Source organism: Gigantopelta aegis, chromosome 8 (assembly GCF_016097555.1).
Source record: "Gigantopelta aegis isolate Gae_Host chromosome 8, Gae_host_genome, whole genome shotgun sequence".
Lineage (NCBI taxonomy): Eukaryota > Metazoa > Mollusca > Gastropoda > Neomphalida > Peltospiridae > Gigantopelta > Gigantopelta aegis.
This window is the reverse complement of record NC_054706.1, coordinates 25,357,234-25,429,322: the sequence shown is the minus strand read 5'-3', so window position 1 is coordinate 25,429,322 and position 72,089 is coordinate 25,357,234. Positions and strand designations below refer to the sequence as shown.

The 72,089-nt window shown below is 39.0% G+C and overlaps 3 protein-coding genes across 3 annotated transcripts; all 3 read left to right on the top strand.

The window, feature by feature from the left end:
* Positions 1-35,063: 35,063 nt before the first annotated feature.
* On the top strand, positions 35,064-36,020 carry LOC121379571 (adenosine receptor A2a-like). The gene has a single exon (XM_041508219.1). The coding sequence runs from the start codon at positions 35,064-35,066 to the stop codon at positions 36,018-36,020; it is 957 nt and encodes a 318-aa protein (XP_041364153.1).
* Positions 36,021-48,837: 12,817 nt separating this feature from the next.
* Positions 48,838-58,877, top strand: LOC121378987. Its single transcript, XM_041507416.1, has 3 exons — positions 48,838-49,205; positions 55,770-55,907; positions 56,584-58,877. The coding sequence occupies exons 1-3, from the start codon at positions 49,016-49,018 to the stop codon at positions 57,078-57,080; spliced, it is 825 nt and encodes a 274-aa protein (XP_041363350.1). The 5' UTR covers positions 48,838-49,015; the 3' UTR covers positions 57,081-58,877.
* Positions 58,878-64,818: 5,941 nt separating this feature from the next.
* On the top strand, positions 64,819-70,235 carry LOC121378519. The gene is made up of 3 exons (XM_041506723.1): positions 64,819-65,181; positions 67,496-67,624; positions 69,109-70,235. Exons 1-3 carry the CDS (start codon positions 64,980-64,982, stop codon positions 69,579-69,581), a joined length of 804 nt encoding a protein of 267 aa, XP_041362657.1. The 5' UTR covers positions 64,819-64,979; the 3' UTR covers positions 69,582-70,235.
* Positions 70,236-72,089: the final 1,854 nt, after the last annotated feature.

Sequence of the window (72,089 nt, the reverse complement as noted above, 5' to 3'; positions counted from 1 at the left end):
TCAATCATCACTGCCATGATCATGTTAATCATTATCATCATCGGCTTAGCTATCATCATCATCGTCATCATCGTCACCATCATCACTACTACTACTAATCATCATCATCATCACCATGAACACCATCATCGTTGTCAATGTAGCACTGCGATTACCTGAGAGCACCCCCAGCACTACAATGGACGTGACTGGTTTCTCAGGACACTTCTGTTTGAACGCCACCTGGATCACAGTGGACAGGTGTAAGGCACATGCTGCGATCTCTATACCCCGCACAACAGTGTAGGCAATATCTGAAATAACACACATGTATAAATAACAAGTGAAATACACAGACATCGCGATCTCTATACTCCGCAGAACAGTGTAGGCACTATCTGAAATAACACACATGTATAAATAACAAGTGAAATACACAGACATCGCGATCTCTATATCTCGCACAACAGTGTAGGCAATATGTGAAATAACACACATGTATAAATAACAAGTGAAATATACAGACATCGCTATCTCTATACCCTGCAGAACAGTGTAGGCACTATCTGAAATAACACACATGTATAAATAACAAGTAAAATACACAGACATAGCGATCTCTATACCCCACAGAACAGTGTAGGCAATATCTAAAAAAACACGTATAAATAACGAGTGAACTACACAGACATCGCGATCTCTATACCCCGCAGAACAGTGTAGGCAATATCTGAAATAACACACATGTATAAATAACAAGTGAACTACACAGACATCGCGATCTCTATACCTCCCACAAAAGTGTAGGCAATATCTAAAATAATACACATGTATAAATAACAAGTGAAATACACAGACATCGCGATCTCAAAACCCCCACAACAGTGTAGGCAATTACTGAAATAATACACATGTATAAATAACAAGTGAAATACACAGACGTCGCGATCTCTATACCCCTCTATATAATTTAGTTTCTATGTTGAGGGGCCCCCGAACCTGAAGTGCCCCGGTCCCCTCAAGGTCTAAATCCGGCCCTGAGTGCAATACATCGAGGACATCGAGATCTCTATACCCCGCACAAAGGTAGGCAACATTTGAAATAATACACATATATACATAGTTATAAATAACAAGTGAAATGAACAAACGTCGCAACGAGCTACTCTCGGAATACTAAGTTCAAAAAACATATATAGCTCCCCTTTTCCAATTCGGCGAACCGGTCAAAAATGCGCCAAATTTCTTTCAATCAAATTGCGCACCTTTCCCCCTTTGGCATTAATCCTACGGGACATTCCAAATTCCATAGCACCAACACACGCACGCACGCACGCACGCACGCACACCCGTGCACACACACACACACACACACACACACACACACACACACACCGCCTGTTGCCGACTCCGATTGGGCTGCTGGTGCTCTCTTGCACCTGCCAGTGCAGGCGGTCCCTTCTCCCACCCACCCCCACCCTTAAACTTTCCTGTTCTGAACGACAGAGCCGGTTGAGACGCGTGAACGAAAACAGCTTGCTCTGGATGTGCACGTTTAGCCCTATGACCTGACCTGACCTGACAAACGTCGCAATATTTGTACTCCATAGAGAGTATCATCAAACATCTCAAATAATACAAATATAGCGGGTGGCCACAAAAACGTATGGGGACTGTAACTGATATTTCACACCCATTATTTTATGGATGTTTGCCAGTTTCATTGAAAATATTAGGCCCATAGGTCAAATATTGTTAAAAATAGCAACCGATTGAAAATTGTAAGTAAACAAATGTGACGCCAGACACGAGGGTAGTAAGGACATTGAGAGTTGTATTTGATTTACTTACAATTTTGAACAACATTTGACCTATGGGCCTTTTTTATATACATGTAATTCCATATTCAGTAGGAATATCATTTCATTTTTTTTTTTTTTTTTTTTTTGCCACCCGATATATAAATAACAGGTGTAATGAATACATGTGCACGCTGACATCTCTCTCTCTCTCTCTCTCTCTCTCTCACACCAAGCAACATTATCATCAAGACGATCACCACAATAATAATAATAATAATAATAATAATAATAATAAATTAATCATCATCATCATCACTACATCTACCACCACCAGCAACAACAGCATCATCATCATCACCGCATAGTGCTAACAATAAAAACAATACATACATTACCATTACTTACTCTGACTGAAATCGAAGTAGTGGCAGTTGGACATAGACATATCGCCATAGCACCACTGCCACAGACCCTGTTCAAAGAAGACGCTTCCCATAGAACCAACTTGATACCACGCTGGTGTCCCGAACCCAACAACGAACATGACGAAACTGATGATAATTCCTATAATCCCAGCCTTGTAAACGGCGGTGCTATCTGCCCACAACGGCATGGTGACAGAATGTTTTAAAAACCTAGTACTTCTCTCTTACGAATATCAATATTTCTGGCCTCTTTTCCCGAGCAGTCTTCTCAGTACTTTAAGCTGGTCGAACATTGTAAAGAGAGGACTCAAATTTCAGAGTGCAACCCATTTGGGTCCAGAGGGTTCCGGCGTTATTGTTTTTTGTTTGTTACGTGTATCATTCTAACATGATTTCCAAGACGTTATTTTGTAATGGCAGTGAAAACCTACTTCAAATTAAGACAAATGTCTTCAAAGTTTGCACTTCAAGCATTCAAAACCTAATTTTAAAGGCGATATAATCACCCCTGACCCTCCCCTTGAGTCCGATCACGCTGTTTACTGCTACAAGTGGGTAAGTTGTGACCTTCCTACATACCAGTCCAGCGGCCCATGGAAGCAAAATGTTGTGATTGTCCAAGCATAAAACAATATATATAGTGGACCTGCCCAGGGTCACTGAACTAAACTGGCGTCAGGCCATTATTAAGTGACCAGGCTTTCTCACCTTTTTGATACAGCTACACTGGACGGAACACGTGTGTGTTATTAGTAAAACTTTAAACTGTACACAGCCGCATAAGGTGCGTGAGAATGAAATATGATTACCTGGAATCACAAATAAAATAATTTACTCTTTTGTCGCATGTACGACTGGTCAACACGTTAGTCATGAGGTTGTGGGACGTTTCGTCTCCGATTTATTTCGTCCCTGGACGTTTCGTACACACTACAGTTGTATACTCTAAGAGGTAAAACTGAAAATCGTCACGTCTTAAAACAGCCTTTCTCATTGATCCGCCGTTAGAGAGAGAGAGAGAGAGAGAGAGAGAGAGAGAGAGAGAGAGAGAGAGAGAGAGAGAGGAGAGAGAGAGAGAGAGAGAGAGAGAGAGAGAGAGAGAGAGAGAAGAAAGAAAGAAAGAAATATTTTATTTAACAACGCACTCAACACATTTTATCTACGGTTATATGGCGTCAGATATGGTTAAGGACCACACAGATATTGACAGATACTGAGAGGAAACTCGCTGTCGCCACTTCATGGGCTACTCTTTTCGATTAGCAGCAAGGGATCTTTTATATGCACTATCCCACATACAGGGTAGTACATACCACGGCCTTTAATATACCAGTCGTGGTGCACTGGCTGGAACGAGAAATAACCCAATGGGCCCACCGACGGGGATCGATCCCACACCAACCGCGGAAAGATGGAGACAGAGAGAAAGAGAGGAAGAGAGAAAGAGAAAACGACAGACGGAGAAAGAAAGATATGGGGAGAGAGAGGGGAGGAGAGGGAGGGGTCAGAGAGAGAGAGAGAGAGAGAGAGAGAGAGAGAGAGAGAGAGAGAGAGAGAGAGAGAGAGAGAGAGAGAGACAGACAGACAGACAGACAGACAGAGAGAGACAGAGGAGAGAGGGGGGAATAACCACTGCCGCCATACATGATACTACTTCCTAAGAAATAGGCAAAGGATCGAGACGACAGACCATATCACTGTTTTTGATATAGCTGTTGTGTGAAGATAGTTGGAACATGGTAAAACATCTATGTACACAGTGGAAAATCGATCGTACGATCTATTGCACACTCAGGAGAGCGAAAGCGAGTGAAATACGTTTTTACACAATACGTTTGCATCCCTCGAATCCTCAATCGGCACCTTCCACAGATTAAAAAAAAAACCCCACAGAGAACAATTGTGGGTACCGAACTGCAAGTGTATATAAAAGTTCCCTTGCTGCTAATTGAAAAAAGTAGCCCATGAAGAGGCGACAGCGCGTTTCCTCTCTCAATATCTGTGTGGTCCTTAACCATATGTCCGACACCATATAACCGTAAATAAAATGTGTTGAGTGCGTCATTAAATAAAACATTTCCTTCCTTCCATGCGCAAGTCCTACCGAAAAGGTATGAAGGGATCTTTTATATGCACTTTCCAATAGACAGGACAGTACACACCACGGCCTTTTGATATACCAGCCATGGGGGCACTACTTGTAACGGGAAAAAATCCAATGGTTCACAGAGGAGGATCGATCCTGCGACCCAGGCAAGCGTTCTACCGACTGAGCTAAATCTCGCCTCCAAACACAAATAAAAGCATTTTATTATTTTATGACGATTCTACATCAAATAATACAATTTTCAGCGAACAAATATAATAATAATATTAATAATAATAATAATAATCAAAACGTAGTTTTTCGTATCAAATAATGAAATAACAAATATGATTTTCCTTTTAACCAACAGCGTAGATTCTTCAGTGATTTTCGTATATATATATATTATGCTGACTATTGTTTAATAACCACTCCAAACACTTAACTCGAGTAGCCTAGATGCGTGCTGGCCTGTGTACAAATCTTTAAAAGTAAAAGCAAACAAATAACATTGGTCGTGACTAAAAAAAAGAGGATTTTTTTAATTTTTATAGACAAATCACCTGTTTACTGATATCTTTCTTTTAATTTCAAGAGTAAACACAACCTTGTACATCAATGAGAACCCAAACAAGTAAATGCTAAATTAGGTAGACTACCATTAAATAGATATTTACAAAATATTTACTTGTAAGTTTAATATGAAAGACAGAATCGACGAAAATCAGTTTTATTCTATTTCCGACACTACTTTATTATTATTATTATTATTTTTTTTTTTTTAATAGGCCACCTCTCCAATATTTATGTCGGTGGGGTTGGGGTTTTTAGCGCGGGGGGGGGGGGGGGGGGGGGGGGGGGGGTTGGGGTCCGTGCAACTGAAATCATTTCAAACCCTGTGTTTCGCAAAGGGAAACAACTCTTAGCGCCTTATTATTTTGCGAGTTTTAAACTTTATTGTTATGTTGTAATCGTATCGGGAAAACAAAATTGAACACCCGCAGCCGAACGAAAATGGTTGTCGTGTTGTACTAACTTGTAGAACCTGTAAAAATACATGTCAAGTTATTACTTAAAGGGACATTCCTGAATTTGCTGCACTTTTTGAGATGTTATCGACGAACAAAGACTGTTTAACGATTGCAATTACATATTAAATATATTTTTCTGCATAAAATATTAGTGGCTATATATTAAACATGTTTCTGATCATTCTAATATTTGTACTAGGTTAAATTTCATTTTATTTTCCAATTTTGTTTTTTGTACATTCGAAATTATTTGAAGACAAACTCTTCAAACTCTTAAGACGACCAGAAACACATTGAATATACAGACACTGATATTCTAAACCAGAAAATATATTTAATATGAGTTTAATCGTAGAAATATTTAAATAGTTAAAAATTCAGGGGCGGATTATGGGGGGGGGGGGGGATTTCCCAGGTGCACGGACCCCCCACTAAAACCCCCACCCCACCACGTAGATCTAAATTTCAAATTATAAACATTTACATATTATTTCGGAAACCCCCTTACCTAAAGCATAATCCGCCCTTGAAATTGTATCATCACGAATCACCACCAACACATGCAGCCCCTGTTTATAATACAGGCGAATACCTCAAACATTTTCAGCGGAATGTATTGCATAAAGTATTGCATTCCATTTCATTTTGGAGCCGGTACGTAGCCCACTGGTAAAGCGCTCGCTTGATATGCGGTCAGTCTGAGATCGATCCCCGTCAGTGGGTCTATTGGGATGCACCTCTTGAAGACTATATGTCAAAATAAAAAAATAGCCGATGATTAATAAATTAATGTGCTCCAGTGGTTTCGTTAAACAAAACAATCTTTAGTCATTTCATTTTTGTCACATACCGGCCTCGGTGACGTCGTGGTTAGGCCATCGGTCAACAGGCTGGTAGGTACTGGGTTCGGATCCCAGTCGAGGTATGAGATTTTTAATCCAGATAGCGACTCCAAACCCTGAGTGAGTGCTCCGCAAGGCTCAATGGGTAGGTGTAAACCACTTGCACCGACCAGTGATCCATAACTGGTTCAATAAAGGCCATGGTTTGTGCTATTGCTGCTAATCGGAAAGAGTAGCCCATGAAGTGGCGACAGCGGGTTTCCTCTCAAAAATCTCTGTGGTCCATAACCATATGTCTGACGCCATATAACCGTAAATAAAATGTGTTGAGTGAGTCGTTAAATAAAACATTTTTTTCTTTTTCTTTCTTTCATTTTTGTCACTGATGCGTCAAATCATCAAAATGACGTCTTCATGTTGGCCGGAAAATGTTTTGAAATATTTGGAAATAACCGGCATGATAAAGCAACTTCTATGTCAAAATGACAGAAGAATATTGCCTAATATAATATGGAAGCCAGTGTTGATTTGAATTTCTATATAAATATCAAGGAATGAACAGTATTATTTTCTGTTGTTAACCTTTTATTTCTAACTTTGGTTGATAAATCATTGGAAGCTGAACTGTTGTCATTGTCATGTAATTATCGAATGCTACGAGGTCATCAGTAATATTGACGAACTAGCAGAAAGTACAATTAAACATGTTTGCTACATGTAGATTCCTTTATTTTTATTTTGCCAGATTAGTTACAAATTCTGAATCATGTACACTGCAGCTTTGGTAAGGGGAGTGCTAAATGACGAAGACAAGAAAATATTGTTTTAGCACTGAAATATTCAATTTTGGCAGGAGGGTTCGGACGCATCCCCAGACCCCCCACCCTAAATAGGGGCCTGAGGTACCTATTTTTATTAGTAATCTTAAACTTAACGTAAGCAATTTAGTTATACCGTATTTTGGTAAAATAATCTCGTCAAATACCGTTTCGAAGCAATCTAATTAAAATTAGCTCCACTATTACATGTGGATCTAAAAACAGCCAGTTGGAGCTCATGTCCACCAATCAAAACCTTACTTGCAGAATCCTGCCAGTGATTTAAAACTAACAACACTGCGTAGTGCCCAATGTCCAGGTAACATTTCGTCTATAAATAATAATTTAAATATTGACCAATCACACTTCGCCTTTTATAACGTTATTTGGGAGCATACAAATTCTAAAAATATCGGGCGAGTCTATTTTAGTGGCCGCAGTACAGCGAACCATACCAATACGTACGGGGTGGGTTATCAGTCTTCAATTTTACATTAAAAATTATTTATTTATTTATAAAATTAAAAAAAACTAAATCAGTCTTCAGTTTTACATTACAAATTATTTATTTTATAAAATAAAACATGTTTTAAGGCATTCGTAATTCAAACGAAACATGTCGTATACCCTCAGGATAATTCGGAATGTTTTCAAATTATTTTTAAATCACTGGCAGGATTCTGCAAGTAAGGTTTTGATTGGTGGACATGAGCTCCAACTGGCTGTCTTTAGATCCACATGTAATAGTGGAGCTAATTTTAATTAGATTGGTTTCGAAGTAAACGTTTTCTTTAAATAATGTATAAAGTTGGCCCGTCAAAAAGTTTATAATATCCGACAAACTACTGTTGTATGAACTGATCGCAGATATTTGTGTTAATTCTTATTTATAGGATGTGAGATTAGAATATAGATTAGAGTAGTTGAAACCCTTTTCCGTGTTATTGAAAATATGTTTTTAATGAATTTCAGCCACCCGCATGACGTCACTAGTAATACTCTATTCTGGAACAAGAGACACGCTTTATGTTCTCGATTGAATGCTGAGGCAAGCGGCATGCAGGACCGATATCATAATTCAAAGAAAACGCATTATACATCATCTCATTTAGAGTAATCTTTCCCATACGATCTAAACATTCCACATATTTGAATACTTGAAAATACAAATCGAATACTTCGAATAGCAAATTAGCGAATGAATATTCGAATAGTCGGACTGAAACTATAAAAAAAACCCAACAACAAACGAAAACAAAACAAAAACAAACAAACAATCAAAAACAAACAAACAAATAAAAACAACAACAAAGAAAAGAAGACCCCCCAAAAATTAGCGAACGAATATTCGAATAGTCGGACCGAAAACTAAAAAACCCCCACAAAAACAAACAAACAAACAAACAATAAAAAACAAACAAACAAATAAAAGCAAACAACAAACATACAAGAAAAAGGTATATAAAAATTATTTTTCTACTTTTTATTATCACAAGGGCGGATGCAGGAAATTTTGGGTATGCGGCCTAAAAGCAAAACGGCAGTGGCGTATCGTGGGTTGCCAGCGCCCGGGACAAGGCAAGTATTGAGCCCCCTAAACCAGTGGCGTAGGCAGGCTTTTGTATTGGGGATGGGGGGGGGGGGGGGCACCTGGCAGCCAAGTAAACAATGATATCGAGTACGCCACTGATCACACCTAAATTTCCCGGGATTGGGGGATGGGGGGGGGGGCATGATCCCCCTGCCCCCCTCCCCCGGCTACGCCACTGCCCTAACCAGTGGACCGTTAGTACTCCCCGAGTCCCTTCCACCAGTCCAGAATTTTGCGCTCAGGGCAACCGCACATACATGCTACGCCACTGCAAAAGGGTACGTGCACCAATTCGTGAAAGAGGCAACTCCATGATCTTTTAAAGTCATAAAAAGAGGCACTTGAATGGTTCACTCCCATAAGACAGACGTCCCATAAGGCAGACATGCCATTTGATAGACAAAACTCTTTATTGGGTTATGTAATGTATCCTGTACACCCCTGACTGCGTTAATGGTATTGCTCCAATCTGCTCAGCAAGCTATGCTGCAGTGCAACAGCAGTCTTAATTAATGAGCTGATTTCATGCAAACAACAGCGAGAGCTTAATTGTAATCTGGTAAATGCAATTAATAAATGTAAAGATACAGTGCTTGGTGGATTTTCCACTGCAATATCTCCATTCAATTCATTTCACTTCAGATTGACAATGTTTTGTTTTTATATCAATGATTACCGCACAGTTATGACAGTACATATTTAAAAAAATTGTTATATCTACCAATTCCACACAGGCAACTAGGAGAAGTTAATTGTAATCTGCTAAACAGAATTAACAAATGTAAAGATACTGTGTTTTATGATGTCTGTGTTTTTAGAGTTTAGCAACATCCGTATACAATTCATTTCACTTCAGATAGACATTGTTTGTATATCAATGAGTATTATGTCTCTGACGACCAATGTCTTGTATTTCATTGACCATACATTTAAACCATAGCTAAGCACAGAGATAACATAAAAGTTCTTATATATTAACTGCATGTAGCTACCAAAAACAGTCATTCAATTTTTTAGTCATGGCTGGTCTTAGAAGGATAGAATTTGTTCAATCACAAAAAGGTTCACCACAAGTAATATTGGATGGATTTTTATTTGCAAAGAATCGCACCAGAGGGGAAAGTGTTCACTGGAGATGCGTGACAAAAACGTGTACCGGGAAATGCACCACTGTCGGCGAATTTGTACGGAACACATCGGAACACAACCATCTTCCAAGTGATCCGAATGTTGCTCGGTTTATCAGCATACTACGGAAGCGAGCAAGAGAAGAAACACCTATGCAGCAAATATACAATGATGAGGTTGCAAAGCAAGCATTAGAAACTGTTCCTCATTTGCCTTCCTTTCCCAGTATGAGCAGTGCACTGTACAGACAGAGACGAGTTCTGATACCTGCCCTACCACAGACTAGAGCCGATGTCATCCTAGAAGAACCATGGACACAGACAAATGACGGAAGACGCTACCTGTTATTTAACGATGGAAATGAAGATAACATGCTTGTGTTCTCTACAGATGAGCAAATCGTAGCTCTACAGGCTGCAGAATCCATTTTTATGGACGGAACTTTCTCTTCTTGTCCAGCATTGTGGAACCAATTATACATCATCCATGCTATGGACGAAACCACTATGTATCCCCTTGTGTTTGCTCTTCTTCCCGATAAACAGAGGATAACATACATTAGACTGTTCAGTTTGTTGAAAAATGAAGTTCAACAATTATTAAACCAACCCCTTGCTCCAAGTAAAGTTCAGACTGATTTTGAGATGGCTGCAATCCAGGCAGTTGAGACGGGAGTTTCCGCAAGCTGAAGTAAAAGGGTGCTTTTTTCACTTTACACAGGCCATTTGGAGGAAAACTCAAGAACTGGGTCTTGCTGTTTTGTACAAAGAAGATCCAGCTGTACAGACATAGATTCGGAGGGCTGCTGGACTACCACTTTTGCCCATTGCACAAGTACAGGATGCAGGTTAGAAGCCATGAATGACGGACCTGATGTTCCACAGGCGGAGGCATTTAATGATTATGTTGTTTTAACATGGGTAGACGATGACTCCAGATTCCCTTTGATTGTATGGAACCATCATCTGGCCACTGGCCCAAGAACAAATAATAATCTGGAGGGATTTCATTCCAGAATGAATCGTTCAATCCAAGTTCATCATCCAAACATATACCGATTTGTAGAATTAATCAAAGGAATAGAGACCTCCGAACGTGCTAAATTGAGACAGATAAACTTTGGAGCTGCCCCACCACCAAGAAAGAGAGTGTATAAGCAGAATGAAAATAGAATCGTGAGATTGAAGGCGCAACTAACCCTTGAACAGAAAACGCCCATTCAGTTCTTGGATGCCGTTGGACATCTGTTAAAATTAGTATAAATTGTGGAACAGACAGAAAATTGAATCGTGAGACATGTTAAAATGTGTATCCCGGGTATATGTATGTGTATAAATAAATCTAATTTTATATAATTTTGTTATGTGTTTTGTATTTAATTGTATCCGACTATTCCATTATTTACTACATGTATTATTCAAGGTAAACGGCAGGTAATTAGTAATGGGTCTTGTGTTGTTTTAACGCGTCTGCGTTATGGGACGTCTGTCTTATGGGAGGACACCACTTGAATGTATATGGGGGAGACGGGTCCCTTCCCTCCTGGATCCGCCTCTGACCATTAAACATGAACATAACATTTATTTTAATTTAGGCATTTTGACTGTACTGAGGACGGGACGTTGCTCAGTCGTAAAGCACTCACTTGATGCGCGGTCGGTTTGGAATCGATCCCCGTCGGTGGGCCCATTGGCCTGTTTCTCGTTCCAGCCATTGCACCACGACTGATATATCAAAGGCCGTGGTGTGTGCTATCCTGTCTGTGGGATGGTGCATATAAGATATTCCTTGCTACTAATGGAAAATGTAGCGGGTTTCCTATCTAAATCTGTATCCTAACCGGACGCGAGCGATTAGTTTAGAAACCATAGATTTCAATCGCCGTATCATAACAGCACGTGGACCGCGCGACGGATAAATGTATTGCCTCGCACGCGTCCAGTTAGGATACGGCAGTTGAAATCGATGATTTCTAAAATAATCGCTCGCATCTCTCGCATCGCTCGCGTCCGGTTAGGATACACCTTAAGACTATATATGTTACCAAAATTACCAGATGTTTGACATCAATGTTTAATAAATCATTGTGCTCTAGTGGTGTCGTTGAAACAAAACAAACTTTTTAAAACTGTGCCTTACTGTCTGTTGTATGAGGGCGGTTGACCATAAAACAGAGGCGGATCGGGGGGGGGGGGGGGGGGGGGGAGGGATATTGCCTGAATTCGCCCTTGCGTTTATACGAACTTTAGTTGTGTTTATTAGTAAACGATGTTATAATATGGTAATGCGAGATTACAGGCCCACGTTGAAGCTACCGGGGTTTTTGGTAAACGTTTGTAAACTATTTTAGGTTGCAGAACAGGGTCCAATTTCACAAAACATCGTAAGCCTAGTTTTGCACGTAAACGTAAACCTACGACTAAAGCACAATTCTTATTACTATTATATTTCAACAAATATAGTCAGGAGAACACATATTTCAGTTTTCTTTTGTCATTAAAATACTCCAGCTTTCGTTATGATGTAATTTTCTGCGTGAAATTGATGCCAAACACGTGTAAACGCACGACCGGTATAACTGCTAGTAGCAGACTTAAAATTACGATGTTTAGTGAAATGGGCCCCTGTAGTTTATCAACACTCGGATCACATAATACGGCGATACATGGAGGTGATTTCCAAAAAATTTGTGTAACTACAGTAAAGCAAAAATAATACAATAATCTGGCAACTATAGCACAGTAGAACAGAGCACATTATATAGTGTAGTATATATAGAATAATTCGAAATATCTACGTTTCAAACATGTCTTTAAATAACAGGGCCGTATCCTGATCAAAATCCTGAGGTGGGGGGGGGGGGGGGGGGGGCACTACTTTTTATAAACAAATGAAACACTATTCAAATTTTAAATAAGTGAGATTCTCAGGGGGAAACTGCCCCCCCCCCACCCCCCCCCCCCCCCCCCCCCCCCCAGGAGTTAATATTATCTATAAAAATAAATCGTTTTTTAAATGTAGAAATACTATAATACACTGGCTACTATAGTACAGTAGAACTTAACATAATATGTTAAGTTCTGTTGTACTATTATTTCATAGTGTAGTACATATAAAATAAGTCGAAATATCTACTATATATCCTATAATATCTTACATTTTCAGTGCAATCAAAGTATGAGATATTTTTCAGATCACATACTTTAACAATTTGATAACTTTGCAAATTAGATGTAAATTAATGGAGGTCACGGCACTAGGTTTATTGACATTTAAGCAAACGCACATGGGTGACACTCCATAATTGACGCATGCATTCATTGTCATCAAATAAAAACATTTCAATATCAATTTTACACTGAAAGCTGTCCAGCGTTCAGAAAACAAACACGCTAGGCCCTAGTTTATTTTGATGTAAGGACATACAAAATGACGTCATTCGACTTTGACGTTATTTCCATTCAAAAATACACCGCGCCACATATTTTACGTCATTTGAATAGCGCGTAATGGCTGACTGTAATTAAAGTTACATGTACAGTTTACAAAAAGACGTTATATTAAGCTTGAGATTATATGATAAAGAGTTTATTACCCTCGTGTTTTTCGGTATCGTCAATATCATATATTAGGAATAAAAGTAATGTTTTTATTCCTAGTATATGATATTGACGATACCGAAAAACACGAGGGTAATAACCTCTATATATAGACACTTTTGGAGAAGTAAAGAGTTGTTTCCATCTCAGCGTGTTGGTATTTGCGTCTGTATAATTTCCTTTGTTGTTAAAATATGGACACCGAAAAAGATAATGAAATTCATTACCTAGATTGGTATTACATACAGGATATAGTCGTTCAGCATTTTACACCTCCCGGTTTTGACAGGTCTAAAATAACTACTTGTTCGGAAGCGACTGAAAATAATTGGCATTAACATTAGTAAATGAAGAAGATGCTTTTCAAACCACACTGTCAAAACTCTGTAAGAAATGCATTTTGTAGACGTGTTAAAGTTACTGTCGCCCAAATGCTACTGGTTTACGAAGCCCGCTGTGTGAATGAAATTTCTTATAAACTGCAGCCCGAAGCCCACTTTCTCACGTACGTACGCACGCACACACACACACGCACACACAAACACACACAAACACGCATACACACACACACACACACACAACCATGTTAATGTTACTATGCTTTACTGTGTGTTTCATACATTTGATTCGTATAGCTGTCTAAACCTTGGTTTATTTTCCTTTAAAATAGCTTAAAATATTAATACGTCTGATAAAAATTCCCGAAAGCTGATTTTAATTGATGTTCTACGAAACGTGGCACTTCTAATGATACCAAAATAAACACACACAGACAAAGATACTTATAATTTTCACCGATACAATTGGATCCTTATAATATGGCACAAAGCAAGCATGACTGCAAATCGATTCATTAATAACAGTCATTTTTAGAACGTCAACAATTAAATGCAATGAGCAACCTGTGCACATGTATATGTATGCAGATATCAATTTAATTATTTATTTACTTGTTTGTTCTTTTCTTTCGTTCTTTATTTCTTCATTTATAGATTTTTAAAAAATAATAATTTATTTTAATTTGTGGATGGTATTAAATGGTATACGTTCTACAAACAATACACCCCCCCCCCCCCCCCCCCCCAAGTAATAGTGATCAGACAGTTTGCAATTACTAATTATGGCTTATTTCAATAATATAACAAAATAAAAAAGTAAACAAAAATAAAAACGAGATTTAAGCTACCACAATTGATGGAAATTTGTAAAGAAAGACATGTTATTGGAGTTAAAAAAAATCTTATTTTATTGTTTTATAAAAATCAAAACCATTATGCGAATTGGTATGGGTTTAAAACAATATTTTTATTTGAGTATTAAAGGGACATTCCCGAGTTTACTGCATTGTAAGATGTTTCCGACTAATAAAATATTTCTACGACGAAGCATACATATTAAATATATTTTCTTGTTTAGAATATCAGTGTCTTTATATTCAATGTGTTTCTGGTCGTTTTAATATGTGTAAGAAGTCCAAACTGGAGTTTGTCTTCAAATAATTTCATACGTACGAAAAAATCGTTTTTAGAAAATAGTACAAATATTAAAAAGATCAGAAACACGTTTAATATACCACCACTAATTTTTATGCATAAAAATATATTTGGTATGTAATTACAGTCATCAAAAAGTCTCTATTAGTCGATAACATCTTAAAAATTGCAACAAACTCAAGACTGTCCCTTTAAGGTTGTTGATAAAAGAGTTACATGCTAGTTCATTGGTTCTCGTTTGACGCAGACTTTAATTTGTAAATGGAAGTGTCACAAATGATGATTAATCTATTTCTGACCAGTGCTAACAATACATAAATATCACCATTAAATATTTATCAACACACCATACCATAAAGAATCGCATTCCATTAAATCCGTATTGCCAATGGAACAATTAATTACACCGATGATAATAAATAGTCGGAACTAAGGCTGTAAAATATCACAGCAATGATTTTCGTGGCCAGTGCAAATCCAATTTAACGACGAAAACATTATTTAAAAAACCGGATTCGTTTGCGTTTGTACAGTTATGTTAAATTTTGTGTCATGTATTACATATATTGCTTATTTTGCTTAATTTGAATTCGGGTTCGTCGTTTTATTCAATTATTGCTGATAATCTAATCAAACAAATATTTGGGGGATCTTAGGATTTATTTATTTCGCCTCAGATGATTGGTACTTAAGTATTATACCTTATCTAAAAAAAACCAAAAACCCCAATACAAACAAAAACCAACAAAACAAAACAAAACAAAACACTCCAAAACCCACCTACCTAAACAAAAACCAAAGAGTATATAGTAGCTGTAAAAAAACATCTTATGCGTGTAACGATCAAGTGGCCTCAAATAAGAGGAACTCTTAGATCTTGTTTTAAAAAAGCGCTGGTGACCCCCCCCCCCCCCCCCCCCCCCCCCCCCCCCCCCCCCCCCCCCCCCCCCCCCCCCCCGATAGCATACAGGCAGAGCTTTTGTGATAGATTTCAGCATAAAATGATGGCTGAATTACAACTTTATCTTTAGTCGACATTTTATTAAACTACTTTACGCCCATCAGACTACTCAAACACAGAAATCTTTAATCATCATTTAATAAGTTTAATAAAAACAAAAACATATTTTCATACAACACATATACAATTTTCCTTCATTCAGATAGTCATATTTTCTATAACAGAATAAAAAACACACTAAAGAAAACGCTGAACGCTTTGATAATACAGTGTTTTGTATGATTATGTAATGCAGCCAAGTCAAGGTGCAAAAATCCAAATCTAAGGTACATATTCTATATTTGTATAGTATACGTAATCTATAATCCATCCAATTTGCATAAATAGTTATTTTTACGGATTGCGTATTACGGAGTAACTATACGTAAACGCATACGGATCAGGCGTACGGAAATACGGAATATGCGCATAAAACACAATGGTAAAAGCTACTACGCCATGGAAAATACAGGTGGAAAAGGCAAGGTAAGACAATGCTGGGCCGATCAGTCAGGGATAGGCAGATCAGTCGTATAATGATCATAGAAATCTATATGGTATTGAAATAAATAGCCGCTGTTACAAAGCTATTACTCTGTCATTAATCTGCGGTACACCTCGTTACGTTTGTCAGTCTTCAAACCATCCCCCATCATGGCGCTGTGGTCGGAAACTACGACCGTGTACAAAGTGGGAATTGTTGGAATCGTCTTAAGTTTTGTCGTCTTCGTCGTTGGGTTCGGGACACCAGCGTGGTATCTTGTGGCTTATGGGGGTGATTTTCAGTTTACGTACGGACTGTGGCAATTTTGTATACGAACAGAATCATACACACAATGTATTGGTGAGTTTTACATCATGTTATTTTTGTGAAATATGGTGATTTATATAATATAAAACTTGTGTTTAATGACCGCATCAGTACATTTAGCCGGAGTACGCTGCCCTGCAATAGCTAGACTGACATTTGGATGGTTATAATTATACTCTTCGAGTATAACGCAACACTTCCTCTAGCTATCGCATGTTTAAAAGTTGAAAAAAACTTAATGTATTAGGTTATCGGTCAACATGCTGGTATTTTTCGAAAAAAATGTAATGAATTAAAAAAAATTAAGCAAATGTTATCAATAAAACAATGTAATAATAATAATAATAATAATAATAATAATAATGAGTGGCCGTTAGATACCATTTATATCACAACGAGTTGTTTTTAAATATATCTAACGAACGAAAGCGGTTTTGATACGTTTTTAAACAACAATGGTATCTAACAGACACGACTGTATTATTCTATTTCTTACATATAATAATAATAATAATAATAATAATAGTGGTAGTAGTGGTAGTAGTAGTAGTAGTAGTAGTAGTGGTAGTGGTAGTGGTAGTGGTAGTGGTAGTGGTAGTGGTAGTGGTAGTGGTAGTGGTAGTAGTAGTAGTAGTAGTAGTAGAAACAATAATAATAATAATAGTAGTAGTAATACTAGTAGTAATAGTAATAGTAGTAGTAGTAGTAATAGTAAGTAGTAGTAATAGTAGTAGTAGTAGTAGTAGTAGTAGTAGTAATAATAATAATAGTAGTAATAGTAATAGTAGTAGTAGTAATAGTAATAGTAATAGTAATAGTAATAGTAGTAGTAGTAGTAGTAGTAATAGTAGTAGTAGTAGTAATAGTTATAATAGTAGTAGTAGTAATAGTAATAGTAATAGTAGTAGTAGTAGTAGTAGTAGTAATAATAATCCGGAGACTATCGTATATTTTGGTAATGGGGAGCAGCACTTTCAGATTTGTTTCATGTGTAGGAACGGCTTGTTCCAAGGTGACGTTTTACCACCGATACCTTTTTCTATCTACGTTAATGACTGCAAAATACACTTCTTGTGTGCTAACTGTCCACATATTCAAATACAGATGCAAAACATTTTTATTACTACATGTTAGTATGGTACTTCTAGCAGAAACGCCCGATGGGTCATAAAGAAAATTAAATATTAAAAATGCCTACTTATTTTTGTCAAATTATTGAAGTTATACCTTAAAACGGGTTTAACTGTAAATACAGATAAGACATATGTCACAAGTGATTAGATAACTAAAAGAAACAACACATAAAACCAATATAAGTTTGCTACATTTATTTACATCAGCAAATAATAATCATATACACTCACACATTTCAATCATTACTCAAACCATAGGCCTATTCGTCATACATCAGTGCACACTAACACAACTCCTCACACCCAAACCTTTCTCTCCATCACACATTTAACAAATTTCACCAGTCACCATCTTAGTACAGATGATCACCACACTACTCAATATTAATTACACACTAATACTACTCAATGTATTAAGTATATATCACATCACACATATAGCACCACGTAATATTTAAAATATTACGTATTCAAAATAAAATATCAGTGTCCACTTATGACTTCATATATCTTCATTAAAACAGTTCTTTTATAACACCCAAAGTCACTTAGTTATATTAACTAATTAAGCAGTATTGCACATACTACTTTCTTCCATTATAAACTATCACTGCTAATGTTTCAACACATACATGAGCAAGTTGTTAACTAATACAATTATGAACTAATTGCACAACTCATCCTTCTCTTCACCTTCCGCATTCACCACACCTCCATTATTATACTTGCACAGTATAATAATAAAATTACAAAACAATAATCCGTTGTTTTTATGTTACCCGAACATGGCTAATAAATAGCCCACACATGGAACTTCATTTCCACATTACCACCACACTACACTCTCTCGTGTACCACTCCTCCACGAATCACCACACCTCCACAAGCTCAACTCTCAGCCACATCTTCATTCAGGCAAGCCATCTCTATAACTCTGGATACATCTCCACACAAGCAAGCCATCTCTACATCTCTCAGTAGACACTACTTCTGTAACATCTAGAACAGATACCTCTTACAGTGCTGTAACCAAGATACACTTAATTACTATGATGTAACACCTTATTATTCCATACACGTTATATACCAATCAACTTCATCCCTATACTCAATGTCCACATTATACAAGTTATACTAAATATTCATTATCCACATCTTTATAAAATTAATATGTCATTACCATACTACTACACTTTAACATAATACAATTATGTTTTATAACCATCACAAAATAACAATACATACTAAATATCAAGTATTTAATTACTTACGGTTAAGCATTAACCCGAACTATAAACACCAAAGTCTTTCACAAACTTCTGTCCAACTTGCACAACTCTTGTTCACTATTATCTCTAAAAAATAAATCACACTGCCCCAAACAATAACTAAGTCATCTCTTTTATTCACACAGTCAGCTTTTCAGTTACCTTTCCACTCACTCCTGCTACAAGCTATAACAATACAAATTCCTACCTTGCCTAATTAATCCCATACCAAGAAACCTTTAGTTTCACGATCCAAGCTATGACTAATCTATTCCATTTGTCTCAACTGTACAACCTGTATTACCGTATAATTGATAATAAGTATTATACTATAAACTTCATATGTACAACTAAAAATACCACATGTGTACTAATAAACATAGTATAGTAAATCTACAAATAATTACTTTCAAATCACATTCTGCTCTGATTACCCTTGACTTGTGACAACATATTTATTTTTCAAAACGGAGGAAAAATCAGAAATAATGAAGTATGGCTGTAATGGATGAAATTGCTAAACTTTAAAAACTATGTTTTAGTTCATCTATAGTCAATCCCATCATTCTATAAAGCTTTTTATAAATAATTTCAGTTTGATTTGACGTAAAAAGAAACGTTTTGGAAATACCGAAATAATACTATTTTCGTGTTCAATTTACAAATCAGTCGGCTCAGAAATAAATAACTTGAAGTAAATTTAATAGTAAAAAAGGCGATCTCTGTGGGACAGACTATAGTTTATGTTATGGTTTCATTTCAGTGGTTCCCTTTGATTATATTTGTATCATTGAAATCGTAGCCTGCCTGTTTCACCTGGCCTCAACACTCTTTGCTTTGCTTATACAACGTTGCTCCGACTCTGGACCTACTGGAATCGTTGTCCTTGGAATTATAGCAGGTGAGACATTTTATATTTCTGTGAACAAGTGGTTAAATATGTGACAGCGATAGTCACTGAGTTCACTTTCTTTTCCAAATAAGCACCCTACTGTCCGTGCGTGCGTGTTATATGGGTCTTGGTCTGGATCTGGCGAGTATGCAGGGAACAATATTTCACAAGAACCGCTTTTCTGTTCGTGTGTCGGATACGCAACTTTAAAATCACGAGAACCGCCAATCGGTTACGTGGTGAACAATTACATTCTAAAATTAAAAGTGTCATATGTCAGTAATGAAAGTGAAAATCAGTTTATGTTTCTAAATACATTTGAACCACCAATGTAGCACAGAACTGTAGTTCAAGTGTTTGGGGATTATGAGTGAGTCACATATCCACCGATTGGGGATAAGGCGCCCGTACGGGCTCAAATTTCGGGGGAAAATTGCAAAATCTCACGGCAGCCGCAAGGGTGCCGTGGTTATCCTGTTGGCGCCTTGGCGTTCTTTCCTCGCCCTAGGGCGCACCGGAAGCTTTTAGCGCGGAGTTAAAAGTTCCCGATGTGTCGTAGAAATATTTGCTGACCACAAGCCAGTAAGCCCGTAGACATGTCGCAGACAGCATCGCACGGGCACCGCACGGGCCCAGTGCGGCCCGCGCAACATTCGTACGGAATGAATGAATGAATGTATATTTAACGACATCCCAGCACGAAAAACATTCGTACGGAATGAATGAATGAATGTATATTTAACGACATCCCAGCACGAAACACATTCGTACGGAATGAATGAATGTATATTTAACGACATCCCAGCACGAAAAACATTCGTACGGAATGAATGAATGTATATTTAACGACATCCCAGCACGAAAAACATTCGTACGGATGCTGTATGATTTTGGGACGGAATTTCGGTCCACTCAAATCGTACGGCACCCGTACGATTTCCAAGATCATTGTACGATTATCTGACGATGTCTGTGTGAGTTCCTGACGAGCCCCATACAATGTATGAAATCGTACGGGTATCTCACGGCTCCTGTCAGACTCCCGTCCGACTGCCGCGCGGCGTCCAATATTCTCTGTCGATCTGTGAAGGAAGGGAACTAGTTGAGATTGGGGGTAGTTGAGATTAAATTTGAAATTTGGTGTCGGTCTGTGTACAACCTTTTGGAAGGCCCCTCTTTATATACTTCCCGCGCGAACGCCGCAGGGAGGCTAAGATTGTCTGCACGGGCGCCGTGCGATTGATGTTTAACCGTACGGGAGGCGCATGGGCGCCGTGCGGCGTCCGTAGAATTATCCTGCGATACCCTTGCAGCATACACACAAGCGCCTTGCGATTGGAGTAAAAAAAACTTCAAAGGGCTACGCGCGGGCCCTGCCGAATATGTGACTGCTACACACAGATGCCGCAGACCCCTGCGATACCCCCGATTTCCCGAAAACTTACAAATCCGCCGTAGGTGGAAAAAAACCGTACGGGGCCCGGTGGATATGTGGCTGTAGCATTAGGTAGGCCTAACTAATTGGTTACAAGAACTATATTCACGTAACCGAACAATCTTTTACCTAAGTAGAACTCACGTGAACTGATTTCCGGTTACCTAAGATTTTAAAATATTGTCCCCTGAATTGAAAAAGAAACTCACTGAATCGAATGTGACAAAATGTACCGCGAACTATAAATCTGGCAGCAGAAGACATAGAACATGTACTATATTTTGACAGTGCTAGACTCGACAGATCAGGGCCCATGCTTATAAAACCTTTAGAGCCCAGACTCAATCTCAAATGACGTCACACACATACAATTTGTATGGCGTTGTCATGACATTAGTGTCTCAGACTCTATTAGAGTCTCGAGTCTAGACTCTAAAAGTTTTATAAACACCATGCCTGACCCAGCTTCGGTGTGTGTTTTGGACCTTAATCTGCATTGCATCGCAAGTGGCAGCAGTTACCCCATGGTAGTATCAAACTATTCACTTGGGGGTGGGGGTGGGTGGAATGAGCAGAATGCTGAGGGTTGTCAACTGGTTGTCCCAATCGTTACTGACGTCTTGGAAGGGGGTTGTCTATTAATGAGATTACAATGAAATTTGTTTTCTGCAAGAAATGGTCGATTAGGCCTGATCGTAGAATTTTCCATATCCATAGTTATTGTGACCTCCACTTTGTCTAAAATACGGTAATTTGAAACTGTATTATTAACGCAAGTAAAATATACAAAATTGCAAGCATTAGTTGTATTTTGATAGTCAATAGACTCGTCGTTAATGCACGTTACGTTTATTATTGCGGATCATCTGTCCAGGACCGGGTGTCTGGCTTTCCAGAGGCCGGACCCGGGACAAACATGCTCGAAACCTTCATGGTATAGGAGCATGTGAAAAAAGTTATAGATAGATAGATTGAGGATCAAACGTTTCAACGTTTTCTTCGCCGAATGTCGGCTCCAGTCGCCGAGTTATCAGCAGTAGTGAGAATTCCTAGTCGCCGTATTATTTTGGACCTAATCCGATTTTAGAAAAGAAATCAAACAACAGACATCAAGACCCCGACTTGTTTAGTGTCATAGCTCAATTGGCACCTTGTTGCCTTATGCCGATCTCTCTTTTTCACTTTGGCGCCAGACTGTACATCGACGCATGTCGCGCCGCTTGCGGTGACCAGTCAAGCGTTGTTAATTCTCGGCCACCTTCATTTCAGTACATTCCCAGTCTGGAGCTCGCTGCGATAAGACGTGTTTCTTTCGCTCGTGTACACTGCACGTGCTTTTGTGTGCTCGACTTGGGAATCCTACATTTTGTTTTGTTTTTCAACGAAATGTAGTTTTCTACTGGGATGTATGCGGCCACTGGAACTGATTGAACGCTGGAACGCTTCTCGTTTCTACAGCCTGCACCACCAGGTTGGATTCTTTTTTAGCGAGATTCCTTGCCTCCACATCATTTCTCCGGCTGACTATGTCGACTTGGTTTTTTTCGTGACTCGTATGACGGCCATTTTGCAGAACGCCACGGTTGTTCGCGTTTAGTCTCTACATGTCCGAGCCTGTCCTAGCAGCACTGGAAGATTGACCGCCCCACTCTAAGAAGAATTAGGAAGCGGGGTCGGCCCCTACTACTCTTTTCTAGACTTTACTTTGTTTTATAATGATACCATCTCGTATCCTCCGAAGTCGGGCCCGTCCGCACCACAATACCAACCCATGACGACTGGACTATACCCAGTTTGATTCTCTCTCTCATTCAGACGGATCAGCCTTCTCAAGATCTGTATTTCAGCACAGCACTACACCTTCAACGTCTATTGACTGTCAATCTAGGGGTTTTCTTGACGAGATGCAACCCATCTCGTCCCTCCAAGCTGTGCACCCTAACGGCCTTAACGAGGCCACTCATGTGGACATGTAGATCGGACTTTAAACTTTTAGACCTTCGTTCAAAAGTTTATGTCGAAATTACTTTCTTTTTTTAATATTATTAAATAGTCCGATCCTCTCTTCTTTCTCTTATTTAATTTTGGACTGTCCTTCTAAAATGCTCCAAATTATATAAATATTCGACCGAGCAGTCAATTCTTTTTATTTTTGACTTGTAACTTTTTCAAAATTCTGCCCATTTTCAACTCAGTAAAAATTATTCGCACTCGCACTCATTTTAGTAATGCCAGAAAATATTAATTATTCCTTTCACTTTTACGACACATTATCAACTACTTAATACTATCATGTTTTTAATGAAACATACAACTGGGTTTTTTTTAAATTTCATTACCGAAATTAGTATTTTATATCGAACTATTACGACTGGAACTGAATATATAATTCGGAAACGTGTCGAAATGTACCGATAATTGCTCAATTCGCCTATTTCTCTCCTTTCTTCAAGGAAGGGAGACGTCACTGCTCCAATTCCAGATTAGGGCCTGCTGTAGTTTTTGCTTTGATTGGTGTATTAAACGCCCTAGTGTGGGATATCCTGTCTTTGAAAAAAGCGTATCCAACTCGTGTCTTGTTAACAGTAGCCGCACACACTTTAGACGATGTGTTGAATCAGCCATGCTATATGTTAGATATCAATTGTTGTGCTTCAAACACGTGCTGGTATGTCTTTATCAATTTATAGATGTAGTTCAAACATGTGCTGGGGGTATCTTTATCAATTTATAGTTGTAGTTCAAACATGTGCTGGTGTGTCTTTATCAATTTATAGATGTAGTTCAAACATGTGCTGGGGGTATCTTTATCAATTTATAGTGTAGTTCAAACATGTGCTGGGTTGTCTTGATCAATGTATAGTTGTATTTCAAACATGTGCTGGGGGTGTCTTTATCAATTTATCAATTTATAGTTGTAGTTCAAACATGTGCTGGGGTGTCGTTATCAATTTATAGTTGTAGTTCAAACACGTGCTGGGGTGTCTTGATCAATGTATAGTTGTATTTCAAACATGTGCTGGGGTGTCTTTATCAATTTATAGTTGTAGTTCAAACATGTGCTTGGTTGTCTTGATCAATGTATAGTTGTAGTACAAACATGTGCTGGGGTGTCTTTATCAATTTGTAGTTGTAGTTCAAACATGTGCTGGGGTGTCCAGTGGTAAAGCGTTCGCTTAATGCGCGGTCGGTCTGGGATCGATCCTAGTCGGTAGGCTCATTGAGCTATTTCTCGCTCCAGCCAGTGCACCACGACTGGTATATCAAAGGCCATGGGGTGTGTTATCCTGTCTGTGAGTTATAAAATATCCCTTGCTGCTAACTGAAAAGAGTAGCCCATGAAGTGGCGACAGCAGGTTTCCTCTCTCAATATCTGTGTGGTCCTTAACCATATGTCCGACGCCATACAACCGTAAATAAAATGTGTTGAGCGCGTCGTTAAATAAAAACATTTCCTTTCCTTTGTTTCCTTCCCTAAATCTCAACCGTTCATTAAAGTGTCTATCCTGCGTTTGACCGGCCTCGGTGGCGTCGTGGTTAGGCCATCGGTCTACAGGCTGGTAGGTACTGGGTTCGGATCCCAGTCGAGCCATGGGATTTTTTTTTTTATCCAGATACCGACTCCAAACCCTGAGTGAGTGCTCCACAAGGCTCATTGGGTAGGTGTAAACCACTTGCACCGACCAGTGATCCCTAACTGGGACTGGGAATTATATTAACGTGCCCCTATCCACAGAGGTTCAGGCACGCCCACTACGGATTTAGCCTCTGACTTCGCCAGTGACTAACTCCGGAGCAGGGGGGGGGGGGGGGGAGGTGAGTTTGAAGTGGGCAGAATTTGGAAAAAAGCCATTTAGTGAAGTCAACGCGAGCGCGGACCGAATAGCAGACACTTTGCAAACTTGAAGTAACACCGAGTGGGAGCCGTGCTCTGATTGGCTGAATTTCGATTCCTCGGTGAAGCCTGTAATTTACCTAAGTCTACAAAGAGTAACTGCATCCAAAAACATGTCTGGACTCTAAATTAAAACCAAAAGGTTTATGACTGCTCGGCCGAAAAGGTTTTAAGGTGATTTTGAGCAATTTAGACGGACTGCCGAAAATAAAGGTTTACCGACTGTTTACCAAAAAATAAACAAAGTTTTTGAGTGACGGCCTAAAAAATTAAAGTCAGTAAAGTCCATACTCACGGAGGTAAAGGAGGTTGGCAAAGGGGAGGAGTTCACGGCGAGCCGATGAAGTTAGTTACGTCGAAATGCGGGATGGCTGGCCGGTATGTGGATCCTGCTATCGACTTGGCTAGTGATCGATACAATTTCCCGGCTATGATTTTGATGGCTCGATGGAGGGTCGGGTTATCCATTTCTGGGAGTAGCAGTGCTTGGTTGTAGATCCCTTTCCGGCGTACGGTGAAACAAAGTCCACGGCCATCCCGCATTGTGACGCTGTGGACACAGAAGTCTCCCTCTGACGGGCTTGCTGGTAACGGTCTAAAAGCCTCGTGCTTAGGTTGCGTGAATAGGTTCCGGACGTCCTCGATGTTGGTCTTGATTAACTGGAAGTAGCGCGTTGGTAGTTTGCCGGCCTTGAGTGACCACTGCTCCTCAGTTTCCGTAGCAGGATTCGGCGGTTGTGTCGGCGGATCTGGCTTGGCTGGTTGGTCGCCTGGAGACGCAATTGCCTTACGCTTGGCAACGACCACAGATCGGGCCTGGGACTCGACTGCGGCACTCTTCCGAGGCGGAGGTGGCATCGCAGGAGTCCCGGGGGCTGAAGTCTCTGGAGTTGATGGGGGCGATTCCATCACCGCTTGGTTGAGGTCCGCCCCTGGCGAGTCGACGGCTGGGTCCGGCTGAGCTGGATCCGCTGGTCTCGTTGATGTTGATCGGTGCTGGGGGTGCACAACGGAAGAGGCCGCTGCCGGCAGTTGAGCTGTCGGTTTTGTCCTTCCCCGGTCCGCCCCTGGCGCGTCCGTCTTCCTCCTTCTTCTCCTCCTGGTTGATTTCCTTACCGGGTCGCCGTACACCAAGGTCACGGTTGCCCGTGGCCCGGTGTACGTGACGCGGTATTCAAGAAGCACTCCATAACTGGCAATGTGTCCCCCCAGGTGGGGGGGGGGGGGGGGGGGGTTAACTCGAGAGAGCAGGCGCATACGTCTTGCTTCATCTTTGCAAAATTTACAAGTGCAAGAATCGACTGGATCCCTAACTGGTTCAACAGATGTTTGTGCTATCCTGCCTGTGGGAAGCGCAAATAAAAGATCCCTTGCTGCTAATCGGAAAGAGTAGTCCATGTAGTGGCGACAGCGGGTTTCCTCTCAAAATCTGTGTGGTCCTTAACCATATGTCTGATGCCATATAACCGTAAATAAAATGTGTTGAGTGCGTCGTTAAATAAAACATTTTTTTCTTTCTTTCTTTATCCTGCGTTTGCTGCCATTGTAAGATGTTTTTAACTAACAGGCTCTTTTTGATGACTAAAGTTACATATTAAAGATATTTTCCTCCTCAGAATACCAGCATCTGTGTAAAGAACGTATCTGTCATCGTCTTAATGTTTGTAGTAGCCCAGACGAAATTTTACTTTCCAATAATTTCGCTTTACACACGAAACAATATATGTTCGAAATAAAACAAAAAGTGACTGCTACAGACATTAACACACGAGCGAAAACACATTAGATACACAGACTGTGATACTCTTAAAGGGACATTCCTGTGTTTGCTGCATTGAAAGATATTTCCGACTAATAAAATATTTCTACGATCAAACTTAAATGATACATATATTTTCTTATTTAGAATATCAGTGTCTGTATATTCAACGTGTTTCTGGTCGTCTTAATATTTGTAAGAAGCCCATTTTTGTTTTGTTTTATGAAATAGAATGAAATTTAACCTAGTACAAATATTAAAACGATCAGAAATACGTTTAATATACAGTTACTAATAATTTATTCAAAATGTTTTATTTGATATGTAATTACAATCGTTAAAACGTATCTGTTAGTCGAGGGGCGGGACGTAGCCCAGTGGTAAAGTGCCCGCTCGATGCGCGGTCGGTTTAGGATCGATCCCCGCCGGTAGGCCCACTGGGCTATTTCTCGCTCCAGCCAGTGCACCACGACTGGTACATCAAAGGCCGTGGCATGTGCTATCCTGTCTATGGGATGGTGCATATAAAAGATCCCTTGCTGCTACTCCTGTCTTGGACAGAGAGGCCGGCCAAAGCCGGCACCTGTGCCCACGACAGGCGTGCGCTACAACAGCTTGCTCTGAACGTGCACGTAAAACCCTTTGACCTTGACCTTGACCTTACTCGAAAAGAGTAGCCCATGAAGTGGCAATAGCGGGTTTCCTCTCTCAATATCTGTGTGGTCCTTAACCATATGCCTGACGCCATATAACCGTAAATAAAATGTGTTGAGTGCGTCGTTAAATAAAACACTTCTTTCTTTCTTTCTGTTAGTCGATAACATCTTAAACATTGCTGCGAACTCAGGAATGTTCCTTTAAACAAGAAAGTGTATTGAATATGTAATTGTAGCCGCAAAAAAAAAAAAAATGTTAGATGAATACATCTTACACTGGCTACAATCTCAGAACAGTCCCTTTCAGTAGTTCTATTTTACTTGCAGGAATGATTGGCCTTGTTGGAGAAGCAATTTTTGCTACCTTGGGAATTGCAGGTAACTCAAGTCTGACACAACCCAGTGCTGCGACGGCCAGTTTATCGTGGTCGTTTGCCTTGGGTGTTGTCGGGTCTGGGCTGGTTATAATATTTTCTGCCATGGTTGCAATCGGCAGTCGCCAGTGTAACCCAGGGCACCTGGTAACCAGTTCTTCCAACGAGAACATGCACGAGCTATCAGAATACGAACCAGGTCACCAGTCGGGTCTTCAACCAGCTGTTCAGGTACAACTGTATGAATCACAGTACCAATCACAGTTCCATCCACAGTTTCAACCACAGTATCAAGCCCAACTACAGAATCAACCACAGCACCAACTACAGAATCAACCACAGTACCAACTACAGTATCAACCACAGTATCAAGCCCAACTACAGAATCAACCACAGTACCAACTACAGAATCAACCACAGTACCCAACCTCAGAATTAACCACAGTTTCAACCATTGTGCCAATCACAGATTAAAAGCACAGAATTAATCAAAATCTATACCACATAATCAACCACAACAACAACAACCAGAGTCAACCACAGTAACAACCAGTAACAACCATAACAGAAATATCCACAATACCAACTACACTATCAACCACATAACGATCTACAGAATCAACCACAGTATCGACCACAGAGTCAACTACGAACTCAAAACCCCAACGCCGTTTAAACTAATAAATTATCAGCTACAGTGACAGTAGAGTACCATATGTACAAAAACAGTAGGCACCAGTTTGTTTTAAGTTCAGGACATACTGGGGTTTATTTAATGTGATACTATTGCAACTTGTACTACTATTCCTTGTGAAAACCTCTTTTTATTTTATTTATGTTATAAGACATTGTTACATATTTAATGTCTTGTCATCTTGATAGCCCACTTTGTGTAAACTTGTGTACCTGTCACCGTGAGTTTAACAGTTCTGGGTTTTTTTTCTGAATCCGCGCTTGGAGTCGTTAACTACGCTCTGGATGAGAACCGGTACTGCGAGGCGAACCCAGTACATACCAGCATTACATCCGATGGCTTAACCAGTACACCATAGAGATCCTTGATTTCTAGATGCACTATTTAATTCTGTGTTCACCATCACATCACATCACACCACAGAACAGAACAGAACAGAACTTTATTACACCCAGGCCGTTAGGCAACGGCATATGGGGAAACAAATACATAATACAATATGTGATAAGACAGGACAGGGTTTACAGGAGAACATTAAATAGTAAATAATATAGTATATGAATAGTTAAATTGTATAAACACATGTATACAGAAATATAATGTATTGACAGAACAAAATTACATATATACAATAAGTCAATAACATTAGGTATAGTAGAATAATTAAAGTTCATTACATAATTTGTTACGCATGTACTAGTATATTTCGAGTTATTAAAATTGGGACATCTGTGCAATAATAATAAAGCATCTTTAACTCGAGTGATGTGGTATATTGTGATACAGAAAAGCTATGGTCTTTTAAATTTATCATTAATTTCTTTACTTAATTTGCTGAATTTTCTTAGTACACCTATTTTATTACTAGTCATTAATTCTTTAAATTTTAGGGTACTGGGGTTCACATAATAACACTGTTTTAAGAGTGCTTTTGGAGAATTGGTAAAGAAGGCACAAGTGAGTAGATAATGATATTCATCACCAATATCGTTAGAATCACAAAGTATGCATAACCTATTTTCTACTGGCGTATTATTCTACCGTCCTATTTCAATCGGGAGATAATGATTTGATGTTCTGAATTTAAGAATAATGATCCATATTTTTTCAGGCATTATGGTGAGGTATTTTTCAAAAATTAGGCGATTTTTAAAAATTGTATAATGTTTCCCTCTAGACGATAATGCAATGTTATTGTTCCACGTTTTAATGTACAGGCCATGCTGCCTCCATTTGATATATTCAAGAAGTTGTTTTTTTGTTGAAAATCTTTGAGACAGCCATATATCAGTCATACCTAAGTTATTAAATAATTGTAACATAAATGCATGCAATAGAAAGGATAGTTTTGTTTGTTTTCCGGATACAATTGTGGCCGAGAAATTTATCATCCTGTGTTGAATAATTAATTTAATCGGTCTACGTCCTAGTTCTCCGTATAACATAAATATCGGTGTACCTTTTTTAACAGGAAGAAGGCGTCTTAGGAAATGTATGTGTATGCTTTCAATAATGTCAGTGTTTTCATAACCCCATAATTCACATCCATACAGAAGAATAGGCAATATCATAGTGTCAAACAATTTTGACTTACATTCTATTGACAGCTTGTTATCTTTAGATTTAGATAAAACGAAATACATTGCTTTTGTAGCTTGTTGCGACAAACGTTTTCTTGTTGTGTTGAATTTGTTTTGTTTATTAAAGTTAAACCTAAATATTTATATTCTTTAACGTTTTCGAGAACTTTATTTCCGATGGTAAATGTTTTCTTGTAATCATTGGTTGTGCCATTAAAAAGTAATATTTTTATCTTGTTGATATTGATTTTAAGCTTCCATTTATTACAATAATTGTGAAACATGTTAAGGGTGTCTTGTAAATCACGCGGGTTCGTTGCTAGGAGGGCTGTGTCGTCCGCATATAGCAGGGAAAGCAAGCAAATGCCAACTTCAAGAAATATATCGAGATCATCGATAACAGGGGAGACTTCAATGCAGTTTTGGCTAAGAAGATACGTTTCCAGGTCATTTAAGTATAAAGAAAATAGGATAGGTGACAAAGTTTCAATTTGACGCACGCCGATGTTGCATAGTTCCGAGTATATATTGTTAGTGCAAATACAAGATTTAATACCTTGATACATTTGGTGAATAATTTTGAAATTTTTTCCATTTATATTATTGTCTAATAAATTTTGCCACAAACAGGTTCTGGGAATCATATTAATGGCCTTTTGAAAATCGACAAAAGCACAGTATAGTTTCTTTTTCCTATTTTTTTTTTTTAAGATTTCCATTAAAGAGTGAATACTAAATAGTAGTCCGAGTACTCTGACTGTAAGAGTGCTAGACGGGCATTTGGACATAAATACGCTCTCATTACAGTCAGAGACCAAGCTGTGTATTTTTTTGTTAATTGCCGACAACCAAAAAGTTTTCGAGTTACTTGATTAAAACAAATTCAGATATTAATCACTAATACGCACACTACAGAAAGAACCCGACAGCACCCACATTCAGCTAAGCTTCGGCAAACACGGGACAGCAGAATTCTAAGTTCGCCGACCTATATCGTGACGTTGCGTCACATGATCTCCCACTCCGCCATTCCATCTTCCAGGGGCCGTCTCAAAACGACAAGTGCCCGACAATTACAAAAAAAAGAGTTTGCTTTGTGTAACGACACTACTAGAGCACATTGATTCATTAATCATCAGCTATTGGATGTCAAATATTTGGTAATTTTATCATGGTGTTAGAGAGGAAACCCGCTACATTTTATCATTAGTAGCAAGTGATCTTTATAGGCCTATGCACCATCCCAGACAGGATAGCACATACCACGGCCTTTGATATACCAGTCGTTGTGCACTGGGTGAAGTGAGAAATAGCGCAATGGACCCACTGACGGGGATCGATCCCAGACCGACAACGCATCAAGTGAGCGCTTTACCATTGGGCTGTGGACAATCACCAAAGCGACAGAGAGTGGTACACACACACACACACACACACATACACACACACAACACACACACACAGAGAGAGAGAGAGAGAGAGAGAGAGAGAGAGAGAGAGAGAGAGAGAGAGAGAGAGAGAGAGAGAGAGAGAGAGAGAGAGAGAAACAATATTACATTCACGTTTTCGAAGGTGAAAAAAGTATTTCATCTACGAATCGTATGCCTGCTTGGCATGTGTACCACTCCTGTCTATCCTGCTGGGATGGTGCATAGGCCTATAAAGATCACTTGCTACTAATGATAAAATGTAGCGGGATTCCTCTCTAACACTATGATAAAATTACCAAATATTTGATGTCCAATAGCCGGTGATTAATGAATCAATGTGCTCTAGTGGTGTCGTTACACAAAACAAACTTTTTTTTGTGATTGTCGGGCACTTGTCGTTTTGAGACAGCCCCTGGAAGACGGAATGGCTGAGTGGGCGATCATGTGACGCAACGTCACGATATAGGCTGGCGAACTTAGAATTCTGCTGTCCGGAGTTTGCCGAAGCTTAGCTGAATGTGGATGCTGTAGTGTGTGTATTAGTGATTAATATCTGAATTTGTTTTAATCAAGGAACTCGAAAATGGTCGATGTAAATGTATTTGCCGTCAAAAATAGGATTATTGTGGTATTAGAGCGGAAATCTTTGACAAGTTTTTGGTTGTCGGCAATTGCCAAAAAAATACATAGCTTGGTCTCTGTAATGAGAGCGTATTTATGTCCAAATGTCCGTCTAGCTCTCTTACAGTCAGAGTACTCGGGCTAACTAAATAGATGGTCGGTAGTAGAATAACCTTTTGGGAATGCTGTTTGGGATTCGCTCAATATGCTATGTCCGTCAATAAATGTATTTAGTCTTATGTTTAAAATTGTGGTAAATAATTTCGAACAGCAGCATAACAACGTTATTGGTCTGTAGTTTTCAGGCATCAGTCGGGTTCCTTTATTTTTAAAAATCGGTTTAATAATTCCTATTAACCATTCAGTAGGAAAAATACTATGGTCTAGCATAAGGTTAAATAGTTTAACGTAGAGCGAGGTCATCAGATCGATAGAAGATTTTATATACTCGTTTACAATGTTATCTATTCCAGTGGCTTTGCCATTTTTCAGTTGTTTAATTGCATTTCTTATTTCACCTTCTTCAATTTTTTCTGTTTAAGATAGTATCGTTATTTATACCAATATCATCATGATTTAATTCTATATTGTTATCGTGCTCAGATTCAGGCGGTTCTTTATTGTGGTTTTTATAAAAAAAAAAAAAAAAATCGTCTATGGGCGGTAAGTTTTTCTCCCATTTCTCATGTTTAAGAATTTTATAAAAAGCTTTGGGTTCGTTTAATCTCAGATTTCTCATTTGCTTTTCAATTTTAAATTTCTGAGCTGACTGTTCAGTTGTTAATTTTTTTTTTATATGATTTACTTGCATTAAGTAGACTAAGTTTATTTTCTAAAGTTCAATATTTGTATATATATTTTTCGCCTGATGGTATTTACAACGGAGAAGTCGGCACCTGTGGGATTTTACAAATACTAATCGATTACGTTTAGTGTACGAAGGCTGGCTTGCGTGCCGTGCTCGGGTTTTCCCAAAAGTGGACGCGGCCGCATCTAAAAATAGTTTTTTTTCATCGCATCGACGGTCTGGTTCACACGTGCTTCGATATCGACAGATTGGTCATCGATACACCATAGAGATCCCTGTTTTCCAGATGCACTATCTAATTCTGTGTTCACCATCACATCACATCATATCACAGGTGGTAAATGGGTTCATTGAAATACATGAACCTTCATTATAAGCACAGAATCACTGAAATGAGTAAAAAGTTTTATACGTGCGTATATAACGAAGGTTTCAAGCAGCTTAATCTCTGACTTTCGCCAGTCACTTAGTACCCCTTGAGGTGGTCGGAATTTGGATTTACGGTCAAAGCTATAAATCCTAAATTCTACAGTACACATGTCCGGACTAAGAATTTAAAACCAAAAGTTTTTGGCTCGACCAAGGTTGTAAGGTATTTGCAATGATCGGGCACCAAAGTAAAATGGCATTTGGACTATTTATAAAAAATAAACATAAGAATTTTGAGCCGCGGCCGAAATTTTTTTAAAGTCCAACTAATGGAGGTTGGTGTCTTCTTTGGCGAGCCTGAAGATTCCCGGAGTAGAGGCAGGAGATGTTGGCGTCGTAGCAAAGTACGCACTACAGCACCGTAGTCGGGGCCGCAGACCGCCCGGATCATCTTGTGGATGTATGACTTGGCGGTAGGTCTTGTCCCTCTGGTGCGTCACGACTACGGTGTCATGAGTTCCAAACATCTTGTTGTGGAGTTCGTATTTGCTGCCGTCCTCCAGGGATCTCCAGTCTGTGTTGAGGTGGCTGCCTCGTAGCTGCGTCGGGTCAGTCGTGTCCCCCTGCATGTACTGGTGAAGTTTTTATTCAGTCCGTTCACAGCGACGGTCCATTCGGACTCTTCAGGGGGAGCGACTACCGGGGCTGGTCTCTCGGCCTTGGCTGGCCGGTCGGTCGGTGATGTTGCCTTCCTTTTTTCTCCAACGGTGGTCGATCGGGCCGATGGCGAGGCGACTGGCTGTACCGGAGATACCGGCCAGTTCTTCCTGGGCCACGTGACGGTCGGTGATGGAGGGTCGTTGGGATTCTCACACACCGCAGTGTTGAGCTCGTCCAGTTCGGTGGCCGACGGTTCCCTTGGGGCTGGTCGCGTCGTCTCAGGTTGGACTGGGGGCGGCGTCGCAGAAGGGACCGCCACTGGCGGTTGAGCCGCCAGCTTAGATCCCCCCCGTGCCGCTCCTGGCGCAGGTTTCCTCTTCCTCCACTTCCGATTCCTTGTCGGTGAGATCGCGTCCCCGTACACCAAGGTCACGGAAGCCCGTGACCCGGTGTGCGTGACGCGATACTCACTCAGCTTTCCAAAACTGGCGAGCAGTCCCCCCAGGTGGGGGGGTAAGTCAAGAGCGCAGCTAACCACGTCTACTCTCATCGCGAGTTGAGTTCTCACTGAAATGAAATATATAATCAAAGCAGTTGATCACTTAGTACCCCTTAGGGTCGGCTGGATTTACCAGCTATAAAAGTAAGTGATTGGCCACAATTATTGCAATATATTGACCACTATACCTAAAACACAATAATGGAAATGTGATTATTTATTTACCTAAGTATGTACGGTGTGCTGGCCGGCCAGACCCAAATTGTTTATAATGCACGTTCAATAACTGGTATTCTTTCATTCGCGACGCTGGGTACTTGGTGGATTAAACATTATAGCAAAATATCTCTATCTCTCTTTGAATGACTTTTCTCGATGTACAGATATGCGCATGGAGCTCGGCAACATGAGCGCGAATTCCACAGAATATAGCATCAGCGTGAGTGATATGATGCAGGTGCTTTTTGAAGTGATACTTATGGTGTTCATCTGTACCGTCAACACGTTGACGCTGATCGTAGTGTGCCTCAACCGGAACTTATGGACTATACACAACATGTACATTATATCGTTGGCGGTTGCGGATCTCCTCACGGGCCTGTCGCTCGCCTACCAAATTGTGTTCCACATACCGGAGATAAAGGCCCTGCTCGACCAGAATAAATATCTCTGTCTCTGCAGACACGTGGTGTTCTTTATCATGATCATGGCTTCGGTTACGAACATGGTTCTCATTGCGGTAGACAGATGGGCGTGCATTGCGTATCCTTTCAAATACGAACATCTGGCGACCATTCCGAAGGCAGGTGTGCTGATAGCGATTTCCTGGATTATTGGGATCATTCTTGGGGCAGTTCCACTGTTTCTCAATAACTGGGATCTCAGGTATGGTTGCCTGTTCTTCAAAGTCCTCACCATGGAGTACCAAGTATACTGTCAGGGAGGGACGTTTCTTTTGTGTTCAATCATCATTGCAGCCTGCTATTGTCGTATATTTTGTATTGCCAAGAGACAAAGAAACAGTATTAACACGATAACCACAGCGTCTAACGTAGGAACCAGTGAAAGACGAATGACCAAACTGAAGAAAGACAGCGAGTTGGTTATGATGTTCTGTGTTGTCTTTGTCGTCTTCTTTCTCTGCAGTGCCCCGGCTTTCATATTCGTGGTCGTATCTTACACGGCGGGGGTTTCAAAATCCGTGAACAGTTTCACCGTTCCAATTATTACGATCAACTCTGGGATGAACTTCTTTATATATGTGGTGAAAAACTTACAGTTTCGAGCGGCTCTCAAAGCTACGTGTTCAAACTGTCGAACAACAGTGGTTGGTACTAGTTAGCTACGAGACATTCGGAACAGAACTCTATTTTTCTCAGATCACCAAACGGTGGTACATTGAGGTGGTTTACAGACATATATATATATATATATATATATATATATTGACAGCTGTAGTGTACTATAAACAAATTATGATATACATGTATACTAATTAATTATGATATACATGTATACTAATTAATTATGATATATAACAATAGCAATAATTAATAAATGGGTATAATTATTATATAAAATAAAACATTGTACTCTAGACGAGATACGTGTAATATATTAATACACTGGATATAATTATAACATATAAATGTTTTTAAAAATGGTGTTAATAACACTGAGGAACATACATAATTTCTTTGTAGTTAATAACTTTCTAGAATTTAATAGCTGATAACATTTGAAGGTGTTCTGTCTGTATCTGTTTCGGTATGTTGATCTTTCATTTGTAAAACAAAGACACTGAAATAAATAAAGATATTTGTCAACTAAAACAGTGATTGAATTATACATTTTGTCATGGTTATGGGTCAAAATAAATAGACATGGAATTTAATTAGCTGTCTTTAACTTGGAGAACATTCATAAACTATATTAACAGTGAACACTTATTGAAATTAATCAAAAATAAGGATTTCTGTTATGCGATATAAAGAAAGAGAAAAGTTACTAACAAAAATATTATTATTTGGTTATTATAAAGCTAGAAAACAAATATATACCCTAGAAACTCTTCATTTTTCTTCTTTTCTTTTATAACTGACTATTTACTTCTTACTAAAGTGTGTATCATCCATGAAGTTTTAGTTGCTACATTGTAATTGCACAAAGGTTTGTAGAAAATAATCTGTATTAGCAATATTACCAATTAAGTCACGTGGGTATAAAGCAAACATGAAACAGTCCATAACTGAGGCGTATGAAACGTTATCACTGAAAAGTGGCGCACACGTAACTGGAATTCAACAAGCTTACAAATATTTAGCAAATATTCATCATCCTAATAAATGTAACCATCAAAAGATTCCACAGAAAGATTTTAAAATTCACTAGTGCCTATCTTACTGGATTTCATTGTGTCAAAAGATTTTTTTATAATGTGCGGATGTTGATATGTATGCTTGCGATTCAGTAACATCCCATTCACCGTTAAAGATAAATCACAGTCATTAGTTATTTCAATAAACTCTAAAATGTACTAATGTGTATAAACCTGTACATTATTATCTGTTCAAAACAAAAAAGGACTCTGTAATCTTGATAAATATCTCAAATAGACAACATATTTACGTTCTCAACATATTTGAACGTCCATACGCCGTTCTCAACATATTTGAACGTCCATCCGCAATCTCTCATGTATATATTTCTTTTTATGTATGATTATATATTTTAAGCCTACGAGCCGCAAGGTTTAAACAAATAAACTATACTATAGGCTATACAATACCTGGTTTGAGATCTTCCGAAAAGATTATGGCAACCCCACAAAATTAGGTAAAAATGGTTTTAAGTTTTCATCGCCATATGAAAGGTTTTAATAATGACCAATCAAGCACACATTTTGACTGAGGAAAACATTCTCGAAACTATCCACTTGACTATTTACAAATCTACCTCCAAAGTTCACGAACAAGAACATTCGTACTTTTTGTATTTCACTGAACACCTTCCTGTGATATCCTCACAAGTGAATGAAGTGGCCAACAATGTGAATGGGTGGAGCGATGAAATATAATTAAAGTCAATATCATGAAAGTATTTCCCTAAGTGTACCACCAGGCTCATGAAAATGTTGTACGGGCTTCGACACAGCAGAAATGACACAGTGTAAATATTGACAACACTGGCTTCAAGTTTCGTGTACGAAATTGCCGGAGAATAATCTCCAGCCATTAATAGAATATACTGACTTCAGTTATATCTGCCACTTGTGTTATCAGGACAAATATTCTACTGACAACACTGAAAAATATGACTTCGCACCTGATGTCCCTCTAGCACCACATATTCTTGACCACGATTCTCATGTTGCTCGGTCACTACAAAATCTCACTGATTCTGTCAGTTCGTTAGAACATGAGGTAGTCAAACCTATGCAATAATATCAGCGAAAAAATCTCTAAAGAGCTCGAACAATCACAACCAAATAAAGTATCGCCAAACACACCTAAAAACATTGAACGTGAAACAAAAATACTTAGAGATAAGCCTCAAACCTCTTTCATATCTTAATCAACAAAGAAAGAAAGAAAGAAATGTTTTATTTAACGACGCACTCAACACATTTTATTTACGGTTATATGGCGTCAGACATATGGTTAAGGACCACACAGATTTTGAGAGGAAACCCACTGTTGCCACTACATGAGCTACTCTTCCGATTAGCAGCAAGGGATCTTTTATTTGCGCTTCCCACAGGCAGGATAGCACAAACCATATATATATTCTTTATTCCTCTTAAAGAGAGTTGTAACAACAAAACAACAGATATACAGATATACATACAAAGAAATAATTACAGCACAGAGACAAACAAGTATACATATTAGTGATAACTACAGAGAAGAATTAAAAGAAAACGATTTTCAAAATAAACATAATATTAAATGTATTTTACAATTGTACATGCACACAAGGTGTGCCGTTTTGCTGTGCACTGTATCTCAGTTATTAATTAACGTGTTAAAATATGTTTTACTTAATAAATATATGAATTCTACGACAATCTCAACATAGGATTTCGTGGTATCTTTATCAAGGTTTAAGGTCGGATTGCAAGATAGTAATTGAGTAATGAACGCCTCGTCTGAAAGATAATGCAATTCTGTGCTTAGCTCAATTGGACCAATATCTAAGATTGAACACCAAAAGTCATCTCTGGTTTTAGATAAATACTGACAGCTAATTATAACATGTATAAGAAGATCGGAGTAATGTAAATTACAAAGGGAACAAAAACCTTGAGATGATCGAGGCCTCCATGTAGCGCATATACTTATAACATGATGTGCCTGTTCTTTTAGCAAAGGGTTTGAACGAGAAATATCCCATGCTTTATGTATTTGTAGGTTTGGGTGGATTTGTAGAAAATGATTAGTATCCGGAGTTACAGATATTTGTCTTTTCCATTCTGTTTCCTCAAACTCGAAGACACAATTCTTCACTATTCTTTTCCATGTTTGTTTGGGAGGAAATATGGACGTTTTATAGTAGTCATCTAAGTATGCAATTAATTTATATTTGCAAAGGATCCTATGTATGTCTGCTGCAAATCCAACTGGAGAAGAAATGCACATATTTTTAAAACATAATAATCTGCTTGTTATAACCTTATAGGGTAACGTCCATGTAGGTAAGCGAAGGAGATGTCCTAGGAAATATAGTTTATTAGTGTCTATTTTTGCTTCAACTGAAATAGTACCAATTAACCCTAAACATATGTTTGTTCGTGTCCTTTTTGGTAAACCCTGAATACTTTTTATTGCAAATCTGAAGGCCCTTTCTAGTGCTAATAACTCGCTTTTGGTAATAGAGTTCCATAGTTCACACCCATAGAGAGCTTTGGATAAGCAAAGAGCATTAACTAATTTTACACTTGTAGCTGGATTTAGGCCGCGTGGGTGACACCCTGATTGCAAAAGTACCATACTTGTAGACTTGATAGTCTTACATGCTTGTAAGGTTCGATCCCAGTTATTTAGATTTTTATTCAAAGTGATGCCAACATGTTTTATAGAATTTGTGATAGATATTTGTTTATTATATAGAAAAAAGGGTGGATCACCCTCTCTACAGAAATTAATCATTTGACTTTTAAGCGACGAGAATATGAATCGCCATTTTAAGCTATACTGTTCACAGATCAATAGCATATCTTGGTTTGGAGTCGGTATCTGGATTAACAATCCCATGCCTCGACTGGGATCCGAACCCAGTACCTACCAGCCTGTAGACCAATGGCCTACCACGACGCCACCGAGGCCGGTCTTAATCAACAAAGTTCTCAGATTAAAAACCCCACACACAATTAGCGCTTAAAGATTCTAAAATAGATGACTTGGGTAATATTGTAAGAAAATAAAAGGCACACATTCAAGACAAAGACAGATATGCAAAGCCTATTATGAAATCGAAACAGAAACTTGAAGAAATGATACCTGCATTACAGAAAAGGATGGTCTTTAAAGATTTATAAATTGGCAATCTAGTACGCTCAGTCAGTAAACAAAACCTTCAAATTCAAGAAAATTAAAGCGTTATAAAGTCCCTTTCGAAACCATATCAGCTTCATGACAAGATGCAAACTGAAAATAAACCCCCAAAAACCCAACAACCACTAGAAAAATAGATAAACACGAATCGGATGATGAAAACGGATTCTTTGTTCTTGTTTTAGACAAAGCTAATAAAATCGCAACACCTCAAAATAGTTGATCAACAAGTAACGAAACTTACCAAATCAATTAAAACATGTATACCGATTCTTCCAGATATGGTTTTCTTAAATTGAGCACGCCACAACATCCACAGACCAACACCAGAAACCAGCATATATCCAGAACGTATTTTGTTCTAACAGCTTCTTTGGGTAGAGACCTTAATCCTGTCAGGCTAGCACCATCCTGGCTAGCAAATCAAGAATCAAGTCAATATATAGTGCAAGAATATTACAGATGATCTTAGCAATTCCATGCGCTTAATTTCGCGTGGGTTTAAGTAGGCCTACGGGAAATATCGTTTTGCTGTTAAATGAAAATATATTGCTGTTACTGTTTTGTTTTTGTTTTTTCTTTTGTTTATTTTTTTCCACAAAAGTGCTCCTTAAACAGTTGCAAAAATTATATTACTATTATATATGGGAACAAGTGCAGAGACAGAATTTCGTTTTGGGAGTGGTAAAATTTATACGAAATAGAGATACCACACTATACCACAAAACGATCCTTAAAAGAAAGAAGAAATACAGCTTTCTATAAATTTAAATTAATTAAAAACCGCAGGTGGTATAGTACAGTTGTTAACAAAACATACGATCATGTTTTATTATTATTATTTTTTAATTTATTATTATTATTATTATTATTATTAAATAGTATTTTATTTAATTTTTTGTTTATTTAAAAAAAAAAAATATTTCTTGTTTATTTCATTATTTTTAAAATTTATTTTTGTAGTTTATTTTTTAAATTATTTATTATTATTATTATTATTATTATTATTATTTACTATTATTATTATTTAATAACAAATTCTAACCAGGCTCAATGAGTTCTGTGGAATTATTGAATGGACAAAAGGATTCTTTGACCTATCGACAATTATTCTCTCTCTCTCGCTCTCGCTCTCTCTCTCTCTCTCTCTCTCTCTCTTTTGGTAATTCTGACAGTTTTAGAGAGGAAACCCGCTATATTTTTCCATTAGTAGTAAGGGATCTTTTATATGCACCATCCCACATACAGGATAGCACATACCACGGCCCCCATATACAAAATAGCACATACCACGGCCTTTGATATACCAGTCGTGGTGCACTAGCTGGAATGAGAAACAGACCAATGAGCCTACCGACAGGGATCGATCCTAGACCGACCGCGCGTCAAGAGAGCGCTGTACCGCTGGGCTACATCCGTCCCCTTGAATTAAAGAGGAATATATGACTTTTAAAAGAGGTTTATTGACTTTTTCTTTTTAATATATATATATATATATATATATATATATATATATATATACATACATACATACATCCATCCATCCATCCATCCATCCATCCACCCACCCATCCATCCATACACGCATGCATGCATACATACACACACACGCACACGCACACACGCACACACGCATACATACATACATACATATATATATATATATATATATATATAGTCAAACTTCGGTATCTCGATGTTGAAGGGACCGAACCACCAAGCTCGAGATATCCGTAACTCGAGATAAACATAATAGTCGATGATACAAATTATGCCAAACGTATGTCACTACTATGTTTTTGCAAAGTTAATAACAGACAACGATATAGTCAGGGGCGATTCGAACCGTTTTGTCTATATTTTCTGTGGACATTTTTGTGAATAGCCTGATATTGCATTTTTCGTTCGAACCCCCCCCCCCCCCCCCTCCTTATTTGTTACATTTATTCGACACAAAATCATGATTTTATCAAGAACACTAACAAAACACAAACACATTATGGTTTGTTTTAATATCAATACTCAAAGAAAGAGAACGAACAGCACGATTTTTTAATCAGTAATTTTTGGAAATTAAGTCGGTTGAAAAGTCTGTGACCTTGATTGCTTTGCAACTGTGGCTTTAAAGTCCTCTGTCATAACCTGACTTGTGATCTGGGCTAATCCGGCTAGTAGATGGTCAGTTTTTTTCTGTCGTTTCAATCCTGTTTATCACAACATCAAGTGCATATATCGTCTCCGTCGTAGTAGGTCGTTTTGGAGGGGCAGTGGTGTCGTCGTTATCACCAGCATCATCATCGTCATCATCAAGTGCATATAACGTCTCCGTCGTTGTAGGTCGTTTGGAGGGGCAGTGGGGTCGTCGTTATCACCAGCATCATCATCGTCATCGTCAAGTGCATATAACGTCTCCGTCGTTGTAGGTCGTTTTGGAGGGGCAGTGGTGTCGTCGTTATCACCAGCATCATCATCGTCATCATCAAGTGCATATAACGTCTCCGTCGTTGTAGGTCGTTTTGGAGGGGCAGTGGTGTCGTCGTTATCACCAGCATCATCATCGTCATCATCAAGTGTTGTGTTTCTTGCACTGATTATTGTGTCAATAATGTTGTCATCGGTCGCGGTCTCCACGTGTCCAAATAGTCGACCAAGCTGGCGTTAAGTGGCAATTGGTACACATTGTCTGCTTAATGGAATGTCGTCGTCGGAGTTATTTTCACTATCTGGTTCTGGCATTACATTTCCCCATCCTTGATTGACCATGCGTAAAGCATCGAGCACACTTATCTTCAGGTCTTGGTTTTCATCATAGGATGTATACAGTGCTCTTTATTATTTGGGAGGAATTTAGGGAAGAACAAAAATGGCAAATAAAAGCGATAGTCAAAGCAGGTAATTTTTGTTATACTTCGAGGAAAAAACCAACAAAGTGTACCTAGGGACACCAAAATGTGCTCAACATAAGCCTGGTACTCGAGGTTAGCGTGCTCGAGATAACAGTGCTCGATTTGGTAACATTACATAGGGAAAATGCCGGGACTGGCAATGGACCTCGAGATATGTTTGGTACTTATATATATATATATATATATATATATATATATATATATATATATATATATATATATATATATTCATTATAGCTAGTTTCATCAAATTAAGGCCGTGTTCTATTTGTCTGTATGATAAGTGAAATGTATTCCAGCTTTGTGTAATATTTAAAATAATTTATTTATTTTTATTTTGTTTTAAAACTATATAATTTACTGAATCTAACTAACAACTAACCCACTGTCCTGGACAGACAGCCCAGAGAGCTGATGTGTGTGTATGTGTGTGTGTGTGTGTGTGTGTGTGTGCCCTGGACAGCGTGCTTGAATCTTAATTGGTTTAAGCACCTAAAATAAGTTGAAATGAAAATAGGGACGGAACACGTTTGATCCAATCTAGAGTAGCTTATGGCAAAAGAGGGCTTTTGTAAATCAAAAACTCACCCTTGAATTTCACACCTTTCCGTAGCTGCATCACGAGTCACTCGTACGGCCCTAGATTTCTACAATATATTCCTGTGCTCATATCACATTGATAGAGAAATAATTAACTCGGTTTTGTTTTCTCATTATAATGTTGATAAAAAGCTATCGATGATTGCACGTGCTATTGTCAATTTTGTAAACCACGGAGAAAAGGATATTTATATAACTACAGCGTCGAATGATTAACTTGTCGCCCCATCCCCCCCCCCCCACCAACACCAGCCCGCCCATTCCACACAACAACTCTTTAACCCTGAACAAACATTATTCCCATGTCATGACACTTACTAGTAAAAATCATTCAACGTATGACATGAACAACTATAATATATATGTATTACAAAACGTGATATATATACAAAAATATATACACTGTATTGACGATATACAAGTTATTTAACTACTGGTACATACCATTAAAATGGTATTGAATTATATCTAGGGAGAATCCAGGGGAGGGACTGGAGTCAACAAGGGCAGATCTAGAACAGTTAAATATACGAAGGATTGCAATGTGATATTTGAACATTTTATCATAGAAACCGTTACCAGACTGAAAATAGGTAAGGCGAGGCCCTGCAGCCTCCTAAATATTTTCTGGAGATAAATAAATAAATATATTGTGTAGAATCACTGGCGTAGGTGGTGGTAGTGGTGGAATATGTTACAACGAAAGAAAGAAAGACATTTTTTATTTAACGACGCACTCAACACCTTTATTTACGGTTATATGACGTCAGACAGATGGTTAAGGACCACACATATTTTGAGAGGAAACCCGCTGTCGCCACTACATGGGTTACTCTTCCGATTAGCAGCAAGGGATCTTTTATTTGAGCTTCCCACAGGCAGGATAGCACAAACCATGGCCTTTGTTGAACCAGTTATGGATCACTGGTCGGTGCAAGTGGTTTGCGCCTACCCACTGAGCCTTGCGGTGCACTCACTCAGGGTTTGGAGTCGGTATCTGGATTAAAAATCCCATGCCTCGACTGGGATCCGAACCCAGTACCTACCAGCCTGTAGACCGATGGCCTGCCACGACGCCACCGAGGCCGGTATGTTACAACTCTTCAGTTTTATTCCGCAATAACCCCGGACGTCTTTATTTTACATAAAATTATTTCTTCAAAATACAACCCCCCCAAAAAAAAAAAAAACCAACAAAAAAAGGAGAAAAACCAACCCCCCCCCCCCCAAATCCCCACCTCCAGTAATTTCTCTCGCATTATGTTTTATTGTTAAATATAGTTCAAACGACACCACTAGAACACAATGATTTATGAATTCATGGCTATTGAATGTCAAACATTGAGTAATTCTGACATATAGTCTTATAGTAGCAAGGGATCTTTTATATGCACCGTCCAACAGATATGATATCACATACCACGGACTGTGACATACCAGTCGTGGTGCACTGGCTGGAACGAGAAAAAGCCCAATGGGCCCACCGACAGGGATCGATCTTACACCACTGGGCTACGTCCTGCACCGCCAGCTATTCCTGTGATTGACAAAAAAGATTGTTTTTTTTAACAACACCACTGAAGCACATCGATTAATTAATCATCGGCTATTGGATGTCAAACATTTGGTAATTCTGACTCATAGTCATCAGAGGAAACCCGCTACATTTTTTTTCTAATGCAGCAAAGGATCTTTTATATGCACTTTTCCACAGCCAGGAAAACACATACCACGGCCTTTGTCCAGTTGTGGTGCACTGGTTGGAACGAGAAAAAAACAATCAGCTGAATGTATCCACCGAGGTGGTTCGATCCTGCGACACAGACCCCTCAAGCGAACACTCAACAGACTGAGCTAAATCCCGCCCCCTCCTGTGATTGAAGCATGTTCTTGGTCCTACTAAAACAAGGATGAAAATGTTCGTTTGGTTCTATGGTAATCCACAACGCTCGCCTGATGCGCGATCGATCTAGGATCGATTCCCGTCGGTGGGCCCATTGGGCTACTTCTCTTTCCAGTCAGTGCTCCACAACTGGTGTAACAAAGGTCGCGGTATGTACTATTCTGTCTGTGAGATGGTGCATATAAAAGATCCCTTGCTGGTTATCGAAAAGAGTAGCCCGTGCAGTGGCGACAGCGGGTTTCCTCTCAATATCTGTGTGGTCCTTAACTGTATGTCAGACGCAATATAACCGTAAATAAAATGTGTTGAGTGCGTCGTTAAATAAAACTTTTCCTTCCTTCATTCTATGGTTCCCCGTCGGTGGCCCCATTGGGCTTTTTCACTGTGTCTAGACACCCTAAAAAGACGTGCCTCTTTTATAAAGATCACAAGGTATTGTTTGATAGCCGCGCGGACACACCTCAAATCGTAATGGACATTACCAGCCGTCCTGCTTTATTACTGTAAGTAATTCTGTAAAACCCTTTATTAAGTAGACTTTCCCATCTAAAATCACAAAACTGACCAATTATGTAGTCCCAAAGAAAAGAAAATGATCACTTGGGTATTGTGAGTGGTCGTTTTTGCTCGAACGTACCCTACCAATAGGCCTAATAATAAGCTTCTTTTTTAGTTAAATAGTTTATTATACTATCAAGTCATTTATGTTGTTTTACAAGTCAGGTCGTAAATTAGACGTCAGCTCCGTCCAACTCCTCTAAGCACAGTGTAAACCACTGTGCTTAGAGGAGTTGGACGGAGCTGACGTCACTTCGCCCACGTTATACCACCGGACGTCACAAAAACGAAACAAAATGGCTGCCAGCAGTTAGCAGGAATAATCATGTTTGTTTTTTTTAAATTCTAAAATTACGCGTTTTTCATTTGTTAAAGTGTCAGTATGTGTTGGTGGTCCAGGTATGCATCTTTCCAACTCATACGGCTCTTATTTGAGTTTACCCTCCCTTTAACCGTATGTCCGACGCCATATAACCGTAAATAAAATGTGTTGAGTGTGTTGTTGAATAAAACATTTCCTTCCTTCCTTTTGTGGCAGTCGCTTCCCGATTATATCTGAAACTGGCAATATACACTACCTCCTCCCACCATGACCGCTCCCCCAATATACAGATATACTCAATTATTCTGTGACGTGTTTCAGGTAGTAATATTAATATCAATGTTTATAACGTGTTGATTAAAACGTTGTTTTATCCAAACGTGTTACCGTTGTCCAGTGGGTTCGGGGGGTTCGGACGAACTCTTCTCTCCCCCCCCCCCCCCCCCCCCCCCCCCCCCCGCTGAAGCAAATGGTCCGCTTTCAGAACTAAAACATACAGGTTTATACATATGGAGTTTTTGGTGATGCAAGGTCCAGATCACGATACGCCCCTGTTGTCGTTCTCGGTAATAGACTTCTTTCTCATTCCACTGCGCATGTGCCCGTTACGAAGTTACTTGAGGCCGCAAACTGCGAGAACTCGCGAGATCTCGACAAAATAGACCTATCTGCAAATTGGGGGGGGGGGGGGGGCAAAAGCAACGGGAGGCCACGACCATTGTTCAGTTATTAACTGTTCCATTCGCATATGTCCGGGAAATTCGTTATCCTTCCATCGATATCCAGCCAATGGATATCGGAAACGTTTGTGGGTAATCGTTTCACGTAGAAAACGATTTTAATGTTACTGCAAGTACAAGGGTTTGTTCGGCACATTTTGTTGGAGGGAAGCCAGTGAACGCATAAGGCTTTAGTGATAAGGGACCAAAACCTTACCGGTTCTGTACAGGACGTTCCTACACAGGGCTGTCTAGTATACTTAGATATGGTGGAAAACACATTAACAGTAAAGAAAATAAATATATATTTTGTATATAAAGAAAATGTATGTATATTTCGGATTATACTCAATAAAATATATAACGTGTGCGTGTGTAAATATATACAAAATATATGTAGTCAGGACGGCTCTGTACAGAACGTTCCTATACAGGGCGGTCTAGTATTCTCTACTTAGATTCTCTACTTAACTTTTAATGTTATTATTACTCAGTATGTTTCAAATTTAATTATAAGTATTGTCTGCTATTTCTTTTACGTTCATCTAGGTATGAACAAAAACATCATCCGCACACTTATGTGAGAACGGCTTCGCCGATTCACACAGTTTACGGATGATTTATTTTGTTCATACCCCGATGAACGTAAAAGAAATAACAGACACTCCTTAAATAATAATAATAATAATAATAATAATAATAATAATAATAATAATGATATATAAATATATATAGAGTGATGACGGCTCTGTACAGGACGTTCCTACACAGGTCCGTCTAGTATTTTATATACTTAGATATGGTGGAAAACACATTAACAGTAAAGAAAATAAATATATTTTGTATAATACTCAATGCGTTCGTGTTGACACTGTATAAAAACGTGTGTATGGGTAAACAGACCCCCCCCCCCCCTTAAATCCCCTTTTTTAAATTCCCACTTTATGGATATACATGTAACAGCATAAAATCTCTTCCTTTTTTTAACTTTTCCCAATTAGATAGACACTAAGAAAAATGCAACAAAACACATTCTGATATATATATATATATATATATATATATATATATATATATATATATATATATATATATATATGTGTGTGTGTGTGTGTGTTTTGTTTATACTTATTACGAGATAGTCTTTTAATCTGGTGTTATGAAAACCCTCGGATACAAGTCGCAGAGACTTTGTCCAAGTTGTTGCACTGCTTTTTAACTTGAACCATTCCGCTGTAAATTTCAGCGGACCGTTTTTCTCGGCCATTGTAGCATCTAATTCGAAATATGTACATGTTAGTTGCCACAGTTTAACATCTCCTGCGAAGCTACTCAAGTCGCCCATAAAAACCTGTCTGTTACGCCCCCCCCCCCCCCGCCCCCAATTTGTTATTAGCCGTGATAGAGACTATTTCGTCAAGGGACGTTACTCTTTGTACGCATGCGCAATAGGAATGGGAAAATAGTCTATTGATTTGGTGGTATAGACCACATGCTGCACATCACGGCTCATTAACGCCATTGTGTGTAAGTCGTAAATATTAAGTGTCCGGCTACGTTTTGTTTATTACGCTCCTAGCAACCCACGATCAGTTGTGATATGCGTTCATATTCTAAGGCTATTTTTTTATTTTTATTCTACGGACTCAATCGCTTGTTACATGTGTCATTTCGACCTGCACAATATACACACATATACATGGATATTCCTCTGTCTACCTAGCAGTGCTTCTTGTTGGGTACAATTTACGGGAGTAATCGATTTGATTCGTACACCATGCCGAACTGGGCCGAAACGTCAACTTCGTACAAAATCGGAATATTTGGAGTGTTTTTAAGTGTTTTACTGTTTGTTATCGGATTCGCAACTCCAGTTTGGCTATCCACCGATGACAACGCGTACGGTCTGTGGCAGACATGCTCGAGGTCACTGGATTCCTGTCAGCCAACCCAGTTTGGTGATATAGGTAGGCCTACTGGTAAAAGTGTATAGCGGTTCCTGTGAACCAGCCCAGTTTGGTGATATAGGTAGGCCTACTGGTAACAGTATATAGCGGTTCCTGTGAACCAATCCAGTTTGGTGATATAGGTAGGCCTACTGGTAATAGTATATAGCAATTTCTGTGAACCAACCCAGTTTGGTGATATAGGTAGGCCTACTGGTAATAGTGTATAGCGATTTCTGTGAACCAACCCAGTTTGGTGATATAGGTAGGCCTACTGGTAATAGTATATAGCGATTCCTGTGAACCAACCCAGTTTGGTGATATAGGAAGGCCTACTGGTAACAGTATATAGCGCTGCCTGTGAACCAACCCAGTTTGGTGATATAGGTAGGCCTGCCAGTAACAGTATATAGCGCTGCCTGTGAACCAACCCAGTTTGGTGATATAGGTAGGCCTACTGGTAACAGTATATAGCGGTTCCTGTGAACCAGCCCAGTTTGGTGATATAGGAAGGCCTGCCAGTAACAGTATATAGCGGTTCCTGTGAACCAACCCAGTTTGGTGATATAGGTAGGCCTACTGGTAACAGTATATAGCGGTTCCTGTGAACCTACCCAGTTTGGTGATATAGGAAGGCCTACTGGTAACAGTATATAGCGGTTCCTGTGAACCAACCCAGTTTGGTGATATAGGTAGGCCTACTGGTAACAGTATATAGCGGTTCCTGTGAACCAACCCAGTTTGGTGATATAGGAAGGCCTACTGGTAACAGTATATAGCGGTTCCTGTGAACCAACCCAGTTTGGTGATATAGGTAGGCCTACTGGTAACAGTATATAGCGCTGCCTGTGAACCAACCCAGTTTGGTGATATAGGTAGGCCTGCCAGTAACAGTATATAGCGCTGCCTGTGAACCAACCCAGTTTGGTGATATAGGTAGGCCTACTGGTAACAGTATATAGCGGTTCCTGTGAACCAGCCCAGTTTGGTGATATAGGAAGGCCTGCCAGTAACAGTATATAGCGGTTCCTGTGAACCAACCCAGTTTGGTGATATAGGTAGGCCTACTGGTAACAGTATATAGCAATTTCTGTGAACCAACCCAGTTTGGTGATATAGGTAGGCCTACTGGTAATAGTATATAGCGGTTCCTGTGAACCAGCCCAGTTTGGTGATATAGGAAGGCCTACTGGTAATAGTATATAGCGGTTCCTGTGAACCAGCCCAGTTTGGTGCAATAGGGAGGCCTACTAGTAACAGTATATAGCGATTCTTGTGAACCAGTCCGGTTTGGTGAAATAGCTAGGCCTACTAGTAATAGTGTATAGCGATTCCTGTGAAACAGTCCGGTTTGATGAAATAGCTAGGCCTACAAGTAATAGTATGTAGCGATTCCTACCAGCCCAATTTGGTGAAATGGCTAGGCCTACTAGTAATAGTATATAACGATTCCTACTAGCCCAATTTGGTGAAATGGCTAGGCCTACTAGTAATAGTATATAGCGATTCATACCAGCCCAATTTGGTGAAATGGCTAGGCCTACTAGTAATAGTATATAGCCCAGTTTGGTGAAATGGCTAGGCCTACTAGTAATAGTATATAGCCCAATTTGGTGAAATGGCTAGGCCTACTAGTAATAGTATATAGCCCAATTTGGTGAAATGGCTAGGCCTACTAGTAATAGTATATCGCGATTCCTACCAGCCCAATTTGGTGAAATGGCTAGGCCTACTAGTAATAGTATATAGCCCAATTTGGTGAAATGGTTAGGCCTACTAGTAATAGTATATAGCGATTCCTACCAGCCCAATTTGGTGAAATGGCTAGGCCTACTAGTAATAGTATATAACGATTCCTACCAGCCCAATTTGGTGAAATGGCTAGGCCTACTAGTAATAGTATATAGCCCAATTTGGTGAAATGGCTAGGCCTACTAGTAATAGTATATAGCGATTCCTACCAGCCCAATTTGGTGAAATGGCTAGGCCTACTAGTAATAGTATATAGCCCAATTTGGTGAAATGGTTAGGCCTACTAGTAATAGTATATAGCGATTCCTACCAGCCCAATTTGGTGAAATGGCTAGGCCTACTAGTAATAGTATATAACCCAATTTGGTGAAATGATTAGGCCTACTAGTAATAGTATATAGCGATTCCTACCAGCCCAATTTGGTGAAATGGCTAGGCCTACTAGTAATAGTATATAACGATTCCTACCAGCCCAATTTGGTGAAATGGCTAGGCCTACTAGTAATAGTATATAGCCCAATTTGGTGAAATGGCTAGGCCTACTAGTAATAGTATATAGCGATTCCTACCAGCCCAATTTGGTGAAATGGCTAGGCCTACTAGTAATAGTATATAGCCCAATTTGGTGAAATAGCTAGGCCTACTAGTAATAGTATATAGCGATTCCTACCAGCCCAATTTGGTGAAATGGCTAGGGCTACTAGTAATAGTATATAGCCCAATTTGGTGAAATGGTTAGGCCTACTAGTAATAGTATATAGCGATTCCTACCAGCCCAATTTGGTGAAATGGCTAGGCCTACTAGTAATAGTATATAGCCCAATTTGGTGAAATGGTTAGGCCTACTAGTAATAGTATATAGCGATTCCTACCAGCCCAATTTGGTGAAATGGCTAGGCCTACTAGTAATAGTATATAACGATTCCTACCAGCCCAATTTGGTGAAATGGCTAGGCCTACTAGTAATAGTATATAGCCCAATTTGGTGAAATGGCTAGGCCTACTAGTAATAGTATATAGCGATTCCTACCAGCCCAATTTGGTGAAATGGCTAGGCCTACTAGTAATAGTATATAGCCCAATTTGGTGAAATGGTTAGGCCTACTAGTAATAGTATATAGCGATTCCTACCAGCCCAATTTGGTGAAATGGCTAGGCCTACTAGTAATAGTATATAGCCCAGTGCATGCGCATGTAGTGTCGATTTCGCAAATTTTTAGATTGACAAACTGTAGGCCTAGTTACATGAAACTGCTTGGTTATATATATTTGATTGTAGGCCTAGTTACACGAAACTGCTTGGTTATATATATTTGATTGTAGGCCTAGTTACACGAAACTGCTTGGTTATATATATTTGATTGTAGGCCTAGTTACACGAAACTGCTTGGTTATATATATTTGATTGTAGGCCTAGTTACACGAAACTGAATGGTTATATATATTTGATTGTAGGCCTAGTTACACGAAACTGCTTGGTTATATATATTTGATTGTAGGCCTAGTTACACGAAACTGCTTGGTTATATATATTTTATGTCAAGGAAATTACGGCATTAACTTTACACTAGGGACAGGACATAGCCTAGTGGTAAAGTGCTCACTTGATGCGCGATCGGTTTGGGTTTGATCCCCAACGGTGGACCCATTGTGTTATTTCTCTCTCCAGCCAGTGCACCACGACTGGTATATCAAAGGCCATGGTATGTGCTATCCTGTTTGAGAGATAGTGCATATAGAAGATCGCTTGCTACTAATGGAAAAAATTTAGCGAGTTTCCTCTCTAAAACTCCGTGTCACAATTACCAAATGTTTGATATTCAATAGACGATAATTCATAAATCAATGTACTCTAGTGGTGTCATTAAACAAAACAAACTTTTAACTCTTTCTGTTACATTGGCCGTTAGTATTCTATCTGCACAAATGTCTAACTATTCATGAAAAACAAATGGAAAAGTAACAATAACAGCGGAAAATGGATTTATTATCGTAGAAAGTAGAGGAATAACAATTATCACGTTACAGACCTTTATTGTATATCCTATCAACGCAAGGTATTAATATTTCGCCTTGCATTCACAAGAACAATATTATATCATGAAAGCTGACCCACAATCGTATTTGAATTAGCAACGCAATGTAACTACATAAATATGTACCTGCAGTATAATTATAGAGAGGTTAATAAACGAGTTGCCATTAGATACCCATTATTTAACGAGTTGGTTTAAAACGTATCGATTTTACTGATTATAGGTCACTAATTACCCAAATAAAGCCATAACACTTTTTTTCCAAGTTGCACCCCTGAGAATCTGACTTTTTTTCTATCTTTTTTTTTTTAATCCAGAAAATATCATACACATCTCAGGGTTTAATTTGTAGTGTTTCGTTTGTTTATAACAAGTAGTGCCCACCCCTAGGATTTTGATCAGGGTACGGCCCAGAAGCATAGCTGGATGACTTCGATCACAAAATATTTCACGTTTTTTCTTGTATTTCTTTATAAATAACGACACTATCATATAACAGCACCGAACTTTGTGACACTATTTTCAAGTTCCATTTATTAACCTAGTTAGTATCAATTTCATCTTTCTAAAGGTTATTTCGACGTTTTGCACGTGTTTTGTTTGTCAACTTATTTATTCTCTGGTTGTATTTTTTCTATATGCCTTTACACTGTTTATTTATTACCCTATTTATTATATTTTTTTCATCTTTTGCAAAATTATTTTGACATTTTGCGGGTGATTCATTTACTAATTAATTTATTTTCTAGTCTGGGTTTTTTTTCTCTAAACGTTATTACGATGCTTTGTGGGTGTTTCATTTATTAACTTATTTGTCCTCTTCATTTTTTTCTAAAGACGCTTTGTGAATATGGAGAATAATACATGAGTGGCCGTTAGATACCATTTATCTCACAACGAGTTGTTTTAAAATGTATCTGACGAACGAAAGCGAGTTTGATACGTTTTTAAACAACGAGTTGTGAGATAAATGGTATCTAACGGATACGAATGTATTATTCTATTTCTTACATATCCTCAAAAAACAGGTTTTATGCAAATTCTAACATCTTTTTTTCGACTAAATGTTATTTACAGCCGTTGCACTTGTAGCTAACTTACGCGTCACAGGCCCATGAATGTCAGGTTAACTATACATCACAATTACCATCGTGTAGTTTTTCATTGCATGTATAGTAGTAGTGACCTGGTCATCACCTAGGAGCAGCCAGTCATATGTCTTGAAATTGTTATCACACGTACATGTGTAAACAACCATGTGTTATCAATAATAACACATGGTGTTCACACCAACGGCTGTGTAAGAACCTATTTATTCTCTATTTCATCTGTTGCAAGGCTATTTCGACATTTTTCGGGTGATTGGTTAAGTAAATTATCTGTTTTCTAAAAACGCTGTATGGATGTTTCATTTATGAACCTATTTATTCTCTGTTTTATTAATAATTTTTTAAAGACTCTTTGTGGACCTATTTATTCTCTATTCTATTTTTTAAAGACGCTTAGTGGACCTATTTATTCTCTGTTCTATTTTTTAAAGACGCTTAGTGATTCTCTGTTCTATTTTCTAAAGACGCTTAGTGGACCTATTTATTCTCTGTTCTATTTTCTAAAGACGCTTAGTGGACCTATTTATTCTCTATTCTATTTTCTAAAGACGCTTAGTGGACCTATTTATTCTCTGTTCTATTTTCCCCCAAAGATTCTTTGTGTAGGGCCTCCACGAGTCCAACATATTGGACTCGAGTACTCGAGGCTCAAACTCGACCCGGACCCGAGTACCCGACACTTACACTAGATGATGGTGAGATTAAAGAATAAAGTAAAATAATAGCATTATGCATCTTAATTCCAGCGCTGAACACGGATCCCAAATCATGCCATTGTATTGCATTTAGAAGTGCTGTGACGGACGGTCGGTCAGTTTAAAAAGAGAAACAAAGAAAGAAAGGTTTTATTTAACGACGCACTCAACACATTTTATTTACGGTTATATGGCGTCAGACATAATTATCGTTAAGGACTACACAGATTTTAAGAGGAAACTCGCTGTCGCCACTACATGAGCTACTCTTCCGATTAGCAGCAAGGGATCTTTTATTTGCGCTTCTCACAGGCAGGATAGCACAAACCATGGCCTTTGTTGAACCAGTTATGGATCACTGGTCGGTGCAAGAGGTTTACACCTACCCATAGAGCCTTGCGGAGCACTCACTCAGGGTTTGGAGTCGGTATCTGGATTTAAAAATCCCATGCCTCGACTGGGATCCGAACCCAGTACCTACCAGCCTGTAGACCGATGACCTACCACGACGCCACCGAGGCCGGTAAAAAGAGAAACTAGCGCATGATCATGTAATGATTGTGTAACTTATATCGTTGATTATGTACTGCTGAAATTATTGTCCTACATTGTCCATTGTATTGTAGTTGATCATTGTACCTTGTACGGGTACTCGAGTTCTGTGAACGGACTCGAGTCTTGCTAGATTCGACCCGTGCCCGATTACTCGAGTACTCGTGGAGACCCTATCTTTGTGGACCTATTTATTCTCTATTCTATTTTCTAAAGACGCTTAGTGGACCTATTTATTCTCTATTCTATTTTTTAAAGACGCTTAGTGGACCTATTTATTCTCTATTCTATTTTCTAAAGACGCTTAGTGGACCTATTTATTCTCTGTTCTATTTTTTCCCAAAGATTCTTTGTGGACGTATTTATTCTCTATTCTATTTTTCTAAAGACTCTTTGTGGATGTTTCATTTATGAACCTATTTGTTCTCTATTCTGTTTTAGTTTCTTTCGACGCTATGCGGGTGATTCAGATTTTAGCGTTTATATTCCTGGGAATAGGCGTCATCGTGGCTGTCACTGTTAACACGTGCTCGCCGGAAAACGGCACCTCTGGTGTGGTTGGTACAGTTATAACAGGAGGTACGGTATCTTAGAATGATGATCAGTGAAAATCTCTCTCTCTCTCTCTCTCTCTCTCTCTCTCTCTCTCTCTCTCTCTCTCTCTCTCTCTCTCTCTCTCTCTCTCTCTCTCTCGTCTCTCTCTCTCTCTCTCTCTCTCTCTCTCTCTCTCTCTCTCTCTCTCTCTCTCTCTCTCTCTCTCTCTCTCTCACACACACACACACACAATCTACCATTACAACAACAACGGCTACTACTACTATTACGACGACCACTACCACCCTATATATGTATGTATGTATGATGTATGTATGTATGTATGTATGTATATATATATATATATGTGTGTGTGTGTGTGTATCCCACTCTCTCTCTAACATTCATACTATTACTACTTATATTATTATTTCTACTATTACTACTACTACTACTACTACTACTACTACTACTACTACTACTACTACTACTACTACTACTACTACTACTACTACTACCACCACCACCACTACTATTACCATTACTATTACCACCACCACCACCACTACTACTACTACCACCACCACTATCATTACTACTACCACTACTACCACCACCACTATCATTACTACTACCACTACTACAACCACCACTATCATTACTACAACCACTACTACTTTTGCTGCTACTCTATATTACTGCTACCTGTACTTCATTGTAGGCATCCTGGGGTGTGTTGGCGACGCTTTGTACGGTGTCGGCGGCGCCTATCTGATGTCGACGTTTGGTTCGGCAGCAATCGGCTTGTCGTGGTCCTTCGCACTCAACACCATGGGCTCCATGATGTCCATCATAGCTGTAATAATCGTCGCCGCCTCCATGAAGAGTGCAGGAACCAGAGGCCACATCGTGCACCCCTTGACGGGACAGCAGCAGCAGGGGCCGTTTGTGTACCACAGCGGCGTCGCGCCTCCGGTACCTGGTCAGACGATGGTGTACTACAACACACAGCAGAATACAGCAACGGTTGGTAATCAGCCGCCTGGTGTGGTACTGGCGCCAGGACAACTACAGCAGCAGCAACAGCAGCAGCAACAGCAGCAGCAGCCACCACCGGGATACTGGCAGGTACAAGCGCCCCTGGAGGTTACTCACAGCAGCCGTCAACAGCCTTCGGCCCCCCCTCGATCTGAACAAACAACTACATTGACCGAATAGGGGTTAAATTCAGTGTGGAGAGGTGTAAATTGGTTCCCATAAGGTCTGTAACTCGCCACAGATCGTTGCACACATCTGAACACCATAATTGGATGTCATGTTCTCATACATGACAACTTTCTCGATCTGTCATATATCCACCGTGCCCTATCTATGACTATGTTCCCATTAAAAAAAACCTGTCTGAGACAGTCTACAACATACTGCAACAGTCTGCGACGATCTGCAACAGTAAATAAAAATCTGCGACGATCTGCAACAGTAAATAAAAATCTGCGACGATCTGCAAGAAGTAAATAACAATCTGCGACGATCTACAAGAAGTAAATAACAATCTGCGACGATCTGCAAGAAGTAAATAACAATCTGCGACGATCTGCAAGACGTAAATAACAATCTGCGTCGATCTACAAGAAGTAAATATCAATCTGCGACGATCTGCAAGAAGTAAATATCAATCTGCGACGATCTGCAAGAAGTAAATAACAATCTGCGACGATCTACAAGAAGTAAATATCAAGCTGCGACGATCTACAAGAAGTAAATAACAATCTGCGACGATCTGCAAGACGTAAATAACAATCTGCGACGATCTACAAGAAGTAAATATCAATCTGCGACGATCTGCAAGAATTAAATATCAATCTGCGACGATCTGCAAGAAGTAAATAACAATCTGCGACGATATACAAGAAGTAAATAACAATCTGCGACGATCTACAAGAACCAAATAACAATCTGCGACGATCTTCAACAGAAAATAACAATCTGCGACGATCTGCAACGGTAAATAACAATCTGTGATGATCTGCAACAGTCTGCGACGATTTGTGACATATTACATGAATATGGGAACCATACTGTAAAAATGTAGACACTCTTCAAATTATTATCTCTGGAAATAGTGCCTACTATTATTACTAATAATATTATTACTATGGAGATCATGGAAGAAGAGAACACCAGGAAATTAGGATGCGATAACTTGTTGAGTGGCTTAAACAACGCAATGGTTACCAAAGCGTGTGTGTTCGTTCGTGTGTGCCTAGATGTAGGCTTCGTTTATTGCTGAACGTACTGATTGAGTTCAATTACGGACGTACGGACAGAGTTAATAGCAATATACATATTTATCATGGTGAATTTTATTTTTATTTACAGTTGAATAACAGTCAGTTTATTAAGTATAATTTTATTAGTTATTGAGGGGCCTATATATTGTGTGTCCGTCTCTCTATCTGTCTGTCCGTCCGTCCGTCCTTCCGTCCGTCTGTCTCTGATTTACATATAGTTTTCTTGACTTTTTTTTACAGTGACTCAAATTACTGAGCTGAAATTTTGTATATACAGCTTTATCATATTTAAGTTTGATTTTCATAATGTTGGCCATTTGTTTTGACAGAGTTATAGCCCTTGAACTTAAGAAACATTTATTGCTTTAGCAATACTTTCAGAATGCCTGTTTTTCTTATCTCTAATTTATGAGTCCACGAATTATTATTACATTATTTATGAAGCATCGAATTTATGAATTCCATAAAACTTATCTAATGACCGAAACCATCATAACTATATGCCTAAGAAAATAAAGGCTAAAACCCACACTGTATAGGTTTCGATCCCATCACCTACCAGACTTAAATCCGGTGAATTAATGAATAGTCATACTTGAAGAACAAATTTTATTTATTAAAACTCTGGGCGGGACGTAGTCTCGTGGTAAATCGCTCGCTTGATACGCGGTCGGTTTGGGATCGATCCCTGTCGGTGGGCCCATTGGGCTATTTCTCGTTCCAGCCAGTGCACCACGACTGGTATATCAAATGCCGTGGTATGTATTATCCTGTCTGTGGGATGGTGCATATAAAAGATCCCTTGCTACTAATGACTTTTTTTTTAGCGGGTTTCCTCTCTATGACTGTCAAAATGTTTGACATCCAATAGCGATGATTAATAAATCATATAAATGGTGCTCTATTGGTGTCGTTAAACAAAACAAACTTCTTTTTAAAAATATTAAGAGGAATATATACTTAAGTAAACATTTGTAATAGGGGGCGGAATCCAGCGCAGTCGGTAGAGCCATCACCGGACGTGCTATGGTCGTAGGATCGAATCCTCTCAGTGGACCCATTCTGTGATTTGTTTTAACTGATGTTTTGTAATGTCCCGAACAGTGTCATACTACAGATACATCAAAGGCCATGTCATGTATTGTCCTGCCTGTTTGGAAAGTGCTTATAAAAGATCCCTAACTTCTAACGGAAAAGTCTACCAGGCCTGGTGCTTATAAAACCTTTAGAGTCTAGAGTCTGAGACAGTAATGTCATGACAACGCCGTACAAATTGTATGTGTGTGACGTCATTAGAGATTGAGTCTGAACTCTAAGAGTTTTATAAGCACGGGCCCAGATATCGTATGAAGATTACGTGTGACAGTTAACAAATATTTGACAACCAATAGCCATTAATTAATTAATTAATTAATTAATCAATTGGCTCAAGTGTTGTCGTCACACAAAACAAATTGTACTAGTCCCTTGGCAACATGATTGACAATTAATACGTTAAAAATGTAAATAGATTTCTGTAAACACACATGTATGCTTACATATTCATAAGAATGTTACAACAAAATACGTTTTTGATAAGCAATAAACAAATGCTCGATTTAATTAAAAGATATAGAAATAGATTTTTTAGGGTTTTTTTTTTTTTTTTTTTTTTTTGATTTTGCGTGTAACCCGTTATACCGAAGATATATCATTTACTTTAGATTACGGATTAAACATCCATATATCTACATAAATTCCATCAAGTAAACTGGAGGAACAATTATAGTTAACATTTCCCCACACACTCGAGAATGGATTTTTATAATCAATAATCAAACCGATAAATGATTGATAATAATCTTTCACTGGTACATCACAATTTGTCCTGTATTTAAACAAAATTTAAATCTCTAGTACAACTGCCTTCCAGCTACACCCATCATATCCATGATTGTGTAATGAATTGTGTTGCCATTGTAATTTTATGTGTGTTTTAAAATTATTTAAACTCGTTGAACCAAAGATATGTTTTTAAAATAACCTATTTAATTTTTGTTTGTTTTTATTCCAGTACAATTGCCTTCTACCTACATCAATGATATAAAGCATTGTTTGTTTTCAAGTTGTATTATTTATTAATAATGAAAGTATTATATTTTAATGTTTGTATGTGTGTAATATATGATGTTATATTTATGGTCAAATAACCTTAAATAATCGTTACTCTCTAATCGTGTGTAACATATTTGAATTGTTCATATATTTGTTACGTTTTATGTACACAATGTTTATACTTTTAACATGGTGACAATTCTAGTGTTTGATATTTTTATAATAAAATAAATTAAACATTAACATCTTGGCGTAGTTGTGTTTATTTTCACATCTGTTACATACAGTCTATCAACCAGTTCCTCGGCGAAGGTAGAAACTTACCAAATAGCATTTGGTCTGGGTCAAAGTTCGAGTGCAATTGGTGACACGTCACAGGACTTGTCATAAAATGCTGTCATAAAATGTTGTCTGTCTAAATATTCTAACTAATAGATTTGAACTAATTTTAATGTATTAGGTACTATGATGCTTAAGAACTATGTGGATCGCCATACTAATAAGCTTCCATTTAAAACAAAAAATTGATGTGACTGGAGTTGGCCACAGACCACAATTAATTACGCTATATGTTTCTATATAGCGTTAGTGGCTATAACAGTTTTATTAATATCAGCAGGCCCTTTGCCTCCCTGAGGGAAACGTACCCTGAAAAAGGACAACACCTGTTGTCCAGCTCTTTCTCCCAGGATATTGGTTTAAACAAACACACCCTCTAAACCTGGCCGGAGTACACCCATTTTACACAAAAAGCACTACTTTTGCATGGGTCAAAATTACCACAAACAAGTCGTCTTCAATGTCAACAAGTTACACATGTTTACAAACTACATGCTCTCCCCTGTCAACTTCAGTCAGATAGTTGCCACTTCAATATTGTCTGCCATGAAATAATCACAGTCAAACAGCGGACTACTTGCGCGGACAAATTTCCGGACAACCAAATGGGAAGATAACTGTGATCTGAGGCAAGTTGTCAATGACGCTTCCTGTCATCTCGAAAATTAGCAGCTTGACCCTCGCCCCCAATTTCTGTGATTTATTTCAAGAGCTCACTGGTCAACACCGAAAAACACAGAAGAAAAACTTCATGGAGACCAGGAATCCCTCCATGTCACTGTGAGATTAATCCTGGCAGCAAACATCTCCCCGTGATATCATTACAAGAATGACAAAAGAAGAAGAAGAAGAATAAGATGTTATAGTATTTATATCTACGATGTATATGTTGTTTGAAACGTTGCATATAACAGTTAGAACTAACACCTGCTACTACACTTGTCTACGGGATTGTATTTGGTGCAAAACATCCATAATATCCCAATGAACACAAAATGAAAAGATAGGCTTTAACTACATCTCGGAAAAAGTTTTGTAGACCAGGGGCCCTATTTTCCAAGTCATCTTAGCGCTACGAAATCGTAAAAGCGTCGTAGGTTGTGACGTCACTACAGCGAACGCCATAGTGACGTCATAGCTTACGATAATTTCACGATTTCGTAGGCTAAGATAGCTTCGAAAATATGGGCCCAGGGGCCGGTTGTTCAAAAGTTAGCTTAAATAATGCTCAACAGAAATTTTCAAAACCAAGGACAGAATCAATACAAATAATAATTGAGGACATAATGTTGAAATGTAATTTAGAACAACCAATAGTATCCGTACATAATGAAATCTAAGTTTATTTTGCATTTGTGAAAAAAAAGAGAAGAAAATATTAGACCAACAAAGGTTAATTTAACTATGTTTGACTAACCGGTCCTAGGACATCAGCCAGGATGACAACAGGTGTAAATATGAAACAGAAGGGCAGACCTACTAACTAAGACATTAAAATAAACGTAACCTGGAAATGGCAGCTACGGTAACTCGACAAATAAGATGTTAACATTTTGGCACACAGGCTAAAACGACAGATATAACATGTGGTTAATAAGACATTTGGCCTTGATAGTGATATATGACGTTATATATGATCACATAGGCTACTATTACCAAGTATTTTCTTTATAGTATATGCCATGCACAGGAAAGAACACACCACACCCTTTAACATACCAGTCGTGGGGATACAGGTGTTGTTATTTGGTTCTCAAGCCTTACCGGCTGGGAACCTACTGTTTTTGCTGGGATTATTGCTATTATTATTATTGTTATTATTATTATTATTATTATTATTATTATTATTATTATTATTATTATCATCATTATTATTATTATTGTTGTTGTTGTTGTTGCCCGTCCTAACCAGTACCTCACGACAGGTGCATCTAAGACCATGGTATGTACTATCTTGTCTATGACAAAATACATATAAAACATTCCTTGTTCTGTAGGAGTAGCCCATATGACGGCAGCGGATTCCCCCACTTTCTTAAGTATCGAACTAGCCATGTTCTGCACTCAATAACCGTACTTCATATGTGCTGAGGTGTCGTTAAAGAAACATTCCTTTAATTTTCTGACCACCAAAAAGCTGCTCCTTATGAAAGTCTATCATACTAATTTATTAACTACAGGTATAGGGCTATTAAAAAAACACCATGACACTTTGTCCGACCAGGTGATAGCAATGTACGTACGTATGTATGCATGCATATACATGTATATATAATAATAATAATAATAATAATAATAATAATAATAATAATATTAATAATAATAATAATACAGGGCTTCTAGATTATGGTAGCCCCACTCCCATGGCTAGTGATATTCAATGTAAATAACTACTATTGCCATGCCTGACGGCTAGTGAATTTTTTTGGTCAAATGTTGCAGTTAAGTCTATTTTGTAAATATGAATATCCTGCCCCCACCTCAACTCCCAATGTTAGTGTTTTTAAGCTCTATCTCCCTCTTTAGGTGACATATCTGATTATTACTATTATTTAGTAAAATGTTATTAACTTAAAGAGAAGTAGGGCTAGTGAATTTTTAATCGTGGCTAGTAAATTTTTTAAATCACCGATCCCACGGCTAGTGCATTTTATAAAAATTCCAGAAGCCCTGTAAGTGTAATAATAATAACATGACAGGATTTTTCAACTATTTTATGTGTGTCCTGAAGATTCCCGACTCTCAAATGGTAAAAACAGCACGGAGGAAGTATAATCATATTGCAGGAAGTGATATTTTGTCAATGTACTTACTTTTAAAAGTTCAGTTATATAAGGAAGATTTGTACCCATTTACAGTCGTGTTTTGGTACTTTTAATCGTGGATATTGTAGTTAATAGTCACGCCTAAGCGTATCGATCGATTGGTATCACTTTACAAACTCGTGACATAACATGCAAAATCAATAATAGTGTTCATCGGTTGCAAAGTGTATCAAATAACAACCCCACTTAACCATTAACATTGTATGAGCGGGACGTAGCTCAGTGGTAAAGAGCTCGCTTAAAGGGACATTCCTGAGTTTGCTGCACTTTTTAAGATGTTATCGACTAACAGAGACTATTTAACGATTGTAATTAAATAGCAAATATATTTTACTGCATAAAATATTAGTTGCTGTATAATAAACATGTTTCTGATCGTTCTAATATTTGTACTGGGTTAAATTGCATTTTATTTCCTAAAATATGTTTTTTCGTACGTACGAAATTATTTGAAGACAAAATCCACTTTGGGTTTCTTACAAATATTAAGACGACCAGAAACACATTGAATATACAGACACTGATGTTCTAAACAAGAAAATATATTTAATATGTTAGTTTAATCGAAGAAATATTTTATTAGTCGGAAACATCTTACAATGCAGCAAACTCAGGAATATCCCTTTAATTCGCAGTCAGTCTAGGATCGATCTCCCCCGTCGGTGGGCCCATTGGACTATATTTCCCCCCCGCCAGTGCACTACGACTGGTATATCAAAGGCCGTGGTATGTACTGTACTAGCTATCTGTGGAATGGTGCATATAAAAGATACCTTGCTAATAATGGAAACATGTAGCGGGATTCCTCTCTAAAAGTATATGTCGAAATTATCAAATGTTTGACACTCAACAGCAGATGATTAATAAATCAATGTGCTCTAGTGGCCACATGGACTAAATGAAAATCATTCCGGTGGCTTTGGGTAGCTGTGGACTCTCCCTTTGTTGTTTAAATTAGACCCTTTCATTACCAGTTTGCCTGATTAGTTCTCTTTGTTTATTTAGCTTGTGTTATTTTAGATTCTGTTCACTTATAGCAAATCTGTTTTTAACTTCATTTCATTTGTGTTTTATTCCCCTGACGAAGTTTAAAGTTTTTAAACGAAACGTTGGGATTTTAACATAGTTTTTAAGACAATTTTAATATATATTTTGTACTATGGAAATTAGAAATATATACTTTACAAAAATCAAGTTGCAGGACATTTTACGTCCTGAAGGCCGCTATGTTACAAAGGAGACGTGCCACGCCCCGTTATCTCCACCTTACTTAAGTAGCACAAGCCTGCACTGAGAAGCTATACAAATAATTCAGTCTGATTCACGAAATTTGATAGCCTGTTATCGGGTACGCCTAGTCAGGTGGATCGAGCTGCGTACCTCTGTTTCGCTGTATGGCACTGTGAGTATTAATAGGAGGGCGGTAACACCGAGGTATGTACAGGTAGGTCACGGTATCGTCAACAAGAAATATTATACTCCTCGCATACCATCTACCAAAGAATAAGCAAACAAAACACGTCTGAGGACACCGCGCTCGGGTCCGAGTTTTTGGACGTCTCTTCACCATGCCGCGCTGGTCTCAAACGCCGATCATTTATAAAATAGGAACTATTGGAATTGTGGTCAGCTTCGTCATTTTCGTGGTCGGGTTTGGAACGCCCGTGTGGTATCGCGTGAGTCTGACTACAGATGGGGTACTGGAAGCCGGACTGTGGCAGGCATGTAATGAAGGATTCTCCAACTGCAACTATATCGAGCAACACGCAGGTGAATGCTTTTATATATCATAATAATTTTAGTCTCCTACCTGTCCAACCGGAGAGGACTATAGGTTTTATCTCTGTCCCTCTGTCTGTCTGTTTCTCTGTCTGTCTGTCCGTATGTCCCACATATAGTTTTACGTATCTTTTTATTGTCACAATGCATCGAGATAATGAGCTGAAATTGATTTTGTGTATAGCTTTATTGTGTACTGTTACAGATCAAGTTTGACTGTCATATGGATTTACTTATTTTTGACAGAGTTTTTACCCTTGAACTCAGGAGATGTGAAAATAAGTTTTCCAACGTTTTTTTTTTGCAATGCCAAATGATACAGAGCTGGGGGTGTTTACGCGTCGAACTCATGCCGTATCATGTACTGTTAAAGATCAAGCTCAACTTTCATGGCTATTTACCCATTTTCAAAGGGTTATGACCCTTGATCGTAGGAGTTTATGGGGACCGTAGATATTATTATTAGATATGCCAAGGGTAGATCAGTAGATGAACTAAAAATAAAGACAAAAGAAAGGCATGCATGTCCTTCCATAACTGAAGCCATGTTAAATTATGGAGAACAAAATAGAGTGAGAAGAAAGGCAGAGAGAGAGAGAGACAGAGACAGAGAGATGGCGGATATGAGGAAACTGGCTGTCCCTGACGCCACACTCCTACCGGGAATGCACATAGACAGGACAGTACATACCGCGGGCTTCGATATATCAATCGCGGAGCAAAATTGAAAATAATCCAAAAAGAATACCACCGCCCCGCCCACACCCCCCATCCCCCACCCCCACCCCCACCCCCACCCTCCAGGATTGATTGACATGATGTATTTTAACTGCAACTGCAGTGAACTAGCTGTCTGCTCTTGTTCAATATATGTCACTGACATTTTTGAGTGTTGTGACACCGGCATGTATGCGATATACATGTATTATTGTCAAAATAAGTCGACATATAGTTGGAAGGATGATTTTAATGGAGGAGAGAGGAGTGGGAGAACTTAAGTTGCTTAATTTGTTGTGAGCAATTGAGAATATTAGCATTGAACTGCAATAAGTAAGTGGACCGATACGATATTTCAATACAATTGTACGGTGATGTGTACCTGGGATGGTGTTTTCTTTAGCGTTTGCCACCCGTAGCTGGGATTGTTCCCTGGGATGTGACGGGATACCTTAAGGTGGTATGCCATGCATGACATTCTTGTTTAATGACGGCGAAAGTTTCAAACCGACCTGGGCGACGTGGCGGTTACGCCCTAGGCTTATAGGTCGGTATACACACGGTCACGAAACCCAGTCATTGAATTATTAACCATAGGCCATTGGATTCGAATAGTTGGTAATTCTTACATGTATTCTTAGAGAGGAAACCTGCCATATTTTTTTTTCCATCAGCAGAAAAGGATCTTTTATATGCACGTTTCCACAGACAAAACAACACATACAACAACACACACATACAGAAGACTGATGTAGAAAAAGAACATGTTTTAGACAAGTCCCGAGTTATATATGTCTATCATACGTAACAAACTGTATTATCAATCTTACATTTCTCTGCTATTAACACAATATGTTCCTATTAATTGTTACTTGTTTCTAAAACACTGAACCAAGGTGACCAATACTCATCATATTCTTTATAGTTACAACTTTTATAAAATCTAAATTTTTCAACATTCAACTTTTCATATGTACTATTTTTAATGGCATCTTTGTTCAATTTGACTTTTCTTATTTTCATAATATAAATATAATATTTTATATTGACAATTAACCAGTTTAATTTTTTATTTATTTATATAATTCCAAACACCTTTATGTAATTCCTTTTTAATTCCTTTTTATTATGCGGCTATTCGTAGATCAGTGATAAAGCGTCGTCTGATGCGCGGTCGGTCCAGGATCGATCCCCGTCGCTGTGCCCACTGAGCTATTTTTCGTTCTAGCCGGTGCACCTGACTTGTATATCAAAGGCCTTGGTATGCGCTATCCTATCTTTGGGGTAGTACATATACAAATATCCCTTAATATTGCTACTAATAGAAATATATGGCGGGTTTCCTCTCTAATCTAGTCAAAATTACCACATGTCCAGTAGCCGATGATTAATAAATCCATGTGCTCTAGTGGTGTCGTTTAACTAAACTTTGTTTAGTTTAACTTTAACTTTTATCAAATTGAAATCAAATATTTTATTTGTTCTAGTGTTGACCACCCCATAACATGTATTAAAAATACATTATAACACTTAAACTTTATCAAACAAAAAAAGACTAATAATATCATTCATTTTTTTTTTATTGCAGCTGTTGTTGTTCGGGGTATGGAGATAGCGGCCTGCGCCTTTCATCTGTCAGCCGTGATCAACGCTTTTATAGGATTCTTTTCGTCAAACGCCAACCCTTTATCGATTGTCATCTCGGCAATACTCGCAGGTAAGACACGATGACTACCGGAGGTTCTGTATTCGACCGAAGTATTCCGAGCGTCATTAGGGTGTTGACTTCTATGTTTAAAGGCATGGTCTCACGATCATTTATAGATCTGCTAAGGGCAGCATCACAGGTGTTACGACAACTGAAATAATACACTATGTGTATGTTCCTCTTTAACTAATATTTTAATTGGAAGCATTAATTAAAATGGACGATTTTTTCTTCTTTTCTTCAATTATATACCAAAATATCATTAAAAAAATGAAATATACGGACGATGCGACTGATTGTATGTTTAATACTTTTCATGACAAGATAAATGTAATATTTTCAGGCAATATTTTGTTGGGTCATTTAGTAGGTGAATCTGTCTTTAAGACATCAAGACAGTCGCAAGATAAAACAGAAAACACATTTGTTTTTTTAGTCAAGTAACGGTCCCAGCTTTGCAGTCGTTCAAGTTTGTTTTGTTTAAAGACATCTATAGATTACGTTGGTTTATTAATCAATAACTATTGGAGGGGGCGAGACGTAGTCCAGTGGTAAAACGTTCGCTTGATGCGCGGTCGGTCAAGGATCGATCCCCGTCGGTGGACCCATTTAGCTATGTCTCGTTCTAGCCAGTACTCCACAACTGGTGTAACAAAGGCCGTGGTATGTACTGTCCTGTCTGTAGGATGTTGCATATAAATGATCCCTTGCTGCTAATCGAAAAGAGTAGCCCTTGAAGTGGCGACAGCGGGTTTCCTCTCTCAATATCTGTGTGGTCATTAACCATATGTCTGACACCATATAACCGTAAATGAAATGTGTTAAGTGCATCGTTAAATAAAATATTTCCTTTATTAACCATTGGATGTGAAACATTCGATAATATACATATATAACAGCAATGGATCTTTTTATATCCACTTTCTTCACAGACATACCACCGATGGGTTCTATCCTACAATCTAACCACCTAAAGCGAACGCTCTACCAATGGAGCGTCCGTCTATCTGTCTATTTACTTATGACATGCATGTACACTTATTAATTATTTCAGTAAATATTTCCATTACTATACGTCTTCCAGTTTGTTTGTTTGCTAGTGTTGTTTTTCTTTAAATACGTATTCAACTTTCTATGCTAGTTGGGCGGGACGTATCCCAGTGGTAAAGCACTCGACTGATACGCGGTCGGTCTGGGATCGGTGGGACCATTGGACTATATTTCGTTCCCGCCGGTGCTCTACGACTGGTATATCAAAAGTCGTGGTATATGCTATCCTATCTGTGGGATGGTACATATAAAAGATCCCTTGATAGTAATAGGAAAATGTTGCGGGTTTCCTCTCTAAGACTATATATCAAAATTACCAAATGTTTGACATCCAATAGCCGATGATTAATAAATCAACGTGCTCTAGTGGCGTTGTTAAACAAAACAAACATTAAACTTTGTGTTTTTGTTTTTTTAAATGTATTTATCGCTTCCATTTCCAGGCGTTTTCGGCATCGTTGGAGAAATACTGTACGCCACTTGGGGCATTGATAACCAGATCATTTCTGGCAGTGGCAATAAGTTGTCCTGGTCATTTGCTCTGGCCGTTGTCGGGTCTGGCCTCGTCACTATATTCTCCATTGCGGCTGTCGTGGCCAGCTGTTACTTCCACGATCCCGGCAAGGAAGACTCCGAACTGTCGGACCTGGCCATGCGCGAGATGCCGAGACACCAGATGGAGCCAAACCACCAGTACCAGCATTCACAGCTGCAGAAGTCGCAGTACCAGCAGCCCCACCAACACGGTTACAGTGGTGGAGACAAGATGCCCATGCAGGACATACCCCGCTACCAGCCCGGGTATCGGTCGCAGTACAAATCGGGTTACGAACCAGATCATTACCAATACTACAGCGGAAATCAAAGAAAGATGTACCAGTCGTCGCAGCGCTATGATTATGATCAAAGATACTGAGATGCAGGGTCGGCGCTTTTGAAACTTTAAAGAGTCTGGGTCCATATTTTCGAAGCAATCTTAGTCTACGAAATCGCAAAACCATCGTAAACTATGACGTCACTATGGCATGTGCCGTAGTGACGTTACAGCCTACGATGCTTTTACGATTTCGTAGCGCTAAGATTGCTTCGAAAATATGGGTCGAGGACTCAAACCTCTGCTGACGTCTCACGCATTCTGTTTGCATGACGTTGCTATGGCGTTAAAGTCTGAGACTCTGTAAGCCTCGAGTCTGAACTCTAATAGTTTGATGAGCACCAAGCCTGGTGTGTTCTGTGACAATTTCCTGTTCAGAGACTTTGACATGGTTAGAAAAGCAGATGGTGGAAATCCTACATATTAAGGCGTTATTACATCATCTTCTTCAAATATTCCATTACTTAATATTCCAGTATTCTATTGGCTCATAGTCCTGTCTTATGCGATTTCATATTCAGGTCTTTTTTCACCTCTTATTTAAGCCATCTGCCATTTCATATAAAAACCATCTATAATTGTTTAATATTCAAGATTATATATTGTTATATATACTTAACTCCAAAAGAAACGCGAATACGTAGATTGGAGGTTTTGAGTGCACTCATTGAAATACGTCCCAAAGTTCTTAAAATAATCGTTTCTATGAAAAACTTCTTCAATGGCGCTTCTTCAATGGCGTCACATGCCACTCAAACATGTCCACTAATAGCGGGTGTGTCCGCCATTGCTGGCCATGACCGCCGCACACCTCCTACCCATGGAGAGGAAGAGGTTCCTGATGAAGGCCCTGGGCACGTTGTTGTAGGTGTCCACGACGGCCTGGCGGAGCTGCTGCTGTGTCACCACGGGAGCAGGGCGTTGGTTCATCATGCGCTGAACCTCGTGCCACAAGTGCTCGATGGGGTTCAGATCCGGGCTTAAAGCTGGCCAGTCCATTGTGATGATGTTGTGCTGTGCCAGGAATGCCTGGGTGGCCCGTGCCGTGTGTGGCCTGGCGTTGTCGTGCTGGTAAACCATCTGACGGTGACCCGCGAAAAAAGGCACCACCACAGGCGTGAGCACTTCGTCGATGTAGCGCTATGCTGTGACGCCCCTGCCGCGTCCTCGGCCGTTGTTGTCGAAGATGACAGGTTGTACACGACGTCCCCAGGATATGGCACCCCACAGCATGACGGAAGGTCCTCCCCAACGGTCCCTCTCCATAACACACGCATCTGTGAAGCGCTCACCTCGACGCCTCCACACCCTCATACGACCGTCGGCCCTATCTAAGCAGTAGCGGCTTTCGTCGGAGAAGACGATGTTCTGCCACTGTCGGTTCCGCCACTGTCGATGCAGAACAGCCCAGTTGTGTCGTGCAAGGCGGTGTCGCTGTGTGAGACGTTGTCAAATGTACGGTCGACGACAGTTCAGATGGATGGCGATCAGACGACGTCGTACCGTGGTGTAGGAAACGGGGCGGTTGTGGGTTCCCACTGTCTGCCGGGCTGTTGTGGTGGCTGGTACGAACCGATCACGCATGTGAGTTCGGACGATGTAACGGTCCTGGCGCTGTGACGTCACTCTGGGACGGCCGCTACGTGGACGGTCGACGACGTTGTTGTTCTGTAGAAATCGGTCTATGAGACGGTAGATTGTCGAGACATGGACACCGAAAGCACGTGCAACCTGCCTGGCATCCATTCCGGCCTCCAAATTCCCCAAAGCTCTATGTCTGGAATCAGCGTTAAGTCGTGGCATCGTTGTATCGCTACTCGTAAAATGAGTTGAACATTGCTGTCTGGCGTTTCTTTTATACCCAGGCCTGGTAGTGTTTCACGTGCAATTCGCATCTTTCATGATCCACCCGTTTTGCATTCCAGATCGATTTTGGTCGTCAATTTCAGCACGTGCGTGACGTCACACTGTACTCGTTTTTTTCATGCGTTATGTGGAATTGGATACGCTGACAAGATGGCTATTGGTCAACTTAATCGATTTGTACATAGTTTATTCAAATGTGGGTTTTTTAATATTTTAAAATTTTCGCGTTTCTTTTGGAGTTAAGTATATAAACTTTACAAGGCTTGAAATTGTATGGTGGGATATGAAGGTACATGTATCATGAAGTTCAACATCTAAAAGTGACAATGCACATCGTGATACATGCAAAGTGTTTGTATGGTGGTTTCTAAATTGGTTCTTTCGATTAGCAACAGCAGTTTTCAAATTATTCAAATTATGTATCCCCTATCGCTTCCGAATCAAACAGCATAGTTATAGCCTTATACTCCAAGTTCTGTGTTACTTCGTATTCAAGTTCTCTAGCACTTCATACCTATTCCACAAATCACTTCACATTCAAGCTGTCTGTATTTGCATATCCATGGTGTTTGCCACTTCGTATTCAAGTTCTCTAGCACTTCATATTCATGTCATCTGTTACTTCACAATCAAGCCCTTTGTCACTTTACATTAAAGTTAACTGCCACCTCGTATTCACATCCC

What these genes read in the sequence shown, in the direction of transcription:
- LOC121379571 (XM_041508219.1), top strand. Translation starts at nt 35,064, where the DNA reads ATGCGCATGGAGCTCGGCAACATGAGCGCGAATTCCACAGAATATAGC.
- LOC121378987 (XM_041507416.1), top strand. Translation starts at nt 49,016, where the DNA reads ATGCCGAACTGGGCCGAAACGTCAACTTCGTACAAAATCGGAATATTT. An exon ending in AACCCAGTTTGGTGATATAG is followed by an intron (nt 49,206 to 55,769) that starts GTAGGCCTACTG and finishes ATTCTGTTTTAG; the next exon opens with TTTCTTTCGACGCTATGCGG. An exon ending in TGGTACAGTTATAACAGGAG is followed by an intron (nt 55,908 to 56,583) that starts GTACGGTATCTT and finishes ACTTCATTGTAG; the next exon opens with GCATCCTGGGGTGTGTTGGC.
- LOC121378519 (XM_041506723.1), top strand. Translation starts at nt 64,980, where the DNA reads ATGCCGCGCTGGTCTCAAACGCCGATCATTTATAAAATAGGAACTATT. An exon ending in CTATATCGAGCAACACGCAG is followed by an intron (nt 65,182 to 67,495) that starts GTGAATGCTTTT and finishes TTTTTATTGCAG; the next exon opens with CTGTTGTTGTTCGGGGTATG. An exon ending in CATCTCGGCAATACTCGCAG is followed by an intron (nt 67,625 to 69,108) that starts GTAAGACACGAT and finishes TTCCATTTCCAG; the next exon opens with GCGTTTTCGGCATCGTTGGA.